This window comes from Musa acuminata, chromosome BXJ2-2, assembly GCF_036884655.1.
Source record: "Musa acuminata AAA Group cultivar baxijiao chromosome BXJ2-2, Cavendish_Baxijiao_AAA, whole genome shotgun sequence".
Classification (NCBI taxonomy): domain Eukaryota; kingdom Viridiplantae; phylum Streptophyta; class Magnoliopsida; order Zingiberales; family Musaceae; genus Musa; species Musa acuminata.
The window spans coordinates 159210-231298 of NC_088339.1; the positions used below are offsets into that span (position 1 = coordinate 159210).

The window sequence follows — 72089 nt, forward strand, 5'->3', positions numbered from 1 at the left end:
CTTGCTATCGCATCCACGCTCCCGCTACGCCTCCTCATGTGATTACAACTTAATCATAGGCACGCAGGCCCGACAATAAACGAGAAATATAATGGAGGCTCGTAGACCTCAATAATAATAATCACAAGTACACACATCACACGGTCCATGATCATCCGTCCACACATCATACATCAAATGTATAAATAATCATTATCATGTAGGACTACTAGATAATAATAAAAATAATAATCAACTAAACCTTTTAATTAATTAATATTTTCTGAAATCAGGGACATATAGGGAATTTCTGAATTTATAGGGGTATTTTCGTAATTTGGACAAAAGACAAAAATTGGAATTTCTCAAATTCCGAGGGGCAAAACTATCTTTTGCCCAGAAAACCCTAATGCCCTTTCCGCCTTACGCTGGTGCCGCCACCGCCACCTTGCCGGCGACGGCCTGTGCAACGAATGAGGGCACTGCCCTCGCCTGCGACGGTTGCGGGTGGGCGCCCCCTTCGGGCGCCGTTGCCTTCGTAGGGGGTGCTGTCCCACCGGGCGGCCGCCCCTGTGGGGGGGGGGGGGTTTCGCCCGCGGGAGCAGCAGCGGCAGGCGCCGCTGCCTTGTGGCGGTAGGTGCTGCTTCCTTGTGGCGGCTCGCGTAGTTGCCCTGCGGCGCCTCACCCGGCGGGAGAAGCGGCCGCAGGTGCCTCTGCCCGCGGGCTGCCAGCCCCGCCGGACGCAAGTCCGCTGCAAGCAGGCCACCGGCCGACTACTGCAGGCATAGTGCTTGTGCATGCGTCGGCGCTGTGCTGCCTGCCTTCGGTTGCGCTGTATGCACGTAGATCGAGGGCAGCAACTATTGCTGCCCTTCCTTGTTTTTGCGTCAACGATTTTGACGTCAAAATTCTTCCTAAACACAACACACACAGTTCAAAACCAATCATTCGCACGAACAACCTGGCTCTGATACCACTGTTGGGAAATCATGGGGGCGACATCACATGCGTAGCGGAAGAACAAGAAAACAAAAATCCCCGATTCCCAAAAAGATGTTCGTCGTCATGTGAAGATTGGTGCGCAAAAATCCGTAAAACATGAAACTGCGTATAGAGTAGATTGTATTATCTAGGGAGATCGTATATCCCTGTTTCCTTGCAGATCCTTAGGAGAGGGTAAAGGAGGTCATGTGTCCTCCTCTTTAGCGGTGATCCACATAGCATGGTTGCGACGACGCTCCTCAAAAACTCCAAGCCTGATCTGAGGTGGAGAGGAAGAGGAGAATAGGAAAGACAAGCAAAAACTCTAGCCTATGAGGCTCTGAATCCCTCCTATTTATAGAGGTCCCCTATGACAAGGGCTCCGTCGGATATCTCATATCCGAACCTCTACTCATCGCAATACCTACCATATGTGTGTGACTCTCTAGGCCCAATATTGAGATGGCCGTGAGTCATACCCGTCAGAACTCCTTCTAACTCAGTGAATTATTATCTCTGTAATAATTCACTTGACTCATCGACTACGGAAGTACTAGGCCACTACGTCGTAGTCCCCAGACAATACAGGGGAATCCAATCCATTGAACTTGTCTGTCCTCAGTTACGTGTACTTATAATCCCTCATCCATCTAATATCTCAGAGACTGTATATCAAGAATGGTGTTGTCAGACCCATACGGTTTCTACTCGAGTCTCGCTCTAATCGGATTCTCCCGGAGAACTCTTTCTCTCTCAACCCGAATGACCTGGCTAGGGTTTTGTCTGAGCAAGAACACATGGGATATTCCTCTCATGACGCCGAGAGTGGATGATCCTCTATCGACACTCAATAGCCGTCGTAAGGTCGACTACCACTCCCAATGACCAGCTGTACTAGATTTGGGACAGCCAAACCTATAAGTATGATATCAAAGAGTGGAGCACTCATACAGGACATCCTTGGTGTCTTAAGTCTAAGGACCAGATACACCATTAGGACTACGGAATCGCTATTTGACAATAAGGCATCATCAACCATCCAACATTCCGTAAGCGGATCAATCAGTGAACTCATTCTCCAATGAGCACCTATATTGTATCCCTAGTGTCCCTACACGAGCAGCTATGAGACCAGCTGCATCCATCATATGGATGGGTATACAGCACACCAGTCTATCCGGTTATCACGATGTCCCTCTCGAGTAACCTATGACCGGGATTATTTAGGATATGTGTTTAAAGGTGAATCGATCTCATTATCGTGATCTCATCACGATCCGATTCCCATTACACAAATCCAAGGACATCACAATATATGTATGCATTTATACAATAGTTATAAAGTGATATAGTCCAAAATATAATAAGCAAAAAGATTCTGTATCAAGTCACACGTGTCATCACTCACGTGATTGGCTTGCTGGGCACCTATGACTAGCAGACCCAAGCGGTGCCACCGCTGGCCAAGAAATCTAGGTCCGAATGCGCTGATCATTCGGCCCAATTTGGGTCTGTCAAGGGCTCAATTGCCCCAAGATTAAGTTAATGGGATCGCCACCCATTTCTAACTTAATCAACATGCTAACTACGATATTTCTTAAGACATTTATTGCAACTTGCTCCAGTGAGTCAATCGCTTCTTCTGGCGAGCTTCCGGTGAATTTCCGTTGATCATCCGATGAACCCTCGGTGATACTTTTGTGGACTTCCGACAAACTCTTGGACTTACGATGATCCACTTGGCGAGTTCCGATGAGCTTATTTGGCAAGCTCCTAGACTTCTCGGATTTGTTCCTGTAGAACCTCCGATTACCATCTGGACTTCCGTCGAACTCTCGAACTCCCAACGTGATCATAGTCTTGACTCCGGCGCAACTCCTGCAGCCTATCTTACTTTCATCGTAGTTAATCCTGCACACGTAAAACAAACTTCGATCTAGACAATTAATACTAAGCATTAATCAAGTTGTCTGGCATGTCATTGGCCTCTCGACGCTTCGTCTGATTCTTCGGCGCATCGTCCTCTCTTGCGGCCTATTGCCCAATCGGCCAGTTGTCTTTGCAACTCCGATGTCCTTGGCGCAATAACCACTTCTTCTTGGCCCGATGCCCGAATCCACAGCCCGAAGCCTTCTATCAATACGTTGACTGATCCATCGGCCTGACGTCCAATTTTCTGACATGTTCCTCTAGCCCAACATGATTTTTCTGCTTTAATTGTCTCATCATGATCGAAGTATCCTACATTACTCAAAACACAGATTATATCATAAACATATATCAAGTGGTTTCATCATCAAAATATGAGATTCAACAATCTTCCCCTTTTTATGATGACAACTACTTGATGACGGAGTTAACCTTAACTCCTAGAGTTTAAACAAACTCCCCCTATCAATATGCCATATTGATAGAAACTCTTGAATTCAAAAATCCAAGCAACATGTCATCGTAAATGGAGTTAACCTTAACTCTCGGAGTTTAAACAAACTCCCCCTATCAATATGCCATATTGATAGAAACTCTTGGATTCATTAATCCAAGCAACATGTCATCATAAACTTATGCATAACATGTCATGTCATCAACATACTTCTCCCCCTTTGTCATCAACAAAATGGAGAAGTACCACAATTCAGTGTTTGTTATATAAGTTCAACTCATTGCATGAAAAACATAATATCCATTTTTATATTAATGCAAGTTTGCTATCATCAAATGGTAAGATAATTGCGATGTAAGCTTTTGATATCGTAATGTAAACATTTCAAGTGTTTATCAATTGTAGCATTTCATCACATAGCAAGATATCAATAAGTAAAGTTGCGATGCTAGTTCTTGATATCTTATTATGATGCAACCATGGCATAGAACAAATATGGCAATCATAGGATTAATTCATATATTTCAAATATGACACTCATAGCATCAATTCATATATTTCTTCCTCTTTGTCATTAACAAAAAGGATAACGATATAAGCAAATTTTAAGTATAAGTGCTGTAATTATTCATGTCATAACTAGGTTCATGTCATTTTCTAATAGTGAGTGATAGGATATCAATTATACAAACATTTCAAGGAAAACATAATATGGAGATAGCTTTGAAAACTTCTTCCTTTTTATTTGTTATTATCTTTTTACATGAAGGAGGAAGACTATTTGTGATACCAACTATTTATGAGTTTACTTCGAGTGAAGTTAAAATCGATAAGAGATTAAATCATGCTTCATTTTTACAATGATCAAAATATGTATGTGAAACAAATCCTTGCTAGTAAAAACACTATCATCCATATTTCATGCAGGAATCATTTCATCAAATCCATTTCTCAAAAAAAATATTTTTCACATGATAAATGTATGAGAGATGTATTTGCTAGTTGATTCCATATGTCAAAAATCAATGATAAAAATCAAACTCGATATGACATATGTTTATGAAGTTCGGAAGAGAATAATATATCGAGAAAATCCGATTGTTAGGATACCAATAGTTAAGAGAATCCGAAAATAAAATTAACACTTTCATGCATTCGGACAAGGTTATGCTATTGATTTTCAAATACAATCATGAAGACAAAACATGCTTATTATCATAAAAAATTTTGTATCCAAAACACATAATTTCCAACATGTTATTTAGGCATGTAATGACAATCAAGTGATTTGATAATTCAATCAAGAAAGTCCGAAAATTAATTTTTAACAAGGTCATGCATTCGGACACATCAACATTCATAATTCTCTTATTATGAAATCAAATTATTCTTCATTTAGAGATTTTGTAAAAATATCAACTAGTTGATGCTTTGTTATTATGGCAATACAATAACACATTAACATCATGGCAATTCATCACCATCATGGTAATATCATGACACATTAACATCATGGTAATGACACATCAACTTTATGGCTATATCACTTTCTTAAATCATATTTATCATGGAAACCAAGACACAAGGTTTCAAAGTAGGCATTATAGAAACATTTAATTTAAACGTGAAATCCGACAATGAGTAACGAGATTAAACAGTGAATGATGGTCAGTTAACATTAATATTCGTAACTCTGCATATGTTCAACATATTGCATAAAAAAAACACAGTATCAAGTTTTATCATTATGCAATTTGTAAGCTTAAAAATTTAGCAAATGTTACATCGTGCAAGCTTAGCAAAAAATTTAGCAAGTGCTATATCACATTACAATATACAAGCTATCAGGTTTTAGATATGCAAGGTAGTAAAATAGCATGTTATACTTCATACAAGCTAGCAGTAGCATTTTAGAACATGCAAGCTAGTGGTTTTAAGATGTTCAAAAAGTAGCTCTTGCTAAAATATGCAAGTTGCAAGCTAGCAAATTAGCTTTCTAGCATGTTTTGCTCCCCCTTTGTCATTGTCAAAAAGAAGGAAAAACCCTTTACGTTAATTTCTAAATTATGACAAAGGTTAGTATCAATCTCATTTGTGCATCATTATATTTTCAAATTAAAACATGTACATTTTCAAAACATATAAACTCATTATTATATGCATGATTCCAAATCATCATTCTTTTTCAATTCATTTAATTTTGACAAATCAAGATCATGATTTTGATAAAACTCATTTCAATTTTAAATCATCAAAATCATTTTTATGACTCATAAAATATTTAACATAAATAGATTCATGATTTCATTGATAATATATTTTTCTATTTTTTCAAGTGTTTCATTTTAAGTGATTGATTTCATGTTAGCATGCCTTTTCATTTATGTCAAATGAAAACATGCATCAACATTTATGATCGTAAAATGAATTTCATCATAAAACCATCAAGACCAATAAATCATAAAAATCATCATGTATAACTTTAAAATCTCATGCATAAAATCATCAAATCATGGTATCAAAACTTTAATATTTTCATTACAACATTAAGCAAGGTTTCATTGAACATAATTTTGAATGATTCTTATAGGTACCTAAAACTTCTTTAGTTTTAATTTATATGATTGACTTTCTAATAGCATGCTCAAATCTTTATTCTTACGTCAAAACCATACATCGTGTTTGAAAAACAAAGATAATTAAAAATATCAAGCCTTCCATACAAAACCGATGCATCGTCATTGAAAAGCAATATGAAAATAATCAAAATATACATTCTTGCTTCTCAAGCACGTAAATAAGATTAATCTCACTAGGTGTACAATCATTAGATTAACATAAGAAATGCAATTTTCATTATCATTTTCAAAATTACAAGCATGATCATTTTTTTGCATCTTCATTTTCAAACATTTAATTTTCACAAATATTAATTCAAAACTAAATGAAAAAAAAGCATCATGTAAAGCATCATGTTATTTCAAAATAGATTAAGGGGATTTTGATTACCTCATCATTGTAAGCGGTTAAGGCGTAATGTGCCACCTCGCCTTTCTTGATTTTCTCCTCGTCTTCGAACGAGCTCGATTCATCCCACTTTTTATTCTTTTTCTTACGTTCAAGGTAAGTAGTTCCATTCTTTTTTCTTTTTAATTTTTGTTTCATTTGTAGTTTAAATTCACCATCACTTGAGCTTATGCTCGAGTGGTCTTCAAATGTTTTATGTCCCAAATCCTTCCTATTCTTTGGAAGGTTGTTTTGTTCATCATGTGCATTGTGTACCATTTCATATGTCATCAACGAACTAATTAGTTATTCAAGTGGTAAGTTGTTTAGGTTTTTAGCTTCTTGTATTGTAGTTACTTTTGAATCCCACTTCTTAGAAAGAAAACGTAAAATCTTGTTTACGAGTTCAAAATCTGAAAAATATTTGCCAAGAACTCTTAAACCATTGACGACATCCATAAAACAGGTGTACATGTCACCAATGGTTTCGCTTGGCTTTATTCGAAAAAGCTGAAAATCATACAATAAAATGTTAACTTTCAGGTCTTTGACTCTACTAGTTCCCTCGTGCGAGATTTCAAGTGTTCACCAAATATCAAAAGTCGTTTCGCACGTAGAAATCCGATTGAACTCATTTTTGTCCAAAGCGCAAAATAAGGCATTCATAGCCTTTGCGTTTAAAGAAAAATACTTCTTCTCCAAATCCGACCATTCATTCATCGGTTTAGAGGGAATTTGAAAACCATTTTTAACAATATTCCATAAATCCAAATTCATAGAAATCAAGAAAACTCTCATTCGAGTTTTCCAATAAGTGTAGTCCAATCCATTAAACAACGGTAAACGAACAACCGAAAAGCCCTCTTGAAAGCCACGAAGAGCCATTTCTCTCGGGTGTAAATCCAAAATGAGAAATACTAGGCAGCGGAAAACTTTCGACGATTAAAACTGCTTTCATACGATAAGAGTGATTTCGGTAGAAAAGTCGATTTGTAAATCACTTTAACTTGTGATCAAGCAAGATATAGTTAAAGAAAATCTACGAAGGCAGTTTGCAGTTATGATGTAAATCAGAATGTAAGCACAAATTGAAATATGATATTTGTACGATAAAATCGATTTACATCTAAACACCGATTCGGAAAATACTGAACTTTGAAACAAGTTCGTAAATGCGCAGAAGGCAGTAAGTTATTGAAGAGGTTTGTAGTAAAGATAAGATGCTTAAAGTAAATGCAAACCGAGATTTAGAGTGGTTCGGTCAATCTTGACCTACATCCACTTTTGGCTTCCTCCACCGAAGAGGTCATCGACGTCCAATAGATGCCTTCCTTCAATAGGCGAAGGCCAACCACCCTTTTACAGTTTCACTCCTTTTGACGGGCTTAGGAGACAACCCTTACAGAATTTTCTCTCCTCTCTTGAAAGATCAGAACTTGGAAGAAAAGAGAAAGAAGAACTTTTGGCTTTTACAACACTTTTAAGCTCTAAAAATCATAGAATAAGATCAGAATTTTGGTGTGTTTGGGTTGTCTTTCATTACTGAAAGGGTGGGGTATTTATAGGCCCCAACCTAGTGCAAATTCTGAGCTCAAAACTGTTATCTCCCGGAATTTCGAGGTCTAGCGATTGCACCACCCGACTGGGGCGGTTGCACCACCTAGCAGAGCTCGGAGACTGAGCCTCTAGGCAGTGCCACCACTTGACAGAGGCGGTTGCACCACTTGGCAGAGTAGCCTCTAGGTGGTGCCACCTCCTATCAGGGGCGGTTGCACCGCCTGGCTGAGCTCGAGGACCGAGCTCAGGCGGTTCCATCGCCTATCAAGGGCGGTTGAACCGCCCAGCCAAAGCTCGGAGACATTGGCCAAGAAATCTGGGTCTGAATGGGCTGATCCATTCGGCCCAATTTGGGTCTGTTAGGGGCCCAATTGCCCCAAGATTAAGTTAATGGGATCACCTCCCATTTCTAACTTAATCAACATGCTAACTACAATATTTCTTAAGACACTTACTGCAACTTGCTCTGGTGTGTCAATCGCTTCTTCCTGTGAGCTTCTAACAAACTTCCGTCGATCATCCGATGAACCCTCAATGATACTCCTGCAGACTTCCGGCAAACTCCTGGACTTGCGACAATCCACTTGGCGTGTTCCGATGAGCTTCTTTGGAAAGCTCCTAGACTTCTCAGATTGTTCCCGTAGAACCTCCGACGACCATCCGGACTTCCGTCGAACTCTCGAACTCCCAACATGATCATAGTCTTGACTCTAACGCAACTCTTGTTGCATGTATTACTTTCATTGTAGTTAATCCTGCACACATAAAATAAACTTCTATCTAAACAATTAATATTAAGCATTAATCAAGTTGTCCGGCATATCATTGGTCTCTCGACGCTTCGTCTAATTCTTTGGCGCATCGTACTCTCTTATGACCTATTGCCCAATCGGCCAGTTGTCTCTACAACTTCGATGTCCTTGGCGCAATATCCGCTTCTTCTTGGCCCGATGCCCGAATCCACAGCCCGAAGCTTTCTGTCGATACATTGACCGATCCATCGACCCGACGTCCAACCTTCTGACATGTTCCTCCAGCCCAACATGATTTTTCTACTTTAATTGTCTTATCTAGATCGAAGTATCCTGCGTCACTCAAAATGCAGATTAGATCATAAACATATATCAAGTGGTTTTATCATCAAAATACGAGATTCAACACTTTTGTCATAATTGATGTAAAGGATCTTCCCTTCTTTTTGACAATGACAAAGGGGGAGCAAAATGTGCTAAAATGCAATCTTGCTAGCTTGCTACTCTTAAAAAGGAAGCAAGAAGTACTATCTTGAAAATCTCGAGAGAAGCAATGTTTGCTAAATTACACATTTCAAAAAGAGGTAAAATAGTCCATCTTGCACATCTCAAGAGTTGGAAAATTTTGCTAACTTTTTTATGTGTAAAATTTGATAGCTTGCATACTATAAATTTGCATAACAAATGTGCTATCTTGCCTATCTCAAGATGTAAAATATGTAAACTTACACTTTGCAACGGAAGCAAAATTGCTAGCTCAAACATTGCAAAGGAAGCAAAAATTTGCTAGCTTGCAACTTGCATATTTCAAGAAGCAAGAGTTACTTTCTTGAACATCTCTAATTTTCTAGCTAGCAAGATGTAGAACTTGCTATCTTGAGCATTATAAAGAAATGCTATCTTGCATATCGCAAATAAAAGCAAATTTACCAACTTGCGTGTCTTTAAATTTGCTAGCTTGTAGAACATGCTATCTTACTACCTTGCATATCTACAACTTGATAGCTTGAATGTTCTAAGCATGATGTAACACTTGCTAAATTTGATAGCAAAATTACATGATGATAAAACTTGATATTATGTTAATTAAGCAATGTGTTGAACTTGTATTTCCAAACACATGACAGTGGGACTTCTCCTTTTTGTTGATGACAAAGGGGGAGAAGTATGGTCTTGCTATGCATGATGACGTGTTGCAAATATTCATGATGATATTTGCAATGACTTGAATTCAAGGTTCTATCAATATGACATATTGATATGGGGAGTTTGTTTAAACTCCGGGAGTTAAGGTTAACTCCGCCATCAAGTGGTTGTCATCATCAAAAAGAGAGAGATTGTTGAATCTCGTATTTTGATGATGAAAACCACTTAATATATTTTTATGATTTAATCTATGTTTTGAGTGATGTAGGATACTTCGATAAAGATGAGATAATTAAAACAGAAAAAATCATGTTGGGCTAGAGGAAATCATGTCAGAAGATTGGACGTCAGGCCGGAGGAATGATCGACGTATCGATAGAAGGCTTCGAGCATCGGGCCAAGAAGAGTGGAGATTATGCCAAAGATATCGAAGTTGCGGAGTCAACTGGCCGATTGGGCAATAGGCCATAAGAGAGGATGAAGCGTCGAGGGTCTAATGACATGCCGGACAACTTGATTAGATGCTTAGTATTAATTATCTAAATCAAAGTATGTTTTACATGTACAGGATTAACTATGATAGCTTGAAGTCATAAAGCAAGTCTATCGGAGTCAAGTTCGATAGGTGTTCATGAGTCCACTAAGAGTCCGAAGATTCGTCGGAAGTGCTGCCGGAACCAACCGAGAAGAAATTGTAGAAGTTTTCAGAAGTCTGCCGGAGAAATCGTCGAAGGTTCATGGAGATCATCGAGAAGGTTCGGCTACTTGCCAAAGACTCGCTGAACTCGTCACGAGACCGGGACTCTGCTGGGAGTCCGCAAGAAGAAATCCGAGGGTGTATCAGAAATCCAGCGGAAGTTCGTTGGAAAGCTCGCCGGAAGGGAACTCGACGTTGCTAGTTAAAAACTTGCTTAGGACTGTGTCTTAATTGCGTAGTTTGCATATAATTAGGGTTAGGATTAAGGGTTAATCCTATTACCCGATTAGGGACCAATTGGGCTCGAGTTCGGACTGGTTTGGGCCAAGTTTAGAACCAAACCAATGAGCTGAAATAGTCTAGGCGATGGCATCGCCAAACTAGGTGGTGGCATAGCCCAGAACCCGAGAGGTCCGGCGATAGCACCGCCAGTACACTGTCACACTAACAAGCGGTGGCACTGCCAGCACTGGGAAACCCAAAAGTAATTTAAATTTGGAGCCCAAATTGGAATCCTCTTGGGGCCTACAAATACCCCTCAATTCTCAACAGAGAATATACCTTTTTGAGAAGTTAGAAAGTGAGTAAAAGCTCTAGCAAAGTCTTATTTTCAATAGCTTAAGTGTTCGCCTCCCTCTTTCACTTTGAAAAAACTGTAAGAGTGTGAACCACTTATAAAAATATTGTAAGAGAGGTATTTGGTCCTTCCCCTTCAAAGTAATTTGCTAGTGGAAGTTGGGAGCCTAATTGAAGAAGGCTTTACAAATGATCATTTGATCGAACCACTTTAAATTGTGGTGTTCCTTGATTATATGAGTGTTCAACTTTCTAAAACATTTATTTACTTAGCAGCAAACTTTCGGTTTTCATCTCCTTCCTTTACTCAAGCTATTTTTACTAAGTCATCCTTTGTTGAATCGAAATCTCTACACATTTACGAAATGGATTTCAAACTTATGAGTTTTAATCCGCTGCACTAATTCACCCCCCCTCTTAGTGCCACTCCAATCCTAACAATTGGTATCAAAGCAAGGCTCACTCTCATATTTGGCTTAATACCCAAGAGAGATGGCTTACTCCGGCATGCAAGAGGGTCACTCTATTACACGTCCGCCTATGTTTAATTGGGTCGGATTACATGTATTATAAAACTCGTATGAGGATATTCCTTATTTCCATGGATTTTGAGCTTTGGAATATTATAAAAAATAGATTTCAAAAATCTTCTCTTCTGATGTGAGAATGGGATGAATGGGATGAATCGGAGAAGAAGGTTTTTGCTTTAAACGCAAAGGCTATGAATGCCTTGTTTTGTACACTTGACAAAAATGAATTTAATCATGTTTCGATTTGTGATTCGGCTTTTGATATTTGGAGAACTCTTGAGGTTACTCATGAAAGCTCTAGCCAAGTGAAAGAGTCCAAAATCAACGTTCTTGTACATTCTTATAAACTTTTCTAGATGAAACCAAGTGAGTCCATCGGAGACATGTACACTTGTTTCACGGATGTCATCAATAGACTCAAATCTCTTGGTAAAGGTTTTTCTAGCTTTGAACTAGTAACTAAAATTTTAAAATCCCTTCCAAAGAGTTGGGATCCAAAAGTTACGGTCATTCAAGAGGCCAAGGACCTTAAAATATTTCCTCTCAAAGAACTTATTAGGTCTCTAATGACCTATGAAATAACGTGCAATGCACGTAAAGAACTCATGAACAACCTTCCAAAGGACAGGAAGGATTTTGAACTTAGAACATTTGAAGACCACTCAAGCATAAGCTCAAGTGACGGTGAACTCGAACTCACTAAGAAATTTAAAAAGTTAATGAAACAAAAATTAAAGAACAAAAACAAAAGGAATGTAACTACTTGCTTTGAATGCAAGAAGAAGAATTGGGATGAATCAAGTTCCTCAGAAGATGAGGAGAAAAACAACAAAGGCGAGATGACAAACTACGCCTTAACGACATTTGACGATAAGATAATCAAAACCCCCTTAATTTATTTTGAAATTACTTGATGCTTTCCATAAAGCACTTTCTTTTTATTTAGTTTAGAAAAAGTATTCCTTGAAAATTTCATTTTTATAATAAAATGAAAATGCTAAAAATAAATTAGGAATCATGGTTATCCTTCTAAGTAATTTTTAAAATGATCATGAAAATTGTATGAAAATATAATAAAATATTAATCTAATGCTTGCACACCAAAATGATTAATTTTATGTATGTGCTTGAGAACCAATAATGTATATCTTAATGATTTTCATATTGCCTTTCGATTTTAAAAATGATGTATGGCTTTTGTGTGGAAACTAAGCATGAAAAGTTAGATTCATCTAAGAAGAAAAATGCATGGCTACAATGAACTTGATTAAAAATGCCTTATGAAATCGTGCTATATGTGGTTAAGAAGTAATAATATGTATCATGTTGATTTCCATTGTTGTTTCTCGATTTTGATTAAATGAAATTATGTTTGATTTGAAATAATGCATAATGATGTAAGGAAAATATTAAATATTTTGATACCATGATTGATGATTTTATGCATTAGATTTTAAAGTTATACATGATGATTTTTGTGATTTATTGGTCTTTATGATGAAATTCATTCTTCGATCCTAAACATTTATACACATTTATATTTGGAAAAAATAAAATAAATCACATGAATTTAAACAACTAAAAACATAAAAGCATTGTTCTTGAAAATTCTTTTTCTCTATTGATTTATATGAATCTCTTCAAAGTAATGTTTAGATTTTTTTGATGATTTTAATGATTTGAAATTGAAATGAGTTTTATCAAAATCATGATCTTGATTTCTTGGAATAACATGAGATTTCCTTTGATGATCATTTTGATTGTTTAAAAGAAGATTTGTCGAAATGATTCATGGAATTTTGGATTCATGAATTGATCCTTCATTTGTTTATGAAATGGTTGAAATCTTTGTACCAATTCTTATCTTCTCCTTTCGATTTTTAAATTTATGTATGTTATATATTGAAGATTTGAAACCATGTTTTGATATCATGCATACCCAAGAAATGTTGATTTGACAAATTGAATGAATTAAAAATGAATGATGATTTTTCTCTTGAATATAACTTATGATATTTTTTATGAATCATCTTATTGATTTCTCGATATTCGATATATGAAATTTTATTATGAATTAAGGTTTTTCTTTAATCGATGTCCTAATATTTTCGTTTGATTATTTATAAGGAGGTTTTTCAAAAAGAAATCATACCTTTTGGTATTCACATATTCTAATCTTTCATAATAAGATTTTTATGCAATTCCTTGTATTCATGAAATGTTTATCTTATCACTCAATTATTTTCTTCTTGATATTCCTTATGTGATGATATGAATACATGAAATATTCATTAATTTATTTTGATGCATACAAATGAAAAGTTATGATCATGTATGGTAGGATGTAATTTGACAAGTTGATACCATCATGAAACATTTATGATTTGCAATGATGCATGCAATACTTGTGCTTTTTTATTATGATGTGATGTATTACATATGATGTGAATCATGATTTAAAATGCTATCAGTTGTTGCTAAAATGATGTATTATAAATGTTGATTTAATGTTTTGTATTATGAATGCTCTAAATGATGAATGTTTGGTATCATGATCAAAATGTTGATAAATAATTAAAAATTTTAGTATCATATATGATATGCTTATAATGTTGATTGATTTATTCGGGTATCGTACATGAAAAATGAAATATAAGGTTTTTGAAAATGTGCATGTTTTAATTTAAAAATATAATGATGCACAAAACTTACCTTTGTCATAATAAATGTAAAGGGTTTTCCCTTCTTGTTGACAATGACAAAGGGAGAGCAAAACATGCTAAAATGCAAACTTGCTAGCTTGCTAATCTAAAAAAGAAAGCAAGAAGTGCTATCTTGCAAATCTCAATGTTTGCTAAGTTACACATTTCAAAAAGAGGCAAAATAGTCCATCTTGCACATCTCAAGAGTTGTAAAATTTTGCTAACTTTTTTATGTGTAAAATTTGATAGCTTGTATACTATAAATTTGCATAACAAATGTGTTATCTTACCTATCTCAAGACGAAAAACATGCAAACTTACACCAATGGAAGCAAAATTGCTAGCTCAAACATTATAAAGGAAGCAAAAATTTGCTAGCTTGCAACTTACATATTTTAAGAAGCAAGAGTGGCTTTCCTGAACATCTCTAATTTGCTAGCTAGCAAGATGTAGAACTTGCTATCTTGAACATTATAAAGAAATGCTATCTTGCACAACGCAAATAAAAGCAAATTTGCCAACTTTCACATTTTTAAATTTACTAGCTCGTAGAACATGCTATCTTACTACCTTGCATATCTACAACTTGATAGCTTGAATGTTCTAAGCATGATGTAACACTTGCTAAATTTGATAGAAAAATTGCATGATGATAAAACTTGATATTATGTTAATTATGCAATGTGTTGAACTTGTATTTCCAAACACATGGTAGTGGAACTTCTTCTTTTTGTTGATGACAAAGGGGGAGAAATATGATCATGTTATGCATGATGACGTGTTATAAATATTCATGATGATATTTGCAATGACTTGAATTCAAGGTTCTATCAATATGGCATATTGATAGGAGGAGTTTGTTTAAACTCCGGGAGTTAAGGTTAACTCCGCCATCAAGTGGTTGTCATTATCAAAAAGAGGGAGATTATTGAATCTCATATTTTAATAATGAAAACTACTTGATATGTGTTTATGATTTAATCTGTGTTTTGCGCGACGTAAGATGTTTCGATAAGGATGAGACAATTAAAATAGGAAAAATTATGTTGGGCCGGAGGAAATCATGTCAGAAGATTGGATGTCAGGCCGGAGGAACGGTCGATGTATCGATAGAAGGCTTCGGGCCATGGATTCAGGCATCGGGCCAAGAAGAGCGGAGATTGTGCCAAAGGATATTGGAGTTGTGGAATCAACTAGCCGATTGGGCAATAGGCCGCAAGAGAGGATGATGCGCCGAAGAATCGAACGAAGCTTCGAGGGTCCAATGACATGCCAGACAACTTGATTAGATGCTTAGGATTAATTATCTAGATCGAAGTATGTTTTATATGTGCAGGATTAACTATGATAGCTTGAAGACATAAAGCAAGTATACTAGAGTCAAGTTCGATGGGTGTTCGAGAGTCCGCCGAGAGTCCGAAGATTCGTCAGAAGTGCTGTCGGAACCAACTGAGAAGAAATCGGGGACTTGCCGAAGTTTTTGTAAGTTTGCCGGAGAAATCGTCGGAGGTTCGCGGAGATCACCAAGAAGGTTCAGCTACTTGCCAAAGACTCGCTGAACTCGCCATAAGACCGGGAGCCTACTGGTAGTTCGCCGGAAGTTCGCTAGAAAGCTCACCAGAAGGGAACTCGACGTTGCCGGTTAAAAACTTGCTTAGGACTATGTCTTAATTACGTAGTTTGCATGTAATTATAGTTAGGATTAAGGGTTAATCCTATAACCTGGTTAGGGGTCAATTGGGCCCAAGTTCGGACTGGTTTAGGCCAAGTTTGGAACCAAACTAGTGACCTGAGATAGTTTAGGCGGTGGCACCGCCCAGAACTCGTGAGGTCCGGCGGTGGCACCGCCAATACACTGTCAGTGTCAAACATTAATAGACGGTGGCACCGCCAATACTGGAAAACCCAAAAGTAATTCTAATTTGGAGCCCAAATTTGAATCATCTTGGGGCCTATAAATACCCCTCAATTCTCAGCAGAGAATATACCTTTTTGAGAAGTTAGAAAGTGAGCAAAAGCTGTAGCAAAGTCTTGTTTTCAATAGCTTAAATATTCACCTTCCTCTTTCTCTTTGAAAAATCTGTAAGAGTGTGAACCATTTGTAAAAAAGGTTGTAAGAGGGGTATTTGGTCATTCTCCTTCAAAGTGATTTGTTAGTAAAAGTTAGGAGCCTCATAAAAGAAGGCTTCGCAAGTGGATGTATGTCATTTGATCGAACCACTTTAAATTGTGGTGTTCCTTAACGTGTGAGTGTTCAACTTTCTGAAACATATATTTACTTAGCAGCAAACTTTCAGTTTTCATCTCCTTCCTTTACTCAAGCTATTTTTACTAAGTCATCCTTTGTCAAATCGAAATCTCTATATATATACATTTACGAAATAGATTTCAAACTTACGAGTTTTAATCCACTATACTAATTTACCCCCTCCTTCTTAGTGCCGCTCCAATCCTAATAGAAACGAGATTAAATACTTTACTTTTGTAAGTATAGAGATTCTAATATAATTTTTTAAAATATAATAACAGAGATACTAAATATAATTAATTATAGATAATATATAATTAACCTCTTATTTTGACTTATTAAACACATATTGTATAAATATTTCTTAACTCTTAAAACTCATTAATATGAAAGCTATTTATATATTTTGACACATTTTAAATGAGATATCAATATCAAAATATTAAGAATTGAATTATAAAATTGGTTTAGATAATCTGAAACAATCTTTTGAAATCATCACATCAAATTTAAGGGATTAAATGTTTCTAGAACGTCAATTATAATCGTTGATATATGTAAAATAAATATTTGGGAGATTATTTATATTCATTTTGAAATAATAAAAATTTAATTGACAGACAACAAGAAATGATTTATTAAAATTAAAATCCATTTGATCAAAATTTCAATTCTCAATTATTTTTCCTGTAATTACGTCATAAATGTAAAATAAAATAAAATTGATACAAAATTGAAATATGATTTCAGCTTAAATTTATAACACTAAATCGTTTGGTAATGAGAAATTTAGAACCGAGAGAAATTTATTCCCCTCAATTGATCCCTTCACCATTATATATTTTCTCGTATCCGACAACGGGAAGAACCCAATCTTAATCAACGAATCGAACGGTTGCAATCTTTCGATCAAGCTAAACATCATTTTCCTCTTCCCCTCCCCTTATCTCCCTTCTCCCAACCCCGCGCTGCAGGCCTCCAAAAGATCTCCATTGATGGCCGCTTAAGCCCCTCTCACGGACACAAATGGAACTCTCCTCTTCTCTCCATCGTCTCCCCTCCTTCGACCTCTCTTTCTCCTCCTCTCTCTCCGCCGCCCCCCTCCAGTCCCACCTTAAATTTCCCCACTCACGCCGCCCGATCCCCCGCCGACGGGCTCTCGCCGTTGCCACCAACACCCCGCAGGAAGCACCCCCCAACAGCCCCCAGCGCCTCCTAAGAGAGCTCGCCGAGCGCAAGAAGGTCGCCTTCCCTAAGAAGAAGGTCCCTCCGCGGCGCTTCATTCTCAAACCCCCCCTCGATGATGCCAAGCTCACCCAGCGCTTTCTCAACAGCCCCCAGTTGTCCCTCAAGTCTCTACCTCTGCTGAGCTCCTGCCTGCCGCCGTCCCGGCTCAACAATGCCGATCGCACCTGGATCGACGAGTACCTCCTGGAGCCCAAGCAGGCTCTGGGGTACCCCCTTGAGCCGTCCGATCGGCTCGAGGACGACGCCAATCCCGCCAAGCATTTCGACACACTGCTGTACCTGGCGTTCCAGCACCCGGTGGCTGGCTGCGAGCGGACCAACGCCAAGCACGTCAGGAACGGCCACTCCAGGCTCTGGTTCCTGGGGCAGTTTGTGCTCGAACTGGCGTTCGCGGAGTATTTCCTTCAGCGGTACCCCCGGGAATCGCCTGCACCAATGAGGGAGAGGGTGTATGCGCTGATCGGAAAGAGGAATTTGCCCAAGTGGATCAGAGCTGCGAGCTTGCACAACCTGGTCTTCCCTTATGATGAGATGGATAAGATGATTCGAAAGGACAGGGAGCCCCCGGTGAAGTAAGTCTGCTTAAGTTATTATTCTTTTCATTCTTTTGCCTCCTAAATTTTTTGTTTTACTGATTAATGTTTGCTAAATTTGATAGTGGCAAATTAAGTTCTCACGACAATGAGTTTATAAACTAGGTTAGGTATATTAATTTGCACCACTGACAAGCTGGTTTCTGTTTGGGATGTTCACTAGGTTTCAGATGTCAAATTCCAAACACTTAAAATATTATGCTATTTGTATTGCTTTTTACTCCATTTAGTTGCAATGATCTGAAAATTTGAAAAAACATGCTTTATAAATATGATTTTAATGCATCTTTCACCAAAATAATCAAATTTTATTTTTGTTGCTATTCAAGTTGTAGAGACTACACAAATTTAGGGGCAAAGAGGTAAGTTCATGCGTTATTTCTGACTCATCTCCATAGTTGAATCCAAAAGTATGATTTTCTTTTTTACCATTTTGATTTGAGTATTTTGCATTATACTTGTTGGAGCATTTTCCTGTTCTGAGATGTGATGGTTTTGGTCATGTTTACTAGTCCAAAAAATATTGACTTACTGAACCATTAGATGCAACTAACCTGTACGGCAATCGGATTCTGATGTCAGTTTGAACTTTTCTAACGGATGAGCAAGCTTTTTCATTCTCAACAGGCTGCTCCAAGACATAGTTTAAACTTACAAGTGGAAGGAGTTTGGTTTAGGATAGCATGTTGAAGTTAATTATATGCACCACAAGGAAAATCTGATATGAAAAGACTTCACTTTTAGATTTTTCAAGATATGAATCTTTTGATACCGTGTTCCTATGTGGCCCAAAAGATGATCTAGTAGCAACCAACGAATAACTTCATGTGCAAGGTTCAATAGGAGATCTCAAGTAAAAATTTTTGGTAGAAGAGACTTCAAGAGAAGATCCAAAAGAAATTCTTGTAGTTAAAAAAAAAGGATTTGATCAAAGAATATTCTGCTAGGATTGTGTCAGATGAGCATCTTAATGCAAGCTTCATGCATGGTTGAAGAATAGATTAACTAAGGAGATCATAAGGAACTGCCATTCAGTGGGGTTTACAACAGGGATAAAGCGAACAAACCATTAGTTTGAAGTCTTAACATGAGTTTGAAGATCTGTATGTAATGGATCAACGGAAGAAACTGGAGGCAAGTTCATGGGTAGTTGAAGTCGTTGCTTGGATTTCCACCAAACCTATTAGAATGAGAACACTTGTGAAAGAAGTTCCTATAAGAACTACTATAATTAGGATGCATAATTTAATGTGAAAGTTCTACTGGTAGTTGTGTTACTTCATATCTCAGTGGATTCTGATTTCCTCATGGATTGATGAGTCTCATCATCAATTTTTTGTTACTCTTTGGTTAGAGCTCAGGCACATTCAAAGTTCTCAAAAGGTGGTCTCATATCCTCTTTTATTTTTCTTGTTGTCTTCATTCAGGTATGTATTCTGGGCATTGTTTGGGGCCATATATTTGTGCTTTGGGATGCCTGAAGTTTACCGTGTGCTTTTTGAGGCATTTGGAATGGATCCAGAAGATGAGAGTTGTCAGCCAAAGCTGAGGCGACAACTGGAAGATGTTGATTATGTTTCAGTGGAGTTTGAGAACAAACAACTTAGCTGGCAAGATGTCGCTGCATATAAGGCATGAAGCTTTTTGCGGCCTTTCTTTTGATTGCTTACTGTTAAATCAATCCTGATGCAATTTTCTACTTTCATATAATCACATTCTATCTTTATGCTGGCTCTAAACTTTTTGTACCTATATTATGCTGCAGCCTCCACAAGATGCACTTTTTGCTCATCCAAGGCTTTTTAGGGTATGTGTGCCACCAGGCATGCATCGGTTTCGAGGTAATATCTGGGACTTTGATAGCAGACCCAAAGTTATGGAAACACTGGGCTATCCTTTGCCCATGAGCGATCGAATTGCAGATATCACTGAGGCCAGGAATATTGAACTTGGCCTTGGTCTTCAGGTAAACCACTGAATAAACTGTTCCTCAATGTGATCATTAGCTTCTTTTTGCAGAATATGATTTAAAGCTGTATACCTATTTGATAGGTTATGAAATTATAATTGTGATCATAATATGTTGGGAAACTGTTCATCATGGAGCCTAACAGTCCATAATTTGATGAATCTATGTGCTATGGCCATCTAATCATAGGTTCTGTCCAAGCAATTCATTCTTGAGGCTCTCAAACTGCCACTTTATACATTCATGATGATAGGATGTATTTTTGTTGAAATCCCTAGTACCTTTACCACACAAATTTGACCCTAGCTTGGCAAAGCAACTGCTTTTGCAACCTAGAAATGGCTGACTGATAACTGGTATAGGCAAATTATGGGGAAAAGGAACTTGCATGACCACCTCCAGAAACTATCTGAAGTATCATCCTCGGAAGACTTTGACACTGTTAATATCCAGGATGATGTTCAACTTTAGTGCATACAGTTCAAGAAATTCATAGCTGTGGTTGCAGATGTTTGTGCTGTTTGTGATTGATATTCTTCATTTGGGAAAATTAATATTAGAGCAGGAAGATGGAGATTTTGATGATATACATCTATCAAGGGATACAAATGGCTTTGAAATTCTAACTTGTTAGTTAATCCACTAAATAATAGCAGGATGATGTATCATGTTTACTAATTCAGGCATTTTGTTTTGAACCCTGTGAAATTTTGCTGACCAAAATGGTTATTTGCTGGTTATTTGCTGACCAGCATTGCTGGTTTTGTGAAATAATATTTAGTTAATCCACTAGATATCCAGCGGCATATGGATGCTGGTTATTTGCTGACCAAAATGGTTCATGCTATGCTGTGCTTTGTCAGCCAGCATAATTAATGTGTGATTGGTTCTACAGGAAATTAAAGAGAAAGAAAGTAGAGAAAAAAATTCTGTCAGTTAATTTTTATCATGGGTGACCAAGGGAGATTAGTCATTCAACATGGAAAGTGTGTTGCATTGCAAAATGAGCATGGGACTAAGGGGGAGATTGCTATGGAGGTGAAAGAAAGGGGGCAGGTAGCAAATTTGATGTGGAATTTGAAGGCTCTTTATAACTCTGACATGAGGAGTATTTGGTTCTTAAATTTTTCATGGAAATTTTTTTATGATCAAATTGGGTACATCTTGTGAATACTCTTTTCCCTAATGATATTATTTTACAAGGAGCATGATGTAATCAGGTTAGACATCCTAGGATCATGGTGCTATATTTGACAAATGGAGGTTTGAATCATATTATCACAAAAATGTAGGGTTTGAAACAAATTTTTATTTTGCTGTTAAGGTTGTCATGACTTGGCAATAAAATAAGGATGTAAGGATGCGAAAAATAAAAGTGGCTTAAAGCTGAGATGAATACAAATTATTAAAAACATAGGTAGCTTGGAACAAGGTATGTAATATCGTATCGTACCGGTGTTTCGAGGTTGGCTTGATATGGTACGATACCGTGTATCGAGCGGTACATCAGGGTGTACCAAGCGGTACGCTATGGCGAACTGAGCGTTACACCTAATTTAGGTGTAAAACCCTTCGAAAATACCTGAAAATAAAAAAAAAGTTAGGATAGGGTTTTTAAGTTAGAAATAAATATAGTAATAGCATAAGTTTAGCAAAATCAATATAAATTAGGTAAGAATAATATCACATATCTTTTCCGGGCTTTGAAGAATATCTTGTGTAAGGTTCGTATTTCAGTCCATTACGAATTGTCCTTATGTAAATATTGAAATATCTATAGAAAAATCATTTGAATAAGGGAGCACAAATGTAAAAAAGAGTTTGTAGAGTTTAGAAGAGTATGAGAATATAATGGAGTGTTCTTTTGTAGAGTTTAGGAGAGTACAAATGTGAGAAAAAAAGAATTTAATATAGTTTAAGAGAGTATGAGAATGTAATGGAGTGAAATAGGGGAGAAGAAGGGTTTAAATACTATGAGAAAGGGCTCCAACCATCAATTTGACCGTGGAGCACTGTAGCACTGTTACAGTGCGGTAACGGTCGAAATCGACCGTTACCAAGTTGTGCCGGGCGGTAATGGTCGAAATTTCGAGTGTTGCCGCCCGATGTTACCCCGTATCGTCCGATATGGGGTGCTTTTAAACGTTTCGCCCAGTAACGGGCGGTCCGCGTACTGGTATGCCGTTGGACCGGTACATACTGCTCATACCGGGCGGTACCATTCAAAATTGCATACCTTGGCTTGGAAATTGGTTGTCAAATCTTTGGTTCTTGTTTAAATACAGTTATAACATTCTTTTATTGATCCTTTTTTAGATTATTTTGTCTGCTTGACATATGACTCATTGAAGGTATAGATTTTTGTACAAATGTACAACTATTATTACATTATCACTATGAATCTGATCTGCTATTACTGTAGTATCGATTTGAAATTTTCATAAACTTAATTAATGTTTCCAAGTCAAGTAGGAATAGTTCTTCCAATGGGTATGCTTGGGAAAATTTTTGTCTGATCATCGTCTGCCTGAGAATCATGAGGAAGGAAATAAATTGAAAACCTGTTTAAACATATCTAGCAAACAGCCAATATTATGTCATCCCACAAACATTTTTTTAATTTTGAGCAAGAAATAAATTTCAGTTTGATACTGATTTTGGCTACATGTTGGATTGGTACAGAGAAGAAGGCCACATATACTTTAGACATCATCTTCAAAAAGAAAAAGAAAGAAAAAGGTTTTTGCTATTCTTCCTTCGTGTCTTCCTTTAGCAACCGACTTGAGTGTCAAAGGGGGACACCACCAGATAAATTCTTGGGTCCATCATTTCCATTGTGTACCTAGAAAAAAACCTTTGACATGGACAGCCAACTAAATTGCTCCCATAACATGACACTCCCTTGCACAGAAGTGAAGGCCAGGACAACTCCTTGATCCAATTCAGCATAATGATCAAAATTCATCTCGTGCGAGAGGTCTTTATCTTTTACTTGATTCTAACATAACAAGTTCCCTTAGTAAATTTTGCGACATGATTCTTGCAGATAAACATAATTAAAAATCCATATAAGGTGGGATTGCTTGATCCAGTTTTGTTTTCAATTGTTTTGGTCGTTTAACCACAAGCATTCTGATATATGTGCTATTTGACCAAAGCAAAACTAGACAATCATTTACTAGAGTGCAAATAGACCCATGCAGCCTGTTTCATCAGCAGTATGTAGGCAGCAACTCTTGTAAACTTTCATGTTATTATTCCTCTCTTTTGGAAAAATCTTTCTACATTCATTGTTGTACAATATATGACCTCTGGTTGTAACTGATTGAAGATGGGAGATGGAGAAAGCCTTTAGAGTGCTCAGCTGCACATTCCTATGAGAGAGACCGGGTTTGATCTCAGTTTCTCTCTCTAAGACATTGCAATGAATGGAGAAAAAGACTCCTTAGCTGCTTATACATGTATCAGCGCCTTGTCCTGATCTCCGGCCCCCACCCCCCCACTCCTCCCCCCCTCCCCCCCACCCCCCCCCCCCACTTTTTTTTTTTTTTTCACTCTTTGTCTTCTAATTGCACATTAATGCCTTCCACTAACACTCAACCTTTTAAGTTATTTAAACAGCAAAATGATGGTTTATAAAGAAATGTTCATTTCTTAAACTATTTTAATGCATCTGTGTCACTGCCATACTGAGAAAGTTGGAAGGTAGGCAGCAAAAAATGGCTGCAACCAGGATGAGGAAAATAGTATTGCAATTGCCATCTTGACCATTTCTAGTGGAGGCAACAACCACCTTATCATCATAGGTAGATTAAACAGAAAAATATGAGGACTCAAGAAAACTGGAAAGATTAAAGGAAGCCCTCAATAATTGAGTACCACCACCTACCTTGAGTTGTAGCTTGGTTGAAGGTACTAGAGATATATTGCGGCATCTTCTAAAACTTTGTCATGTACCAAGCTGAACAATCAAATCATCATATTAGTTCATTGAATGCTTGAGCGCTTCATTAGTCATTGCTGTGGAAAGTTAGTGATCATCTAATGTCCATCCATAGAGAAAGCTTAGGGGTAAATTGAATCACTGGTCAGCTGCAATAGTTTTGGTTGGTTCATGAACTAACCCTTCAGATAATGATGTAAAGTAAGGGAAAAGAAAGAACAAATTGGGAAGACTTGTAAGGGATACAAGAGACAAAAATGGGGACTCTAAAATCTCATATGTTGAAAAATTGTAATGATACGTGGAAACCAACTGGAGTTGAATAAATTTCAAATAGCTGGTTCAAAAAGGTTAGGTGAAGAACCAGTAAGGTCAATTTTGTTCATTATTCATGGACACAAAAATTGCATGCAAGCAATGGGCATATAAAAAATATGTAAAAGAATTTGAGGAAGTTAAGCTAATGCTGACAAAGATATAGATAGAAATTTGACCAGATAAAAGATTGCTAATTTGCAAATCCTGAGAAGGGTCACATTCTTGTTTATCGATGAAAGATTTATCTCTTTGCTTTCTGATATCTTAAGATTTCATCAGTTATGCTCATTGTTTCCTTCTATCAATGATAATGAAGATTTTTCTTTCCCTAGTTTACGCTAATAACATCATAATGTATTTCCTTTTAAGTTTCATAAACCACTTTTGTTTCTGCCAGCGTAAACATGATTCAGCTTGTATTGATCTGCTATTCTTTGTCAGTGAAATCTAATGCAAATTCATATGGCAGTTGTGCTTTCTACATCCTTCTAAATACAAGTTTGAGCATCCTCGATTTTGTTTTGAGCGGTTGGAATACGTTGGCCAGAAGATTCAGGTACAACTTTCAGAATGAAGCTATTCATATAGGGTTTTTTTTCCCTTGAGTCTGATATTTTGGAATACTGAAAAATGATATTTTCTCTAAATAGAAAATATGATGCTCACTCAATTGTTGAATTGAAGTTGTACAACAAGATCTATCTTGTATAAACACCTGTTTATGTTTTATCCTCTGCAGGATCTTGTGATGGCTGAGAGATTACTAATGAAGCATCTTGATGCCCCTGGTAGATGGTTACAAGAGAAGCACCGGCGCACGCTGATGAACAAATTCTGTGGCCGATACTTGAGGGATAAGCATCTTCACCATTTCATCATCTATGGTGAGCTAGCACAAGACAAGTACGAGCATAACCGAAGGCTGAGAAATCCGGCCACAACTGCAGTACAGCAAGCGATACATGGTCTTGCATACACCGTCTATGGTAAACCAGATGTCAGGCGTTTGATGTTTGAGGTGTTTGATTTTGAGCAGATCCAGCCAAAGGTTGTTTGAAATTTTGAATTGCTAGAATTCTACTCTTTTGTATTGCTTTAATGATTTATTATCACATGTTCCCAGTGCCCGTTTCATCCAGTTGTCAAAGCATAGATTCTGTGCATTCATTTTGGATTTATGTTCTTCAAATCCTTGGGAACAAATGGATATTGATTGGCAGAGATGTTTTGGAACTAAACATTTGTAAAGTAGATAGATTTCGGTGAAAATTATTTAAGACGAGGAAAAATACTTTTTAAGATGATTGGACATCTCCAAGGGAGATCTATTAGTGTTCTAGATAAATAATGAAGTCAGCGTCGGACATATTTTATTTGAAACAATAAGAAAGATATTTGATTGTTCTTAGTTTGACTAATGACATTACTTTTGGAAGCTTGATGATGGATAAATATTTGTGGTAGTCCCAGAATAGTTAGAATATTATGGCAAATATTGTTCTTAGTTTTCTACAAGACTCATTCTATTAGAGTCAAATAGTTAGAATATTATGGCAAATATTGTTCTTAGTTTTCTAGAAGACTCATTCTATAGAGTCAAAGATGATTAAAGTTCTAGCCAAGTACCCCTTGAATTGTTTAACTCAGACTGAAGAAAAAGGCAAAAGAGGATAGTGCAAACTATTCAAGCTTGAGTTATATGTCACAATTAGATAAGGTTCAAATACATCAGTTTTCTAGTAGGAGGGTGACAATTGATTGGTCACAATTTGAAGAATGTGACTATAATTGTTGCTTGCAGTTCCTGTAGTACACATATATCTGTTTTAATGCACCAATATTTCAGTTTCCATTGCATACTGTTCACAAAGTTCTTTTATTTTTCTATTTATAAGATTAATAGAGAGTATTTTTTTTACCTTCACAATTACCTAGCTCAATTACTTGATCATTACTACATGATTACTCTTAAAGACAAAATGGGAAATCAATCAATCACCAGATGAAAGCCTTATTAGTTGGATTTGTAAAGAGATTATACTTTCAATGACAAATACATACTTGAAAAAAAGAAAAAAGAAAAGATGTTGTTCCCCCCAGATACGATGTAGAATACTTTTTAATAGGCCTTAGGCTCAAGTCTCTGGTCCTATGCGATCGAGGTAGATTGGTATTTCTTTTAATGAAGTATGTTTCATTGTTCTCATGTTGAATTGGTTCTAAATGAAGTTAAATTTGGATTTTTAGAAATGTTCTATGATATTCTGATGCTTCTCAATCCATTTATTATCATCTTACAAAGTCCTATTTTCTCTTTGTCAATTTCTTTGACTTGAATGACATGAAAGCATTACTTTTAGCAATCCAATCCCATTGCTAAATAAACAAAACTTCCTTTTTTCTTTGTTGTCTTCACCAGCCTCCTCTATGCTACCATATATATAATCCAACTAAGAGGAGAGGGTAAATCATCCAGCAAATTGGTTCATTAATTATGTTAGGACTTCTGCTTCTTATTGTAATTAGCATGAGGATTTACCTCCTATCCTTGATTTTTAGTTTGTAGTGATGCGGTGAAGACTAGTAAACTCTTCAATTTCTGATTATAAACAATGGCAAGACTGTGGGAAGGAAACAAGAGACATGGATAAAATGAAGAAGGTGGGATGACAACCAAAGCAATAGAAAGCTAAAGGTGAGGTATGAACATCTAAATGATTTAGTTTATAATTCTTTTCAATAAAAAAATTGGCTCCCTTTGATCAAATTTTGACAAACAACACCATGTAACATCATTACCTAACAAATACCTAATCCATGTTTCATTATATTCAAAATTATTGTATTCACTAATTAAATTGTTAACAAATCCACAATTATCATGAACTTCTAATAAATTTATATATAGAATTTACCATCAAGATTTGTTTTGTATTATATATATATATATATATATATATATATATATATATATATAATAATAATAATAATAATAATAATAATAATAATAATAATAATAATAATAATATTGATCTTGATCTGATGATGATATACTAGATCCAGGATGAGAATTTAAAATCATATTTGATAAATTTCTAAGATTCTCAACTAGTCTTATTGATAAAGATATTGATTTAAAAATAACGAATTGAATTCCTCCTTCACTCCTTATACATATTATTTTAGTTGAATTGTTGTGATAATTATATTTTGATAAATTTGAAAGTATTAAGATAGACAAATCCATTCCTAGGATCAACTCCAACCACATTATAGTCAATATAAATATTGTTAACCTTATTATTGGACCCATAAATAGGAAGAATGAACAAATTACTAAGTTAAACAAAATACAAAACATATATAATGACATTTTAAATACACCCTAAGTGCCAAAACACCGAATCAAATATGGATTTGTACCTCTCAATTTCATAAAGAATAATAAAAATAAAAGTATATCGAGCATTGTCGATACATGTCAAAATCATAAGCACTAATCAGTGCATAATAATCCAATTAATTAATTAATTAATTATATATATATATATATATCATGATACATAAGTTGATTCTAACTTTTTATTTTATAAATAATAAATAATGAATGTGATATTCAATCCTTACGCCTTACTATCAATAATCAAAGTATTAATCTCGTTGATATCCTATCATCACATCCTTATCCTTCTGGTCAAAGATGACCGAGAACTCTTTGTTCAAATCCAACAAGGACCGGTTCACCCAAATAAATGGCCAATGATACATCGAAATTGATATCTTCTAAGCACTAGATGATACAAGATGCGGTGCCTTCCTATCTAAGTAAGTTGTAACCTAATAGATAATAATATGAAATGATATGGAGGTTAATAAACAAATACCAGATATTGATTGGGAAAACGACTTCCCTTTAAAAGAATTGGTGGAACATCACCAGCTGACTCATCCACCCAACAAAAGAGAGGAAAAAGGAACCCAAACTTCCCCAGACAAAAACCCTAGTCATCACTGTCATTGTTGAACTCTTATCTACAAGAAACCACTACTTTCTCCACCTCATGCTTATGCGTTGCCTTCTCATCTTTCTTGTGATTGGAGGTGGAAAACAGGAATCACTTCAAGACTGGACAGCAGTAAAAATATTTTAAATATTGGTCGATACGAAACTTAAAATCTCATTATACATAATTTAAAATCTCTTTTATTGATTCTGATAAGACTATTTAGAACTCACACGAAAGGTTCATAAGTCCATCAAATCTTTTTTATCCTCAAAAATATTTTTTACAACTCACGATTCGAAAGAACAAAACTCGAATAATTCCGACCTCCCGATGATTTTATCACTCAAGTTAGTTAACATTATGTCAAATAAAGTTTTCCCATAATTTTTTTTGATAAATAAGTCTAATACATCATCATATTAATACTTTGAATATAAAAATACATCGAATGATATTTCAAAACCTTAAATATAGTTTTTTTAACATAGTAATTGTAATTAATTTTTATAAGAAGTTATAAAATTTATGGCCGAACAGTTGATCGATCGATCAACGGGGGTCGGATTGTGATAATTTTCACAAAGATTCATATATATATATATATATATATAAGGCGATGGACTTCAGTTAGTCCAAAGAGAGGGAAAGGAGGCGACCCCCTCCCCCTCCCCCTTCCCCTCCCCTCCCCTCAAACGAACGAGTCTTGATCCCCCTGTGCGCGTGCGAGAGCAAGGACAAACCCCTCGGATTCGGAGCCTTATCGAACTCGGATTGGTTCTCGTTGGACCTTTGCTCTCCTGGTTGAATTTGCTCCCGGGCATCCCTACCTTGTCGTGGAGTTCTTTTCGTTAATGATTTGAAGGGTTTATTCGGTCGTTTGTTGTTCTTCTGGTGGCGGTGGAGATGCTGGCGGTGTAGTGGATGGGGAGTAGTAGGAAGGGTGGAGGTGGCCCACAAGATGCTAAGGAGGCCGTTGTCGGAATGCCGAGCTTCGTTTCCTCGCTCACCGTGGCTCACCCAGCGTATGCGAAGCTTGGTTTGAATGATTTAGCTCTCTGCATCACTTGTTTTCATTTTTCATGCTCTAATTTGTGCTGCCTTTCTCGAGACTAAAAGGAAGCGATCTTTCTGTTTCTTTGATGATATCTATTACATATGGAACTAATTAAGCATCTGTTTGGGGAACTCGAATTCCAGGGCTATTGTTAAAGTTATATATAAAAGGGGTGTCATATGATCATAAAAGTTTTCTTCTTCTCTTTCTCTTCTAACATTATTATTATTATTATTATTATTATTATTTTTTTTTATGAAAGAGGAAGAAAACTTGCATGTTTTATTCTTGTCATTGGAACCCTATTTATAGGGTCAAAGACAATCTAATCAGTATCCAATCAAGTAATTAGTATCTCATCAAGGGATATGAAAAATCTAATCAATCCTCTACATAGTAACTTTGACATGACGTCATATATTTTCCCTGGCTATGATGAGCGTTTGTACTGTTGAGAATAACAGTTTAGTGCTCTTAATGTATTGTTGATGTCCTTGCGTTTGGGAAATAAAATATGTTCTTGCACCACGAAGAGTTGGAGTGAGTAGTTTGGTACATTTGTGCATGTAGTTGACTAACGAGAAGGTTTTAATAGATGTATGTCTAACACTTGATGATGACAAAAAATACAAAGTCAACAATCATGGTTTGATCAAAAAAGAAAGAAAAGAAAAACTTGGGAGTCATTCTGGCAAGTTCAAAATTGTCAAAATTAGGATGCTCTTGACACGCATGGTAATCATCATTTTTTACTGTATAAACAACAGAAAAGACATCAAATTTGCTTTGAAATGTTGTTATCTTTGACTGATATAGCGTAATCTAGGATGGAAACCATGGCGAAAAACTCAAAAGTGATCTAGATGCATATTGGAGTGAGCAATTTGACCCAATATCACTTCTGGAAGCTTCATGTTCTTTTCTCGTAGTAGTGTTTTGTCGTTCCCCAAAAATCAGTCTGCAGAAAACTTAAATGATGCTCAGGAATTTGCTGCGCTATCATACTTTTTGGTTGCTCTTGAATGTCAATTGTCATAGGCAAAAGAGTTGCTTTGGTGGTTGAATCGATTTCTAGTGGCACAAGATTTTAGGTTTTATTATATCTTCGTCTGGTTCTCCTTCATCATGTTTCCTACTGCCAAACAACCTCTAAGAGAGCTATAAAATGTGACTAGCTACTAATTTAATGCTGACATGTTAGTTTCTAGTAGACTGAAGTCTTCAACTTGTTGTTTACACCAAGGTATGCAATTTCATACCGTATCGGAGTTTCGATGTTCTGTCACGGACTTAGTTGGTTTTGCCTAAGTTGTGCGGCACCCTTGCGTGTCCGTCCACAAAGGTCAGCCTCCCCGAAGCCTCCCATGGTCCCTTAGGACCCACAAAAGAGAAAACGGGTTAGAGAAAACGTCTCATTCGGGATCTACAAGCAAACATTTCCGAAAACACTTCATAAACAATGCAAATTACAAACAGACTTTACAAGCTCTGAACAGTTGCACAACAAAGAATCAAAATGGTCCATTACAGACCGAAAATCTCTCACAAGTGTCCACATGATACAACCTTTATTTACAAGCTTAAAGCGGCCACCAACCCAACTAAAATGGGACTATTAAGCCTTCGGCCGTCCCTCTATATGCTGTGCAAAGCATGAACATACCAAAAGACACGGATATACATAACCATTACATCAAACATCCTGTTTAGAAGTTTGTTCGTGACATTCTCCCCCACTTATTCCTTCGACGTCCTCGTCGAAGCCTTTGCCGACACTACAACTCCTTGCCTTTGCTGAGTCTTCAATTTTCTACTCCAGCTGCAATGCACCTCCTGGCTCCCAGCTGCTCTCCGCTGTTGTTTTTGAGTAGTCGAACTTTTGATCCGCCATGTTGCTTCAACTCGCCAATGACTTTGACTCTAGTGTGGGGTTGGCTGAGTTGTATTGGTCCCTGTTGGTTCCTACGAATCCTCTAGATGAAGGAAAAGACCATCCTTACTATGCGCCAATCTCTCAAATGCCTCATGCTGCTTGAACTGGGTGGATGCTTGTTGGAGCTTTAACGAGCATCGCCTCGCAAACTTCTGAAGTTTTGAGTCATTCCTTCATAAAATTTGCCCATTGACTCTTCTTTCACTTAGTTGTCACTTCCAAGTAGATTCGCATCACTTCCGCTTTCGATTGGCATTTCGTTGAGAAATGAAGCGGACAATCTACTCTCAGTAGCACTGATCACTGTTGGTGAAGATTTGACAACTATTGTCTTCTATTATCTTCGAAGGGTCTTTGAACTTGTGCAGAGCTCCTGTGCTGGATAGATAAGAGAATTGGGGTACTCAGTTTCGCCCATTCTCTTAAGAGTTGAGAAGGCAAAGGTTACTTGACTTCGCCCGCCTCCTCGAGGTTGTACTCCATGCATCGAGCTGGTTATTGGCCTTCGCCTGCTCTTTGCTCACACTTCTGAAGCACTTGAAGTGTTTGCACTCCTTGCGTTGAGTTAGTTACTGTGATTCACCTCCTCAATGCCATCAAACTTCTGGAATACAGGAGGTTTTCACCCCAACTTGGAGTAAGTCTCCAATAGTTTTGGTCGCCTCTGGGATTGTAACGTCTTCTCCATCAACCCGGCCGCCTACTCCACTGAGTAGCAAAGGTATAGCATCGCCTACTGCCTGCTTCGTTCCTTGGTCGTACACTCTTGCATGACCCGAAGTCCTTCACTTTCGGCTATCTTGATGAGAAGCTCGTTGACACCGGTCTTACGAAGTTCCTTGGCCTCTGCCCTTCAGCCTTTTCTCGGTACTTGGAGTTTGCCTCTGCATGCTCCGCCTCCTCGGCCCCTTTCACGACCAAGCGCTCTCTCTCCATGAGAGTAAGGGATCAATGACTTTCACAGAAGTCCCGCCTCTGTGGTACCATGGCGCTGCCATGCCCATGGCCCTACTATCCGTCGCCTCGCATCTGCATCTATTTTCTTCACGATCAGTAGATATGTCTCTATGGCACTCCTCCGAGTCCACCTTTATTCTAACTGATGCTTGATTTTGGGTAGCTAAGTCCCTCTGGACTCGTCGTCACTTCCTCGCCCCTTTCGACCCCCTGCTTCAACGCCTCTGTGTTCTCCAAGCTGCTCCCTTTGGTCGATGGAAAGACAGACTGCAACTCTCATGCATGGCCTCTGCCATCACGTTGTAGGATTTGCACCGATTCTGTTCTTCTTAGCTTCCTTGGTAGCAACGTTCGCTTACTCGACCTTGTTCTCTGACTTGTCGGGCTCCCTTAAGCGAATATGGGTTCTGGAGCAGTCCAACTCTCCAACTACTTCGATCATACCTCTGCATGATCAAGTCCCTCCCATGGAACTCACTGGTACTTGCATTCGAACTTTTCCCTTGGTGGAACTCAGCCCCCATATGCTGATGACCAAGGCTTTCATCCGATGCAAAATTCGATGCACGTACGGAAGACCCGCCTTTGCGGTACCATGACCTTCACTCCTTGAATCCATAGCCCTTCTTGCCATCGTGTTGTTCACCGAAGTGGAGCTTCCAGTAGCTCCCGATCATACCTCCGTATAATATAGTCCCTCACGGGACTATGTCGTGTGTATCGCATTGCCACGAATTGTTCCACCACGATCCGCTGCACCATGTTGCCTCCTGGTGACATCTCTATTGCATTCTGATCCTTGTGGGATGAACTCGAATTGTGATCCCTCCATGTGTGGCCTCTGCCAATACATCGCAGGGTCTCTTCCACCTTCGATTTTGTTCGCTCCTTTGGCAATCGATCTTCATCCACCCACTCTTGGGTCACACCTAGATGAAGCACCGCTATAGGACAGTCCGTCGCTTAGTAGCTCCCGAAGTCCACCGACTTCGCTGCAATTAGTACACCATTGTCTGGATCCTGGGCCTCTACCCCTACCAGCACAATCTTCGCTGCGCACCGCTTCCTGCCTGGCAACTTGACTGGCAACACTGTGGCATATTCTTCAAGAGTACCCGCCTCTGTATCCTCTTGCCCCGTGCCAAGGCCTTCTAAACTCAACTTCGCCTCCGCAAGTTGGCTCACCTTGGTTCCTCCATCAAATGCTTCTCCGAGAGAAGGTGCATATGCCCAGAAGCTCTCTTCGTCTTTGGCACCATGCAAGATGAGTCCACTCTGTCAGAATAAAGGACCTATGGAACAACATGATCTTGCTCTTGCCTCTGCAAGAGTTCATGTCCTTGACCTTTGTCCAAGGAAAGCACTGTGCCTCCGCTCCATGTTCCATCTTCTATGCTGGCTCCCTTCATGCGGCTTGGGTACTTCGCCAAGTTACACCTAAGTTGCTCCGCTCCTCGTTTTTGCATTGAGTTGATGGTGGCCCTCATGCCCACTATTCCACGGGTCAGCCCTCCCATCGAGTCTGATCTCCATATCGATTCCAAATGTGTCTTTATTTGTGTTGCCTTAGGTCGCTCCCCCACTTGATCTCGCAATGCATCCACCAATGCATTCTCTCAAGCGAGATCATACGACGACTCCTCGCCGCTCGCTCGGTCCATTGAGCTTCGTGGAGTTGTTGTTTGTTGAGGTACTCCTCCTCAACATGTGCGGTCTGTTGCACATAATTCTCCCTTTGGAGAGCCGAAACTTATCCCTCTTGGATATCTATCCCGTTGGAGCAACATCTCTCTTTGTTTCGGAGACCACCATCCCCTTCGGACTACTCCGATTTGCTGAACAAACTGTGCATTGTTTTGCCTCCTGCAAATGGACTTGCTAGATTGCGACTCCACGTCAATATAGCCCCCGCTGCACCACTCAAGGCCTAGCAACATGCTGAATTCGCTGCACACTTCAGCCTCCTATGGACGTATCCTTCACATGCCGAAGAGAAAGTTTCAATGCTCCATGGCGCCAATTTTCGGTCGCCTTGGGATGGCCGCGAACATTCTATCGTTCGCATACAAGCCCGTGCATAAGTACCGAATTCTTCGAGTTAGCAATTCCCCTCACCTTTGTGAGCTTTGCACAACTCTTTCGGTCGCTGAGCAACTCATTCCACCTTGCATGGTCTCATCCTTTACCAAGCGTTTCGCTTGCCTTAAGCACCATCAAGTATGGTTGTCAACGTTGAGCCGTAGCTCAAACTCAGCTATCCCAACCTTTGTGCGCTCCGCATTCTTCCAAGCTTGCCTGTTCTCGTGGTGCCTCTTGCATAAAGGGTTGGCCATTCCTCTAAATGCTAATCTTAGATGCCCGCTCCTCCGAGCAACTCTTTTTCTCTATATCTCCATGCCTGTTTTTCCCCAAACGATCGTGCGTATGCTAACTGCCCTCAACGCAGCCCCGCTAGGTCCCCCACGTTTGCATGCTAAGTGTTTCTATGAGTATTTGTCTCACTCTGATACCATCTGTCACGGACTTAGCTGGTTTTGCCTAAGTCGTGCGGCACCCTTGCGTGTCCGTCCATAAAGGTCAGCCTCCCCGAAGCCTCCCATGGTCCCTTAGGACCAACAAAAGAGAAAACGGGTTAGAGAAAACGCCTCACTCGGGATCCACAAGCAAACATTTCCGAAAACACTTCATAGACAATGCAAATTACAAACATATTTTACAAGCTCTGAACAGTTGCACAACAAAGAGTCAAAATGGTCCATTACAGACCGAAAATCTCTCACAAGTGTCCACATGATACAACCTTTATTTACAAGCCTAAACCAGTCACCAACCCAACTAAAATGGGACTATTAAGCCTTCGGTCGTCCCTCTATATGCTGTGCAAAGCATGAACATACCAAAAGATACAGACATACATAACCATTATATCAAACATCCTGTTTAGAAGTTTGTCCGTGACAATTCGCTCGGTACGGTACGAAACTGTATACCGAGCGATATATCGTTTGATATACCGCTTGGTATATATATATACATATATATATATATATACATACATACATACATACATATATATATATATATATATATATTTATATATATATATATATATACATATATATTTCGACAACGTCGCCTTATATATATGTATATATATATATATATGTATATATATATTTATGTATATATATGTATGTATATATATGTTTATGTATGTATATGTATATATGTATGTATGTATGTATATGTATATGTATATGTATATGTATATGTGTATGTATGTATATGTATATATATATATGTATATATGTATATATATATGTATATATTTCGACAACGTCGCCTTATATATATGTATATATATATTTATGTATATATATGTATGTATATGTATATATGTATGTATGTATATGTATATGTATATGTATATATGTATGTATGTATATGTATATATATGTATATATTTATATATATATATATATATATATATATGTATCGTTCTGTCCGGTAACGAGCGGTCTGTGTACCGGTAAACTAATGGACCGGTACGTACTGTCCGTACCGGGCGGTATTATTCGAAATTGCATACCTTGGTTTACACTTCTCTAGATTGATCCTAGAAATTATTTAGGTCTCCAGTAAACACTAAAAATATGCATAACAGGGAAAAATAGGTGTTAGAGCCTGTTCAACTGTTGTACAAGTTGTAGCGCTTGCAACAGCTGAAGTTTTTGTCTGGACTTCAATGCATTGTTGATGGAGTGCTTTGACATTGTGGTTATCAGTTTAGATTGTCTTTGCTGTCATACCAAATTATAGGATATCAGCTTATTCTCTAATTCAAGAAGACCAATCATATAATTATGTTTTGTGGTACTTAATTACTTTAAATTTAGTGGTTTCATATTAGTATGTTTTCCATATGGTAACTGTGTAATGCTAAATCTGCTACAACTATATTTTAACTGACAACATTTTCTCTTCCATCTGTTTGTAACTGAATGTTTCTTGTTGCCTCAGTACCACAGAAGGAAATATTCTGCATACTTCTCGAGGTTCTAATGTTGGGACACTTGAAAAGTCTAATGTATTTCAAATAGAGGAAGCTACGGATCTAAGCACAAGTGTGTAACTTTTAATCAGTCATTTATCTTGATTCTTGACATGTGGCACTTTTATGCCTCATTTTTTTGTAATAATTCTAAATTGCAAAATATCTTAGTGTAATTAGGTGGCCCTTTTTATATCAAAATATAAATAATTTTCAAAATAGCCCATTGGAAATTTCCTTAAAATTTTAAGTGGGTTTACTATTTATAGTTCTAAATTTGGGTTATTTCAGCTACTATTATCTATTTCTCTGCATATTTTGGAGAACATAATCAGAGACTTATTACTCAATCTTCTTTACAGATCCTTTACCTAATAAAAAGTCAGGCGGTCTCAATCTTAAAACAAGTGGTCTCTCTGTTGCCTCTGATCCTCTTCAATTTGGTGTTTATGACAGTGTGAGTTAGGATGACTTTTTTTGGAGTGCCTTTATTAATGTTATTGGTCTAATAAGAATTTCAGCTACAATTGATCCTTTATCTGATTGCAGCTTGTTGCTTCATCTGGGATGACTTTGCTAGCAAAAAGAGCTGGGACTTTGGCAGTGACAATTCAGAAGGCACATCAACATACTCTGTTGTCTTCATCCAGTGCTCACATTGAGAACTGGGGAGAATCTACCATGGCAGATACTAGTCCTTGGACTGATACATCAACCGATATTGACACTGATGAAAAGGACCAGAGGGTAGTCTTTTTTCTTCAGCACTGTTACTCATATGGTGTTTACTGTTTAGCACTTCGATATTCTAATCATTTTGCTGGGAACCTAATCTTTTGTGGTTTATACTTTATCTACCTCATATACGACTCTGATCTCCATGGACTGCTACACTGTGACAGATTGATGATAATGATATCAATTCAAGAATACTATACTGGTCCTCCCAAATACTCATATGGGGTCCTGTATGTACTGAGGGTGTATTGATACATCCTAGCGTGATCGATGATAAATTGTTGTTGCACTCAAGGATTTAAGTTTCAGCAACATGGATTAATTCAGCAAGTTGTCGAATTCAAGCGCTGAATACTTTGCGGTGCTGTCAAATGGCACAGCCTATCATTCCACTGCCACTTAGTGGAATTAAAATGCTTGAAAACACATGTACACCTATTTAGTTCACAAAATTGAGATGATCTCTAGCTTCTACCAAGTGGAATATTGTATGTGACTCATGCATGTGTGACATTTAAGCATATTGTCTTCGAGATTTGACCCTATGGCACTTAAGTCCTAGTATGGTTGGGCTCAGGTTCAGTCATGTTTAAGTTGTTCCACAATGGAAATCAGTAATAATAAGAAAAAAAGCATTTCTAAGATATTCTAGTTTTTTAACCATGATATAGGCATATTAGAGCTGAAAGCTTATCTGGAACCCATGGTTTAGTTCATTGTTTTTGATTAGTGCATTGATATGAAAAAATATTTTCCATGTGTAAAGTGTGCATGTCTAGTTGAACTCCATCATAGCCTGTTTCTGTGGGTTACCAAGGATAAGCCTTTCAAGGAAATTGAGGGGACTGCATATGCCACCCATAGAAGTCTGACTATGACTGTTGTATGATATGTCATGCAAAACCTGAGTTAAATCACCATACTTAGAATGTGGAACATTTAAGGCTATGGTCCAGATGCAAATCATGATATTCCAGTTTTTTTAAGGATAGGTTTGTAGTGTTATAGTCATGTCCCACTTAAGTTGGTTCCAGCATTTGCCTGGCTCTAGCAACAACGTTTCATGTGATCTTTTCGACTATGACACTAGGAGAGTGGATCTATACAGATATAAAACAAAAGCTGATATGATTTCAGCTATGTGGAGTATTAGAAATCGCACATCCTTCAGTATTCCAGGATAGTCAGCCTGAGAAACAAATGATTATAAAAAAAAATGCTATTGCAGTGATGATTGTAATAATCTATAAACATCACTGCACCAGCACTCGATTATAAAATTCAGAAAATGCTATTGCAGTGATGATTATAAATTTATAATAATCTATAAACATCACTGCACCAGCACTTTCTGAATTTTATAATCAGAAATGCTATTGCAGTGATTATTATAATGGACAGCCCCTAAGCTATATACAAGGTGTTGCTCTGTGTTAAGTATATTTCCTTAATTGTAACTTTATGCATTGCATGACTTGCATAGCTTAGTTTATTGTTCAATCGGTTGTGGATTTCCTTGGTTTTTCTTTCTATTGGTTTGTATGTTCCGTTTCGTGACTGAAGCAATAAATTTGCTGATATAAAAGTACATGTCTCTGGGGATGAGTTCTCATACTTCCAACTGTTATCTTTAGTTATCATTATTATGACATTCTTCATTGTTGAGTCTTGTCTTGTCTTCCATGGTATTCTTATCTATTATTCTTGTTGGGAGGGAGGAAAAAATGGAAACCAAAAGAATAAACCTAGAGATGAATAAATAAAAAACATATTAGTAAATAGACACAAGATTAATATGGTTCGGCAAATCCCGCCTCCATCCATGGAGGAAACCAAGTTCTTCACCATGTGAGATCCACCTTTGAGTTATCTCCACTCAGGCACAATCTCTTTATACACCCTCTCATATAAACATCGAGGAATTTACACTTTTTTCTCTCACCCTTTCTAGAAACCTTAGAGTATCTTCTCGACACCTTAGAAAGAAACTTAGAAGTACTCAAAGTATTTCTCACTTCTTGCTCTCTCCTATCAAAACTTAGAGATACATGATATTTATAGAAGAACCAAAGTCTAATTTCCAGGGTTTTCTTAGGACTCCTTTTTGTAATAGGATTCCTTGCCCTTCCAGGACACTGGCTTCAGGAATCCTAAAATACTTGCTAATCCCAACAATTATTTATCTTCTTGTTCTATAAAAAGAAGATTGTTGCTAATCCCAACAATGCTTTATGTTGATCGCACTTCAGAATTATATCTGTTTGTTCTATTTCAGTATCAACCTTGGGGATCCCTCATCTTGTAACATTGTGGAGAGATTAGATTTGATCTGAGCCTTAACTTATGATCAGTTCATTGATATCAGATGCTTTTCTATTTGTCTAGTTTGAAGAAAGGCAAGTTGCAGATGTTGCAGCTTCTGATTCAAGTGACAAATCAAAGGATAAATCAGATATTAAGGTAGGGTTTTAATAGCATTGTCTCGCATCTGCAATAAATCTTCTGCAGTATTACAGCTAATTGTGGGCCATTAAGTACATCTCTTGCAATAGAATTCAGCTTGATTATAACAAATTATATTATTTTGCAGACACTTCGTAGACTTGCTCAAAACAGGGAAGCTGCCAGAAAAAGCCGGTTAAAGAAGAAAGTAAGTCTGTTATTTTTCTTCTTGTTACTTTTTTTTTTGCAAGTCGTGGCACTTCTAATTTTGGCCAAATGCATCACTTGAAATACTACTTCTGTAAGTATCTTTGCCACTTAGCAGTAGATGGTCATTCTAGGCCATTTGAGTCCATTGAAGTACATGATTCTCCAATATTTTGAATGAGATCTAAAGATTTAATCTGGTCAGGAGGCTCAATTTTTTTTGTTACACATGTATCTCTTGAAAGAAATGTAATAGAAACATTTTGTCCATTCTGAAAAGCTTACTTGAGTTGGTTAATTGATTTTGCAGTATTAGGTTGAAGTTGTTTAGGACATAGGTACATCATACACCTGCCAATGCAGGGTCTATGTACACAACCTTACCCCTAAGTATACGCCATACTTTATATCAAGTCAAATTATCCATTAAATCTGTGCTCGCGCAAGTTGCTCATGTTGCCTTTCTATACTTTATCTGACCATGACAATTAATTTCAAGTGATCGAAACTGTATCTAATTCAATTTTCTTCCTAATTGATCCAGTTGATTCTCGGCTAATCCTGACTAGCTTTCAATATGTTCCAGATGGTCTATTTGTTGCCAAGATCCTAGTATTTTCAAGTTCTGGTCAGGATTTACAACCATTTTCTATCAATCAGATGTTCCAGATGGTCTATTTGTTGCCAAGTTCCTAGTATTTTCAAGTTCTGGTCAGGATTTACAACCATTTTCTATCAATCAGAAAGTTAGGATTAGCTAGTGTCAATTTTCAAACAGCACTGATCTTTGATTTATTTGGGTCCATTCCATGCCTTATTCTGTTGATCCAGACAATATTCTCCAATCTTGATCAGGATCTTGCTAATCTTATTGTGGATAGTAATTGTCATGCACCAAGATTCGATTCTGCATGCAATAGGTCCCCATTGTGCCGCTACACATGATAGCTCTTTTTTGGGTTTATATATATGTGTATGTGTGTGAGGCTAGTCGTGCATCAAACCAAGGATTGAAATTTCGTACCGTACATGAGTTTCGATCTTCGCTTGATACGGTATGATACTGTGTACCGAGCTTGATATGGTATAGTACTGTGTACCGAGCGGTACACCTAATTTAGGCGTAAAATCCTTCGAAAATACTTGAAAATAAAAGAAAAGTTAGGATAGGGTTTTTAAGTTAAAAATAAATATAGTAATATTATAAGTTTAGCAAAACCAATTTAAAGTAGGTAAGAAAAATATCACATATCTTTTTTGGATTTTGAGGAATAGTATTGTGCAAGGTTCGTATTTCTGTTCGTTACGGATTGTTCTTCTGTAAATATTTAAATATCTACAGAAAAATCATTTGAATTGTCAATTCACAAATCGTTGTTTTGTAGATTTTAAGAAAGTGTCAATGTGAGAAAAAAATGATTTTGAGGTAGTTTAAGAGAGTGTGAGAGTGAAATGGAGTGAAATAGGGAGAAGATGAGTTTTAAAACCCATGAGAAAGTGCTCCAATGGCTATTTTGACCGTTGGAGCACTGTTACAGATCGGTAACGATTGAAATCGATCGTTATCGAGCTGTGCCGAGCGGTAATGGTCGAAATCAACTATTACTGAGCTATGTCGAGTGGTGACGATCGAAATTTTGACCGTTACCATCCGATACAAGGCGATATTGAACGTACCGCTCGATAGCGGGCGGTCCACATACCAGTATGCTATCGGACCGGTACGTAAACCCTGCACCAAACACAAGGATTTTGTCCTGTCTTTTAGAAGGCATTCTTAGTAGACTTAACTACACTTGTTGTGTCAAGGATTACATGTATGGGGGCAACTATGATATTAGCATATAAGTTATATCTCAGAAGGTCACTTTCGAAAATCATATGGACTAATACTTCTGGTAGTATTGTCCTGCCCAATCTCAGATATATTTCCATATTTATCCAAAAGTACCACTTGTATTGTCACTTTTGAAAATCATATGGATCAGTACTTCTGGTAGTATTGTCCTGCCCAATCTCAGATATATTTCTCCAAAAGTACCACCTGTATACGATTACACATTCAACTAATGGTCAAATGTCACCACTCAAAGCTTCCTCTTGCAGAATGTAGAGTTTAGGCATACTCAATATATCTTGAATGCATAAGCATGCACAAGTCTTCCCACTTTTGACGGATATACTTTAGGTATGCAATATCGTATCATACCGGTGTTTCGAGGTTGGCTCGGTACGGTACGGTACCGGCATACCGAGCGGTACACCAGGGCATATCGAGTGATACACTAGGGCACACCGAACAGTTTTATATATTTTCTTCTTTACTGTAGCACTATAGCACTGTAGCATTGCTACAGTGTAATACTGTAGCACCGTAGCACGTTCCGTCCGATACCGGACGGTCCACGTACCGGTATGCCATCGGATCGGTACGTACCGCCCATACCGGGCGGTACCATTCGGTACTGCATACCATGGATATACTAAAAGTAAGCCTAGAACATTCATAGCATTTTTTAAAATTAAGGAACTTAGCATATAAGCATAGCTAACAAGGTGTCATCCTTGATCCATCATATTAGGGAATAATTTATCAAGCTATAATATCAAAATATTCATATCTTTACATAACATTGTTATTAAGAAGACAAATTCTCAGTATCAATGTTTCAAATGGTGGCTTGACCAGTGTGTATTGATAAATATTTAGGGTTTTAACCAAGGGACAATCTTGGACCATATAGTTTAATAAAAATAAAGATCAACATTTATTTTTTATTATTTCTTTCCTTAATATATAATGATGGTATAGGACCATAGGTAAGTATTCTATGCAATATACCTTGCTCAATCTATTGAGTTTAGATTTCATATCAAAGTAAGGTTTGATAATAACCTTACATTTTTATTATAAAACCATAATAAAATACTCTAAAGTGAACATCACACCACTTACCTTATCCAAAAGCTCTGGAGTCAATTTAGGGTACATAATTAAGGGAAATTCAAGGGTCAAGTCTAGAAAAGTTCACTTCAGAGAGTAGGGTTTACAAAAGGAAAATTCATAGAAATAAATTTGTCTAGTTGCTAGTTTCGAAGAAGATACTAAATTGATATGTTTAAGCCAATTCCATACTTTGAGGAAATTATGAAAAGTGTGCCAAATAGGAGTAATAATGTCCAAAAAGTATCAGCATATAGGATTTCAAATTAACAGTCCAATGGTACCACCAAATTCTTTCCCATATTACCATAAGAAAATTTCATTCATTCCCAACCCAAAACAAGTTTGAGTTTCCTAAAAATGGGGCTAACAAATAGGGTAGAAACTTAAGAAAATGGAATAAAAATTGTGAAATCGGTGTCCACTCTCTAGGGCTACAAATTTGGAATATATAGAAGCAGAAAAAAAATGAATTTCATCTAGAACTAAGGGTGATATGACTTAAATCCCAATAACACATATGAAATTCAGAAAAAGATTGAGCATTGGACACTTCCTTGACAGCATGAAATGCTTCTACAATGCTGTAATTGCAGAAGTCACAGCTATAGCAGCTATAACAAGAAGCTCTTAAAGAGAAAAAAAAAAAAATCATAAAGAAATTTGAAAATGTTAATAAAAGTACCATAAAAAATGATCTATTCTTATAAAAGAATTTATAATACCAAAATATCATATTTAATGCCTCATATCAAGATTAGCCGAAATATCAACCGCATAAATCTGTCCAACATTATCATTCAATATCTTGACATGTATACTCATTTATGTTAACCATGTTAAGTCTAGTCAACCAAAATTGTCAAATAGCGGACATGGTTAGATTCAGTGTTTCACATATTTTCTTTTTTGCATATGCTGATGTAATTTTAAACATAGGTATTAGGTGTTAATGTTTAATTTCTGGTATTTGTTTCATCTGGAAGTTGGATTAACTGTCCATTAACCATAGTTAGTTGCTGCATTATTGAACAAATGTTGTTATTTCTCCATTAGGCATACATTCAACAACTAGAGAGTAGCAATTTGACGCTCAATAAACTTGAACAAGAGCTTCAGCGAGCTCACCAACAGGTATGGAACTATTATTATTTCCAACTGTATCTGATCTTTCCGTTTGCATTTCTGTTGAACAGATTTAATATATTTGGTCTTCATTACATGATCATTGCTTGTCTAGGGCATCTTCATTTCGAGCTCTGGAGATCAGTCACATTCAATGGGTGGAAATGGTACACTATAAGAATCTCTAATCTCATTCACTGAGATATGTCTTATTAATATGGGCAATCTTCCTTCAAACATAAAATGATCTTTTAAACGGGGATGATATGTGAACTATCATGGATCTTGCATGATTATGTAGTTGGCAGTGTTAGATGTACTTAGAAAATAACTTCTTTTTAAAAAAATTAAATATCTTTTTCAAATTCCCTTTGTTTTTGGAGGATCATGCATATAATGCTGCAACTCAAGTGTGTAAACCTTTAAATCAACTTGACCAATGAGCAGTTTTTGTTTGAATTTTTATACTTCGTAATTCAAGAGTCTTAAATTAGGTTTGGATAAAGCAAATCAAACTGACTTAAAAATGGAGGCTGACCTTGGGTTGTGGTGTAAGGCAACCTCATCCAGATTTATACATCTATACTTAGGTTTACATGTATGCTCATTTACATGGGATTCAGTATATACTCAATTATGGGATTCAGTATATACTCATTTACAATGTCTATACACACACACACACACACACACACACACACACATATATATGCAGATTAATTAAAAAAGTCAAATTTCATCATTTTGTCTTCCTAAATCCTAATTCTCAAGTCCCAAAAGTTGTCACAACACCTTTCTTCTTCCTCCAACCTTGGAACTGCTCTCTCTTGGAGTTAGTCTTTTTCTGGGAGTGATGGATCTTCTACCCAGAAGATTCAGATATTGGAGTCAACTCTTCTATCCAACTAACTTTGACAGGATCTTATCCCTCTTTTTTTCCTCTTTACTTTGTTTTTATGGTCTATCGGTATTTTTGTTGTGATTTATTATTCAAATGTAATATGATTTGCTATGTATGTAGAACTTACAGTACCATCTTGTTTCCTTGTCTAGCAAGTTTGAATTTTGGATAATACAAGCAATTAGATATTATATCATTCAGTTTTTTTTATAATTTTTTTAATGTTCCAAATTTGAATTTTTCATCAGTGTTATCTTCTAGAATGTTTCTGTCCTTATCCATCGTTGACTGGTTAATCTGAAGCAGTCCAATCTGATCAAACATGATTTCCAAACTGATCTCCTGAATTTGAAGTTAGGTTGGTTTGTGTTGAATGTTGACTCTGTTGGAATAGGCTTGGGTCGAAAGTTTCATTACTTGGTTAGGGCTGATGATATTGTCTACCCAATCAACCTGCATAGTCTTTACCCTTGATAATTAGCTCATTATGATTTCTTTGTTTGCTAAATTTATTAAGTCCAAATGAGTTGTATAATCAATTCTTTGTTACAAAGGAAAGAAAAGCTTGATATTTTTCTAAGTGCAGTTGAATTGGGCTTGGGTTAAAAGTTTCATTACTTGGGTAGGGTTGATGATACATCTTTAAGTGCAGGTTGTAAAATTATTATAATTAATTATTTGCTATAAGGGAAAAAGGGTTTTTTTTTCCAAGTGCAGTTGATTTGGGCTTCGGTTGAAAGTTCCATTACTTGGGTAGGGCTGATGATACACCTCTACCAACCTGGCTAGTCTTTACCCTTGATGGAATATTCAGAGCTTGTGGCTTCTTTGGTGGTTAAATTTATTAAGTCCAAATGAGTAAGGGAAAAAAACATGATATTTTGCTGCATAGCCCATATTAGTTTCATTAGATATGGTTTGAACATTACCATGTCAGTACTCGTTAAATATTTTATTATTAAACCTGCAGGAGCTCTAGCATTTGACATGGAATATGCACGTTGGCTGGAAGAGCAAAACCAGCAGGCTAAAGAGCTGAGGGCTGCAGCAAATTCACATGCTAGTGATGATGTTCTTCGAGTCATTGTTGATGATGTTATGCAGCATTATGACGAACTTTTTCGTATCAAGAGTGTGGCAGCCAAGGCAGATGTTTTTCATATCCTCTCGGGAATGTGGATGATGCCAGCAGAGAGGTGTTTTCTGTGGCTGGGGGGCTTCCGGTCATCTGAGCTCCTGAAGGTGCAATTTTTCTGTTTCAGTGTCCTTTTCCTAGGTTGCTTACAGAATAGAAATAACTGATTGTGTCCAATGGGGAAACCTGTAGATAATTTTAGAGATTGTCATAAAAGATACAATACGCTGCATGAAAAAGAGAAAAGCCTTATAAATTTAAAAAATGGTGGTTTTTGTAGTTAAATTTAGTGAACTTTTCCCTAGGATATCATCTTTTTCTAAGTTACCTGTTTTATTGTGTGCTTTCCACATTACATGTGACCCTACTCTTAAATTCTGTTAACTTCATATTTTCATTCTGAAATTTAAAATTTCATAGCTTTAGGTGTTATAAAATTTCTTCTCTTTAATCTTTCCAATGCTTCTCCTGAATTCTGGAGTACTTATCGAGCAAGGTTCATCTATGCTGCAGATACAAGTTCGGATTGTTTTCCATATGTAGTGCAAACTTATTGGTTCAGACTATTCTTGTTAAATGCTTGTCATATGATTTATCTTGTCAGATGAAATCTTTTCTCTAGCCACAAGTCACAGGCCTGGCAAGTTTAACCTTTTGAAAAGGTTCCTTTGAAGCCTAAGTTCCAACATTTAAAATGTCATTTTCCAAGTTCTATGCAGAGATGTACTTCTACTCTGTTACACATTGGTAGACTTTGTTGTGCAACCAACATTTTTTCTTACAAAATAAAGAAATAAACAAAAGAAAAAAGTGTATGATTCTATCTGCAGTTTGTTCATTATCCGGTATCGATGCTTCTTTCTCGATCTGGAATTCACAAAGGATTTTGGTTCAATCATCTGAATGTTCGCAGCATGTTTCTTTTTTTTTTTGCATGTTAATCTGGTATATGGCAATAGTTACAGCATTTTTTTGGGGGATCTACTTTTGCCTATTTAGCTTTGTGCCAACTGGGTGTTACATTTGCAGTTACTTGCAAGTCATTTGGAACCTCTTGCCGAGCAGCAGTTGGTCGGGATATGCAACTTGCAGCAATCCTCACAGCAGGCGGAGGATGCTCTTTCGCAAGGGATGGAAGCGCTACAGCAGTCGCTGTCCGAAACTTTGGTTTCTGGATCTCTTGGGTCTGCAGGATCATCGGGGAACATTGCGAATTACATGGGTCAGATGGCAATGGCCATGGGCAAACTTGGGACTCTCGAAAATTTTCTATGCCAGGTTTTTGATGATTCACCTCTGCCTCAATCAATTATTGTTTTTTTTTTATATTTATGTTTTATATAGCTATCTATTTTCGTTTTCAGGCTGACAACCTGCGCCAGCAGACACTACAACAACTGCAGCGCATATTAACAACTCGCCAGTCTGCTCGTGCACTTCTAGCCATACATGACTATTTCTCGAGGCTCCGTGCATTGAGCTCTCTGTGGCTTGCTCGGCCACAGGAATAAACAAGTATGCTCAACTTGATCATAGAAATAGTGTTTGTCCAAATATGATTCGTCACATTTCTTCGAGGTTACGATCTGGTCAATTAGACATAAGAAACATCTAACGATTTCAAAAGTTATATTTCCATGGGAGATCCTAGCCTCTCGTCTTGTATTATGCTTTAGTAACTAAATATTTATTCTGCACGGTTTAAGTTGCACATTCCGGAGTCTCCTAATAATGTCTATAGATTATCCATGGATAGGGTCATGAGAGACCTGCATCAGCTCTTCAATAAAAAAAACTTTGCATTGATCCACTATATGCTTCCTCATCTTTTACCAATGCAAGTTCTGTTAGGATCATATTTCTGCTGGGCTAATTACTCCTGTAATTGGCTATTGCGGCATCAAGGTTCTTGAACTTTTAAAAATCACACATTTGGGTCTTTATAGTTTTGATATTTTTATAATTTAGTCCGTTTTTAATTATGACGCTTCTTTGACAAAGATCTCCTCTACATGTGACATCACATGCGGAATTGATGATTAAATGAATGGCAAAATAATTATTTCACCCATTAATTAATAGAATGAATCGTTGAGTACTTTGATTAATGGCAAAATAATTATTTCAACCATGGTTGTCGGGGAACTCACCATCAAGGTAGGATGGCAAAATGGTTGGGACATAGTTGAGCTTTTGGTTGACCCTGAAGCCTCAACAAAGCTTTTGCGAGGAAGCTTTGGAAGTAGCTTTGTGAGGAAGCTTTGGAAGTTTCCATGTCAAGTGACAAGCAGTAGATGTCTTCATCTCCAAGGTCGACGTCCAAGCCACTGAAAAGCTTCGAGGAGGAAGAGATTGGTCTCCAATTGTCAGGAAGCGAAGATAACTTTCGATCGGACCATGGAAGGCAACTCGAAGACCACCTCTGTTGTTGATGCTAGAATGACATTGGTGCTTGCAAATCGGATCGCAAACTCACATCCAACAAAGGCAGCAGTAATAACAGTCATAGGAAGAAATCAATCATTCGTCACTGCCGTCGTGTTCTATATTACAAGTGACAGTGGCAGCGTAATGAAATCTTGAGTACTATCGTCGTCGCCTTAAGTTGCATAAAACAATCAACAAATATGTACATCTATAATATATGAAAGGAAATATATTAATGCCAAAGGGGTTGTAACAAATGTAGAAGATGACATGACACATACCACTTTGGCATTTTTATCGATAGGCTTTTTGAGCGATAGCACCGAGCTTCTTAATTGGGGAGATAAGGTCCATCTTTTGCATCTCGGAACTTCTAGGGATCCACCTTCCCCGCCACCGTCAGCTTGATGCTTTCCAACTCAGCCTTTATCTCTTGCACACCTAAATCATAATCCAATCAAGTGAACACAAGATAATATATTTTTTCTCATTCATTAATCTTTTCTACGTATAAAGAAAAACATATATAAGCTTATTACAAACTATTTAATTAAGATAATTAATTTTATATAATATTTCATTCTGATTCATTTCCTATAATATCAGCTAATTTGAAACTGATTAAGTGGCAAAAAATAAGAGATAGATATCCTTAATTATGAGATTATAAAATACCTTACTAATGGGATTTGGAATCCCTTAATCATGAGATTTTTTACACTATTCCTCAAACTAGCTCAAATATGTCAATTATTCCCAACTTACTAGTTAAATTTGTTGAATCTCGGATTTTGATGATGAAATCAATCAATAAGTGTTTATGTTTTAATCTGCATTTTGAGTAACACAGGATGCTTTGATCAAGATGAGACAATTAAAGTAGGAAGAATCATGTTGTGACGGGGGAAAACATGTCAGAAGATTAGACGCCGGGCCGGAGGATCGGTCGACATATCGACAAAAGGCTTCGGGCTGTGGATTCGGGCATCGGGCCAAGAAGAGCGGATATTGCGCCAAGGATATTGGAGTTGCGGACTCAACTGGCCAATTGGGCAATAGGCCGCAAGAGAGGATGATTCGCCAAAGAATCGGACGAAGCGTCGAGGGACTAATGACATGTCGGACAACTTGAAGAATCAGAGTCGCGGTTTTTTAATTGGTTTAACACCCAAATAGAAATGGCTCTTTTCGGCTTTCAATAGGGTCACTCTCTCATTCGTCCTCTCTTTTTCAATGGGACGAACTACACTTATTGGAAAACTCGAATGAGAGTTTTTTTGCTTTCATTGAATCTTGATTTATAGCACATAGTCGAAAACGGATTTGAAATGTCTTCTCTTCCAATGAACAATTGGAATGATTTGGAGAAGAAGATATTTTCTCTAAATGCAAAGGCTATGAATGTCTTATTTTGCGCCTTGGATAGAAATGAGTTTAATCGTATTTCTACTTGCGAAATGGCTTTCGATATTTGGCGCACTCTTAAAATCACACATGAAGGGACTAGCAAAGTTAAAGATTCAAAAATTAATTTTTTAATGTATAATTTCAAGCTTTTTCGAATGAAGTCGAGCCAAACCATTGTTGACATGTACACCCGTTTTATGGATGTCGTCAATGGTTTAAAAGCTCTTGGTAAAAGCTTTTTGAATTTTGAACTCGTTAACAAGATTTTGCGCTCACTTTCTAAAACTTGGGATTCAAAAGTAATCGCTATTCAAGAATAAAAAAATTTAAATACTTTTTTGATCGAAGAACTAATAGGCTCTTTGATGACCTATGAAATGATGTGCAATGCACGTGAAGAACTCGAGAACCACCTTTCAAAGAATAGGAAGAATTTCGAACTTAGAACATTTGAAGACCACTCGAGTATAAGCTCAAGTGATGGTGAACTTGAACACACTAAGAAATTTAAAAAGTTCATAAAACAAAAATTAAAGAACAAAAAGAACGCAACTACTTGCTTTGAACGCAAGAAGAAAAACAAAAATTGGGATGAATCAAGCTCCTCCGAAGACGAGGAGAAAATCAAGAAAGGCGATGTGGCAAACTATGCTTTAACGACTTTCGACGATGAGGTAATCGAAACCCCTTTAATTTACTTCGAAATTACATGATGCTTTTCATGATGTATTTTTTAAATTTAGTTTAGAATTAATTTTTCTTAAAAATTGCATGTTTAAAAATTAAAATAAAAAATTATGATCATGCTAGTAATTTTAAAAATGATAATGAAAATTATATGTTTTATGTTAATGGAATAAAATGTTAGATTTAAATCTAATGATGATCCTATGAATGATTTTTTAAGAAGTAATAATGTGTATCATGTTGATTTCCATTGTTATTTCTCGATTTTGATTAAATGAAAGCATGTTTGATTTGAAGTAATGCATAATGATGTAATGAAAATATTAAATGTTTTGATACCACGATTGATGATTTTATGCAAGAGATTTTAAAATTATATATGATGATTTTTGTGATTTATTGGTCTTGATAGTTTTTACGATGAAATTCACTTTTCAATCCTAAAAGTTGATGCATGTTTTTATTTGCAATAAAAAGATAAACGTATACATGAAACCAATAACTTAAGATGAAACATCTCTATCTTATTGATTTTTTGATAAAAGATTAATGAATCCATGTATATTATGCTTTTGTGAATCTCTTGGACTATGAAAATGATTTGATGAATTTGAATGAGTTTTATCAAAATCATAATCTCACATGAAATCTTTTATATGAATCAAGATTTTTCATGATCTCCTAAGAATTCTTTACGTTATTTACTTGAGACTTGTTAAAATGAATCATGGTTTCTCTTAATTTTTTAAAATTATAATTTTTATGGTTCATAATGAATTAAGAGATATTATACATGAATCAAGATCGTTTATGTGTTCTCTCATGATATCTCTTAAGGTTTATGACTTGAATTTTATTATGTAAAATTCTTTGAATTTATGAAGTATATCTCATCACCAAGTTCTTTTTTATATTCTTCATGTGATGATATGAATGCTTGAAACACTCATGATATTATTTTGATGCATGCAATGATGAAATATTGATGATGAAAAATTGTTTTGATATTCACGACTTGATTTTTCAGCTTTGTTACCTTACCTTTGTCATTATTTGAAAATTAATGTAAAGGGTCTTCCCTTCTTTTTAACAATGACAAAGGGGGAGAAAGAGTTGCTAATGTGCACATCTCAAAGAGAAAGATGCTAGCTTGCATAATTCAAAATTGAAGCAAAATTTTGCTAGCTTGCACTTTGCAAAAGAAGTAAAAATGGAACATCTCAAAAGAGAAGAAAGAGCTTGCTATCTTAAACACCACTAGCTTACCTATCTTGAGAAGCACAGAGTTGCTATCTCAAAAGAAGCAAAATTGCTATCTTGCACATCGCATATAAAAGCAAATTTGTAAACTTATACAATTCTAAATTATTTCTAGCTTGTATGTTGCAAAACTTGTTTTTTTTTTTTCAAACACTTGCTAGCTTGAACATTGCAAAACAAATATGCTGAACTGGCATATCTAGCAAAATTTACAAACTTGTTAAACTCAAAATTTTTGCTAGCTTGCATGATTATAAAACTGGAGATTTATGATGTAATATATTGAACTTGTTTAAACACTTGATAGTGGTACTTCTCCTTTTTGTTGATGACAAAGGGGGAGAAGTATGTTGATGATATGCATGATTTTAATCATGATATGTTTGCTTGGATCTTTGAATCCAAGAGTCTTTATCAATACGACATATTGATAGGGGGAGTTTGTTTAAACTCTGGGAGTTAATCTTAACTCCGTCATCAATTGGTTGTCATCATAAAAAAAGGGAAGATTATTGAATCTCTGATTTTGATGATGAAACCAATCAATAAGTGTTTATGTTTTAATCTGTGTTTTGAGTGATGTAGGATGCTCCGATCAAGATGAGACAATTAAAGCAGGAAGAATCATGTTGTGCCGGGGGGAAACATGTCAGAATATTGGACGTCGGGCCGGAGGATCGATCGGCGTATCGACAGAAGGCTTCGAGCCATGGATTCGGGCATTAGGCCAAGAAGAGCGGATATTGCACTAAGGATATCGGAGTTACAGAGTCAACTAGCCGATTGAGAAATAGGCCGCAAGAGAGGATGATGAGCCGAAGAATCGGATGAAGTGTCGAGGGACCAATGACATGATGGACAACTTGATTAATGCTTAGTATTAATTGTCTAGATCGAAGTATGTTTTACATGTGCAGTATTAACTATGACAGCAAGGCATGTAGCAAAATGAAGTCTCAGAGTCAAGGACGCGATTTCGTTGGGAGTTCGAGAGTTCATCGAAAGTCCAGATGTTCATCGAAAGTTCTAGCGGAACCAGTCGAGAAGTCTCAGAGCTTGCTAGAGAAGCTCGTTGGAACTCGCCAAGAAGATCGTCGTGAGGTCCAGGAGCTTACCGGGAGTCCGCCGGAACATTGCCGAGAGATCGTCGGAAGTTTGTCGGAAGATCACCGGAAGCTCGCCGGAAGAATAGACTTACGGACTTGTTTAGCTCAGATTATGTCTTAGATTTCGTAGTTAGCACGTAATTGGGTTTGGATTTGGGCTATCCCAATTAGGGGCTAGCTAGGCCCATGTAAGGACTATGTTGGGCCTAATAAGAGGCCCAAATAGTGCCCCAAGAAGTCTCACCATCGTGGCACAATCTTCGAGACTGTGTCAGGTGGTGGTACCGCTAGTCTAGGTGGTAGGGTGCCAGGTGGTGGTACTGCTAGTTTGGGCGGTGGTACCGCCATACCTGGGCGGTGGTACCTGTTGGGAAAATCTTGGGGGCGACATCATATGCGCAGCGGAAGAATAAGAAAACAAAATCCTCGATTCCCAAAGAGATGTTCGTCGTCGTGCGAAGATTGGTCCGCAAAATCCATGAAACTTAAAACTGCGTATAGAGTAGATTGTGTTACCTAGGGAGATCGTATATCCCTGTTTCCTTGCAGATCCTTAGGAGAGGGTGAAGGAGGTCAAGCGTCCTCCTCTCTAGCGGTGATCCACACAGCAGGGTTGCGACGACGCTCCTCAAAACTCCAGGCCTACTCTGAGGTGGAGAGGGAGAGGAGAATAGGAGAGGCAAGCAAAGGCTCTAGCCTATGAGGCTCTGAATCCCTCCTATTTATAGAGGCCCCCTGTCAAACCCTAATGGGTCCTCCCTAGTGGGTATTGGATCTGCATCCAATAAGACAAGGGCTCCGTCGGATATCTCATATCCGAACCTCTACTCATCGCAATGCCTACCATATGTGTGTGACCCTCTAGGGCCAATATCGAGCTGGCCGTGAGTCATACCTGTCAGAACTCCTTCTAACTCAGTGAATTATTATCTCTGTAATAATTCACTCGACTCATCGACTACGGACGTACTAGGCCACTACGCCGTAGTCCCTAAACGATACAGGGGAATCCAATCCATTGGACCTATCTATTCTCAGTTACCGTGTACCTATAGTCCCTCATCCATCGAATATCCCAGAGACCGTATATCGAGCATGGTGCTATCAGACCCATACGGTTTCTACTCGAGTCTCGCTCTAATCGGATTCTCCCGAAGAACTCTTTCTCTCTCAACTCAAATGACCATGGCTAGGGATTTGTTTGAGCGAGAACACATGGGATATTCCTCTCATGACGCCGAGAGTGGATGATCCTCTATCGACACTCAATAGCCCTCGTAAGGTCGACTACCACTCCCAATGACCAGCTGTACTAGATTTGGGACAGCCAAACCTATAAGTCTAGTATCAAAGAGTGGAGCACTCATACAGGACATCTTTGGTGTCTCAAGTCTAAGGACCAGATATACCACTAGGACTACGGAATCGCTGTCTGACAATAAGGCGTCATCAACCATCCAGCATTCCATAAACGGATCAATCAGTGAACTTATTCTCCAATGAGTACCTGTACTGTATCCCTAGTGTCCCTACACGAGCAGCTATGAGACCAGCTGCATCCATCATATGGACGGGTATACACCACACTAGTCTGTCCGGTTATCACAATGTCCCTCTCGAGTAACCTATGATCGGGATTATTTAGGATATGTGTTTAAAGGTGAATCGATCTCATTATCGTGATCTCATCATGATCCGATTCCCATTGCACAAATCCAAGGACATAACAATATATATATGCATTTATGCAATAGTTATAAAGTGATATACACCAAAATATAATAAGCAAAAAGATTCTGTATCAAGTCACACGTGCCATCACTCACGTGATTGGCTTGCTGGGCACCTATGACTAGCAATCTCCCACTTGACTAAAGCCAATCACTTATGTGTCCGATCCCCATCAGACCCTTGTGACGCTCAAAGACAATCTAAGACAATGGCTTTGTCAATGGATCTACAATGTTATCTTCGGATGAAACTCTTTCCACTACTATATCTCCTCGGGTTACGATCTCCTTGATAAGTTGGAACCTCCTCGGAACACTTCTGATGAGACCTGGGTTCCCTTATTTGAGTAATCGCCCCGTAGTTGTCGCAATATAAGGAAGTCGGCTCCTCGTTACTCGGCACGACTCCCAAATCTGTGATGAACTTCTTCACCCAGACTCCCTCTTTTGCTGCATCTGATCCAGCAATGTACTCTGCTTCTATGGTCGAGTCAGCAGTGGTATCTTGCTTGGAACTCTTCCAATACACTACTCCTCCATTCAAGGTGTACACTTATCCCGAATTCGACTTGCTATCATCGACATCAAACTGAAAACTTGAGTCAGTGTAGCCTTCAACCTTAAGGCTATTACCTCCATATACTAGTAAAAGATCCTTAGTCCTTCTCAAGTACTTAAGGATACACTTTACTGCTTTCCAGTGCTCCAAGCTTGGATCCGCCTGATACCTGCTCGTGACACTCAGAGCATGTGCTATATCAGGCCTAGTACATAGCATGACATACATGATAGACCCTATTGCTGAGGTATAAGGTATCATATCCATGTTCACCCTTTCTTTTGGAGTCTTTGGGGACATACTTGTAGAAAGCGATATCACATGTCTCATCGGTATGAGACCTCTCTTAGAATTTTTCATGCCAAACCAATTGACAATAGTTTCTATGTACCTGGACTGGGACAAGCCAAGCATCCTCTTGGATCTATCTCTATAGATTCTAATCTCCAAGGTATAGGATGCTTCCCCTAAGTCCTTCATGGAGAAGTGTCTAGATAACTAAGCCTTTACTATGGATAGCATTCCTACGTCATTCCCAATGATCAAGATGTCATCCACATATAATACCAAAAAGGTGATAGCGCTCCCACTTACCTTCCTGTACACACATGGCTCATCTTCGTTCTTAACGAAGTCATAAGATCTGATTGCCTCATCAAATCTTATGTTCCAACTTCGGGAAGCTTGCTTTAGTCCATAAATGGATCTAAGCAACCTAGACACCTTATCTGGGCAGTTCTTGGACACGAATCCCTCAGGTTGTATCATATACACCTCCTCCTTGAGGTTCCCATTGAGGAATGCGGTTTTCACATCCATCTGCCAGATCTCATAATTATAGTGTGTTGCAATAGCCAATAGAATTCTGATGGATTTTAGCATTGCTACGGGTGAGAAGGTTTCGTCGTAGTCAACACCTTGCCTTTGACGATACCCCTTAGCCACTAGCCTTGCTTTATAGGTCTCTACCTTTCCATCTACTCCGATCTTTTTCTTAAAGATCCACTTGCAACCAATGGGTACAATACCTTTGGGCGCATCAACTAGGTTCCAAACCTTGTTGGAGTACATAGAATCCATCTCAGAATTCATGGCTTCTTGTCACTTTCCGGAGTCTATACTCATAATAGCCTCCTCGTAGGTTTGAGGATCAATATTCTCAACATTCTCTCCTCTAATATGTGTCACATATCTCTCAAGAGGATGGGATACTCTATCAGACCTGCGTAAAGTTAAAACTTGTGTATTAGGTACCTGAACAGACTTGGGTTGTAGAGTGGTGCTTGAGCTTGGTTCTCCAACCTCGCTCAACTCTATCATTCTCCCACTATCTCCGCCAAGAATATATTCCTTCTCAAGGAATACTGCTCTCTTAGCTACAAAGATCTTTTGGTCCTCGAGATGATAGAAATAATACCCACAAGTTTCCTTGGGGTATCCCACAAATTTGCATCGCTCTGTCCTTGATTCTAACTTATTGGGGTTGTATCTTTTAACGTGGGTAGGGCAGCCTCAAATCTTAACAACCTTAAGATCAGGCTTCTTCCCTTTCCATATCTCATATGGTGTAGACATTACCAACTTAGTTGGAACTTTGTTCAGAAGGTAAGCTGCGGTTTCTAGGGCATATCCCCAGAATGAGATGGGTAGGTCAGCGAAACTCATCATGGACCGTACCATGTCTAATAACGTACGATTTCTCCTTTCAGAGACACCAATGAGCTGAGGTGTATAAGGAGGTGTCCATTGGGATAATATCCTATGGTCCTTGAGGAACTGAATAAACTCTGTACTTAAGTACTCACCTCCTCGATCTGATCGAAGAGTTTTGATACTCTTTCCAGTCTGGTTCTCCACCTCATTTTTATACTCTCTGAATTTCTCAAAGGCCTCGGACTTGTACTTCATTAAGTACACATATCCACACCTTAAGAAATCATCAGTAAAGGTAATGAAGTAGGAGTAACCACCAATGACATGAGTTGACATGGGTCCACATACATCACTATGTATGAGTTCCAACAGCTCAGTGGCTCTCTCTCCAGTTCCACTAAATGGAGAGTTGGTCAGTTTTCCACGAAGGCAAGGCTCGCAAGTTGCATATGACACATAGTCGAATGGATCTAGATATCCATCATTTAGTAACTTTTGAATCCTTCTTTCATGGATGTGACCTAGCCTACAATGCCACAGGTATGCACTGTTCATCTCATCTCATTTCCTCTTAGACACTTACATTCATGATATGTGGAGTAGTGTCTTGCATAAACAAACCTTTATGCAATATTCCTCTCGTCAATCTCCCCTCGGCTTTGCTAGAATTTACAATAAATTGTAGATGTGATAAGCAATACTGGTATCCAATACTAATGCACTATCACAAAAATCTGACAATTGGAGATTGATCATGAATGTACCTGAAGCTTCATCAAGCTTTTGTTTCGCCCTTTCTGCAAGGTACTCTTTGCAGTTCCTCTTCCAATGCCCATCTTTACCACAGTGGAAGCATTGGCCTTTGTCCTTTGCTGGGTCTTTCTTAGCAACATTTGCTTTACCTGGTTTGCCCTTGCCCTTTCCCTTCTTAAGGGACCTTTCTGCTTTCCTTTTCTTTCTGGTCTCACCAGTGTAGAGAGCTGGCTTCTCTTTCTTAATAGTACTCTCTGCCTCCCTCAACATATTGAGGAGCTCTAGGAGAGTCACCTTAAGCTTGTTCATATTAAAATTCATTATGAACTGTGAAAAGGAATCTGGTAGGGACTGAAGCACAATGTCCACACACAAGTTATCCTCTAGGACCATTTCTAGACTTGTGAGTTTCTCTATCCACTCAATCATCTTTAGGATATGGTTCTGAACCGGTGTCCCCTCAGTTATCCTAGCGCGGAAGAGGCTCTTGGATATCTCATATCGTTGAGTCCTTCCCTGTTTCTCAAATAATTTGTGGACATATAGGAAAATGAATCTGACATCCATCTTTTTATGTTGTCTCTGTAACTCAGGAGTCATAGAGCCCAACATATAGCACTGAGCAAGAGTGGAGTCATCAATGTACTTCACGTAGCGAGCGATCTCATCCTCGCTTGCCCCTTCTTCGGGCGTAAGCATCTCTGTATCAAGGACGTATACGATTTTCTCCGCTGTGAGAACAATTCTCAAGTTACGGAGCCAATCCGTACAATTTGGACCAGTGAGGCGGTTGACATCAAGTATGCCACGTAAGGGATTTAAAAGCAACATTTTCTAAAAATAAAGATGCAACAGAAACGAATAACATGCAGATTTTGCAAGAAATAAACTATCAAGATATGGACTGCTATCTTAATATGCTCCCGCTATTTTACTAACGAGTCACGTGACACCCTCAGCACATGAAACGGAAGTTTCCGAGAGACTTCTAGTGGGGATCAGGATCAAATCAGCGTCTTAGTGTAACCTCGAGGGACTCGACCAATCACACTAAGCCTAAAAGGTAGGCAACTCTTGCCGATCACAACTCCTTGTGATTCCCGTCCTGTTCGGCCTCCGAATCACCATGGTCTCGAGGGACTCGACCAATCATGATGCTCGGTTAAGTCAACACCTTCGTTACAAGATGAGTCTGATTTGATGATATACCCTCGAGGGACTCGACCAAGCATACCATGCCCTCAGGTCACCGGTGACATCTCTATGTCGTAAGCAACAAAGCGAATCGCGATATAGGTGAGTCTCGAGGGACTCGACCAACTCAACCTACACCGGGAATCGGTTCTTACTTATAACGATGGAAGGCCACGTGGGTCAATCTAATTGCCTCACGTTTACCGACTTAATATTATCGAGAGATGTTTCTATCATTTGGTCTCCTAATATGACATGTCACACATATACATATTTAATATATATCTACATCGCATGCAAATATATATACATATCTAGTATGTGTAAAAGCAATCACACCAGATGATCATGGACCATAACCTAATGTGATTAGGCCCGAGCCAGTAGGCCTAATCACTCACATCAAGATCTATGTGTGCAACGGTATCTTCATGCCCTATGATCGTCCATCTTGTCCTCGTCGATTCCGTCGACATCTTGATGCATCGCGATCATCCGTCTCGTGGGTCCCGCTATCGTATCCACGCTCTCACTACGCCTCCTCATGTGATTACAACTTAATCATAGACATGCAAGCCCGACAATAAACGAGAAATATAATGGAGGCTCACAGACCTCAATAATAATAATCACAAGTACACACATCACACAGTCCATGATCATCCGTCCACACATCATACATCACATGTATAAATAATCATCATCATGTAGGACTACTAGATAATGATAAAAAATAATAATCAACTAAACATTTTAATTAATTAGTATTTTATGAAATCAGGGACATATAGGAAATTTCAGAATTTATAGGGGTATTTTCGTAATTTGGACAAAAGACAGAAACAGGAATTTCTCAAATTCACAGGGGCAAAACTATCTTTTTGCCCAAAACCCTAATTCCCTCTTACTGCTGCCGCCGTCGCCACCCTGCTGGCGGCGGCCTGTGTGGTGGGGCGAGGGCGCTGCCCTGGCCTGCAGGCGGCACGCCCGCTGGCAGTTCTGCCAGCGGGGCAACGCCCGCAGGCGGTGCTGTCCCGCAGGGCGGTCGCCCCTGTGAGGGGGGGGGGGGGGGGGGGGGGGGTTTCGCCCGCGGGAGCAGCGGCGGTAGGCGCCATTGCCCTACAGCGCCTCACCCCGCGGGAGAAGCAGCCGTAGGCGCCTCTGCCCGCGGGCTGCCAGCCCCGCCGGACGCAAGCCTGCTGCAAGCAGGCCGCCGGCCGGCTGCTGCAGACGCAGCCCCTATGCTGCCCGCCTTCGGCTGCGCTGCACGCATGCAGATCGAGGGCAGCAACTATTGCTGCCCTTGTTTTTGCGTTAATGATTTTGACGTCAAAATTCTTCTTAAACACAACACACGTAGTTCAAAACCAATTATTCGCACGAACAACCTGGCTCTGATACCACTGTTGGAAAAATCTTGGGGGCGACATCATATGCGCAGCGGAAGAACAATAAAACAAAATCCTCGATTCCCAAAGAGATGTTCGTCGTCGTGCGAAGATTGGTGTGCAAAATTCGCGAAACTTAAAACTGCGTATAGAGTAGATTGTGTTACATAGGGAGATCGTATATCCCTATTTCCTTGCAGATCCTTAGGAGAGGGTGAAGGAGGTCAGCAGGGTTGCGACGACGCTCCTCAAAACTCCAGGCCTGCTCTGAGGTGGAGAGGGAGAGGAGAATAGGAGAGGCAAGCAAAGGCTCTAGCATATGAGGCTCTGAATCCCTCCTATTTATAGAGGCCCCCTATCAAACCCTAATGGGTCCTCCCTAGTGGGTATTGGATCTGCATCCAATAAGACAAGGGCTCCGTCGGATATCTCATATCCGAACCTCTACTTATCGCAATGCCTACCATATGTGTGTGACCCTTTAGGCCCAATATCGAGCTGGCCGTAAGTCATACCTGTCAGAACTCCTTCTAACTCAGTGAATTATTATCTCTGTAATAATTCACTCGACTTATCGATTACGGACGTACTAGGCCACTACGCCGTAGTCCCCAGACGATACAGGGGAATCCAATCCATTGGACCTGTCTATTTTCAATTACCGTGTACCTATAGTCCTTCATCCATCGAATATCCCAGAGACCGTATATCGAGCATGGTGCTGTCAGACCCATACGGTTTCTACTCGAGTCTCGCTCTAATCGGATTCTCCCGAAGAACTCTTTCTCTCTTAACTCGAATGACCATGGCCAGGGATTTGTTTGAGCGAGAACACATGGGATATTCCTCTCATGACGCCGAGAGTGGATGATCCTCTATCGACACTCAATAGCCCTCGTAAGGTCGACTACCACTCCCAATGACCGGCTGTACTAGATCTGGGACAGCCAAACCTATACGTCTGGTATCAAAGAGTGGAGCACTCATACAGGACATCCTTGGTGTCTCAAGTCTAAGGACCAGATATACCACTAGGACTACGGAATCGCTGTCTAACAATAAGGCATCATCAACCATCCAGCATTCCGTAAGCGGATCAATCAGTGAACTCATTCTCCAATGAGCACCTGTACTGTATCCCTAGTGTCCCTACACGGGCAGCTATGAGACCAGCTGCATCCATCATATGGACGGGTATACAGCACACCAGTCTGTCCGGTTATCACAATGTCCCTCTCGAGTAACCTATGACCGGGATTATTTAGGATATGTGTTTAAAGGTGAATCGATCTCATTATCGTGATCTCATTACGATCCGATTCCCATTGCACAAATCCAAGGACACCACAATATATATATGCATTTATGCAATAGTTATAAAGTGATATACGTCAAAATATAATAAGCAAAAAGATTCTATATCAAGTCACACGTGCCATCACTCACGTGATTGGCTTGTTGGGCACCTTTGACTAGCAGTACTGCCCATGGTAGTGTCAGCGTCAGACTGACACTGGGCGGTGGTACCGCCTGTGCCCGGGGAACCCGGGATGGGAAAGTTTTAGGCTCCAAGTTTGAATCAACTTGAAGCCTATAAATACCTCTCTCATCGCTGGTTAAAGCATACAAGCACAGAGTATTTAAAAGTGAGAAAACGTTGCTGTAATCTCTTTAAAAATTCCCTCCTCCACTCAAAGTTTTGAACTCTATAAGAGGAGTGTGAGTGCTTGTAAGGTTTATCTCCTAAACCCGTGAAATGGAGAAGAGGGGTGTAAAAGGTGATTGGCCTTCGCCTATTGAAGGAAGGCCTCTAGTGGGCGCCGGTGATCTCGTTGAATGAGGAAGCCGAAAATAGATGTAGGTCACGTTGACCGAACCACTCTAAAATCTGATTTGTATTTTATTCTTGCTATTGCCTTACTGCAAACTTCTTTAAGTGCTTACTGTCTTCAATTTATTTACGAATGTGTTTCAAGTTAAGATATTTACTAAATGATTTTACGTTGGAAATCGATTTTATCGAAACGAAGGTTTTGAATACGTGATTTTACCGCTGCACTAATTCACCCCCCCCCCCCCTCTTAGTGCCGACCTCTTGATCCTAACAAGATTCTCATAATAAAAAGATATTTAAGACTCATTGGTAAGAATATATGCTAGTTGCTTCTCTATAGAATATAAGATATAAAGATAATTCTTTTTTCAATTTTTTTCTTTATGAAATGTCAATCTACTTCAACATGCCTTGTTTTCTCATGGTATAATGGATTATGAGTAATATTAGTAGCAATCTTATTGTTACTTAAAAGTCTCATAAGAGTTTTAGTGGGTATTCATAATTTTTTTAGAAGCATTTTTAGCCACAAGAGCTCACAAACACCTTGTACCGCTGCTCTTCAAGTTACCAAATTACCTGTATAGTATCTTGAAGTTAATCTCCTATTGCTTATTAATCTTGCCTAATCAACATCAATGAAGACCTCAATTATCATATGATTATCGTTTTGAATAACAATTCTTTCTCCGGAGTACTTTTCAAATATCTAAGGATCCTATATACTATTTCTAAATATTGTTCTTATGGAGAATGCATGACTTATTTACTTTCAAACTCTTTAGCTAGGATATGCCTCAATTTCAATTATGAGATATCATTGCTTATTAGGATAATATTATCCACATAAACTATAAAAATAGTAATATCTCTATTATATGAGTATTTATAGAAATAGTAATCTTGTGAACCTCTCAAATCATGCATATGGTGATTGTTTGAGACTATAAATAGGTCTTCTCAGCTTGCACACATTATTCGAGCTATACAAATTTTCAAACCCGGGTATACTTCATGTATACTTCTTTCCCCAATTCTCCATTAAGAAAGATATTTTTTATATTTAATTGATGTAAAAGTCATTCAAAATTAGCTATAAGTGACAACAATACTCAAATAGTATTTGATTTTTGCAATAGGAGCAAATTCTTTTTAGTAGTCAATACCATATGTTTGAGTAAATACTTTTGCAACCCATTTGGTTTTGTATTTTTCAATAAAATCATATATCTTATATTTAATAGCAAACACTCATTTACATTCCACTAGATTCTTCCCCAGATGCATCAAACTCTAAGTATCATTCTTTTAGAGCTCTTATCTCGCTTATCACTATCTCTTTCTATTATGGAATTAATATAGCATCTTGTATACTTTTAATTTCTAAACCAGATGAGTGAGTTATAGAAGCCTTAAAGGCTGTCAATAGGACACATATTTAGACATTGGATGCATTATACAAGATCTAATTCCATTTCTAATGATAATAGAAATATTAAGATCTGAGAAAGGAATAACTTGTATCTATGTCTGGATTAGTCATCGGTTTAGATTTTTACCAGCACTCGGGAGGGTGATCATCGACCTTTTTCTATATTTCATTGCTTTGAATACATATGAAGCTCAGGTGCAATCATAATGATATCTGTCCTTGAATTAGACTATCCAACATATTGTAACATTAGAGATTTGAGTTACAGTGTTAGAGATTTTGATTCAGGAGTATTAATAGGACTAGTTAGTTGTTGGCTAAGTAGATTTAGTAGAGTGAAAGTAAGAGATAAATTTGATAAGAAAATAGGGATTGATAGAGATAATTCTCAAAAATACTCTTCTTAGTAATAAGTCTTTTCGAAATATATTTGGTTTTCAAAGAATACAATATCCATAGTGATAAATATTTTTTCAATATAGGATCATAATATTTATAACCCTTATGAGTCGGAGAGTAACCAATGAATATACAATTTAGTGCATGCGGTTCAAATTTACTTCGATGATAGTTATGAATATGAATAAAAGCAATGCACCCAAATATCTTAGTGAACGGGAGTTAAACATGTTTACATGTGAATAAATAAAGAAAAATGATCAACATGTGTTTGAAAATTAAATATTTTGGTAAGCATTCAATTAACCAAATATGAAATAGTAAGAACGAAATCTCCCCAAAGATATTTGTGAACATAAGTGGTAAATAAAAGAGTGAGTGCTACTTCAAGTAGGTGCCTACTTTTTCATTCTGTAATACCATATTATTGAGGGCTGTCAACACATAAAGATTGGTAGATTATTCTATACTTATATTCAAGTAGGTGCCTACTTCAAGTAGGAACTGAAAATAATATTCAAGTATTATCTACCATTGTCAGTTCTCAAAACTTATATTTTTATTTGGAATTGATTTTGGATCATAATATGAAAATGCTTAAAAGCTTATTTAGTATCAAAATTTTCTTTTAAGAGGTAAACCCAACATACCCTTGTCATCAATAAACATTGAGAAGGAAAAATAGTGTGATGGTGTTTTACAAATTAACAAATTTCACATTGAGAAAGAGAACTATTATTATTTCTGAATAATGAAGCTAAAAACTTTTGCAAATAAGAAAAGCTTGGGTGGCCCAATCTATATGGCTATAACATTATTTCACTAGTATGAGTGTTATTGTTTATTCTCAACTGAGCTTGTCCATTTCAAGTAGCAGCCTCTTCAATGCACTGCCAATTGTTTGTTCTCAACATTATTTCACTAGCAGTCTTTTACTCTCTTTAGCACTGCCAATTGTCTTCCCTAAATGTAAGTTCTGAAATTCATAGTGAATAAGAAAAAAATTAGCAATACAATGCAAATTCATTATGAGTTTGCTAATAGACAATAGGTTACATGACAATAGGTTACAGCAAAAAATTTAATACAAAGGAATCTAAAAGTATAACTGCACCTTTTTTGCTAAAAAAAAATGATCCACCAGTAATTTTTATTTTAGAGTTTCTAGGATAAAGTATATAGGAGGAAAACAAGTGTAAAAGGCTAGTCAAATGATCTATTACGTCTGAATCTATAATCCAAGGAGCCTTAAAGACCAAAAAAAAGCAAACAAAGTTATGAACAATTACCTTTCTTAGCCAAAGTGCAAGATGATGAAGGAGAATATTAGGATTTTGGGATTGGTTCAGAAACTTTAATATTTGCTCAATTTGTTCCTTACTGAATAGAGGTATTTAACTCCGTTAGAGGTGATGGTAGATTGATTATCTACTTGAAATTCTTGGCTATTAGCCTTATTTGGAACTTAATTGCTCTTCGAGTTGGCTATTTTTCATGTATCTCCTAGCAAGTTTATCTTATGTGTCTTGGTTAATTACAAAAATCATACCAGACTTTGCTTTTATCATCTCTCTTTCATTGATTATGCTGCACAACATTAGTAGAAGAATTAATTTCAGCTATCATAATAAGTATAAAATTTTCTACAACCATAGATGGAGTAGAAGATCCCATCGTAACTTATCTTCCATTTTCCTCCCTCCTAACTTCCGAGAATATAGCTTAAAGTGATAACAATGAATCTTTCTTCAAAATACATCCACCAACTTCATCTACTTCTTTATTTAAATATGTCTCTCAAGCATTTTTATGTATCGAGCACTATTAGCAACACATGACTACTCAAAATCATAAAAAAAATCAAACTTTTATCAAGTGTCTTCAAGGTAGGTATTAAAGTATTTATAACATTAGTATTATCTTATTTAAGCTCTTTGATCTTATTTGTAATCTCAAATACTTGGGTTTATTTTTTTATTTCTAAATATGTTTTGATCACAATATCTCATAACTCTTTTGTTGTTAGTAAAAACATATATGTTTGGTCAATTTTTGGTTCTACATAGTTTATCAACCATAATATGATCATGAAATTTTTAAAATCCCATACTTCAAACTTGGGATCATCCTCTATAGGTGTCGTTGATACAATCAAATAGCTGATATTTTTTCTTTTTTGAATATATAGTTTTACGGACTGAGACCAACAGAGAAAGTTCTATCTATCAAGTTTATGCATTATAATCAGCAAGGATAGATTGTCACCTCAGTTGTTTATTGGAGATTGAAGCAATAGTTTCATCTTCTCCTCCAAACATAATCGCGTAGGTTTTTCACAAGCAAACAAGGAAGAAAAATAATTGGGATTGATTCAAAGAGTGATAGAATAGAAAAAAAAAATTTCAACAATTAAGGTTAAAATAAAGAAGAAAAATAATTCCTATAGGAACAAAGCTCTGATACCGTAAATACAAGAAAATATAATTTTTCTCATTCATTAATATTTTTTGTAAACGAAGGAAGATAGGTTGATTACAAACTATACAACTAAGAAAATTAATTCTACATAATATTTTATTCTAATTTATTTTTTATAATATGACTTATTTAATACTGATTGAGTGGCTCAAAATAGAGGGATAGATTTTTTTAATTATATTAAAAAATATTTTAATTATAAGATTCAAAATCTCTTAATCATGAGATTTTTTATATCGCATAGACCATAGGATATCCCTTGAGGATTATGGGTTGATGGTCGAGAAAGTATTACCTAGGAAGTCTTTGATGGATCTGATGATCTTATTGAGTAGTCTTCACGATACATGCCCAACGCCATTTAGCTCTATCATCCTTCTTTCCCTGATCTTGGTGATTGGTGGCAGAATTCTTCTTATCGCTATCATTGTTCTTTTTCTACCGCGAATAATGTTAGAGAAAATATCACCTGTAATTACATAAACAATGAGTAGTAAGAATTGAACTCGTCAGAATTGCCTTGCTCATAATTGTTGAGAGGATGGATTTGATGGCATTATCGAGGTGGCCCCTTGTAGTACATTCCCATTGTCATTTAGTCCTATCATCCTTTTTTTTCTCTAATCTTGGTGTTTGGTGGTAAGATTTTTCTTGTCGTTCTTTTTCTACGGTAAAAAATATTATAGAAAATATCACCTGTAATTACATAAACAATGAGTAGTAAGAATTAAGCTCGTCAGAATTATCTTGCTCACGATTGCGATTGCTCTTTCTCTGTCTCTAGCCTCCAACAGTGAGTTAAGGACGTGAAGTGGAGTGGGAAACGGGGTGTGGAATAGGGTGACATAAATAGAGCTTGATGCATGAGGATGGGGAATCATGCAACACGTAAGACATGAATCGATGGCCCCAGCGGTCGTGGATCGCTTTTTGACGCAACGATAAGATCCAGCTTTCCTAACCTCTTGCTGTCGGTCGCTTCGAGATGGAAGCCTCTAGAGCTTCCTCGCAAAGGCTTCGGTGTTAGACAGAGAGCCTAACGGTACCCAGTCGAAGTCATCGGTGAACTCACCCCTGAGGTAGGATGGTGTTAGAACAATTTAGGGTTGTAGCCATGACAACCATAGCGGACTGAGAAGCAGGCACAAAAGAGACCGTAGAGAAAGCATACATGAAGGGTAACATTAAATATTTTCCTACATTGTGTTACATTTCTTAGATATCAACTACGAAATTGTTGTAACCAATTAACACTGATGATCACTTCTCTTAACTTGCTTGTGACTATGATTGAGAGGTCGATAAGTTTCATTGCTTCACCATCTTACAAAATAATAAAAAAATGGATGTAGAATAGTCTAGAGTATCTGTATCTAATGATTTTTTGTTCTATACTTGGTATGGAAATAAATATCCGGTATATTTTTGGTTACAATGCAATTTGATTTCTCATGTCGAAAAGATATGTGAATGTCCATCAGTAGCATCTTGAAGTAGAAGATGATGACAATCTAAAAAGAAGGGTTGCTATAATAAATTGCATTGACAAACACTAGTTAAACTCTACTAGTGATAAATTCTCTACTCAAATGAGTAGACCTTCCTAGATTTCACAACAACATGACTTCTAGAATCTGGAGACTCAATCATGCTGTTCATATAGTTGATCTCACCGCAGATTTTTTCTACTTTTGGTTCTACAATTGTGTTAAAATGCTGCAGATTCTCACAACAGGTCGTTGCTCCTACTTAAGTATAATTTCTTGGTACTAATTAAGAACCTATTTAGGCAGTTGACGAGATATCACATCCACTTGGTATCCACTTGGCTGACTCACCAATAGATATATCAGACGGGATTTGCTTGAGGATGTCAAATCGGAAAGTATTGATAGAAAAATTAAATTGGTAAATTGTTACATCATAATTTGAGTTTGGTGTATGATTTCAAGATTCATTGATGGTCGAAAGACATATATAAACGTTTCAAATATTTATCATGATTTTAACTCAACGATTGTCCATCACACTAAAAATAAAGACCATCCTCGTATGTTTTCGAGAATTTTGATCTTATTTGACTGAATCCACCAAACCTTCACTAACTTAAGTATCACTGTTTGCAGAGTCCCGAATCGAATACCAGCTTAACATGTCCAAATATCATTCTTCAAATCAGTAACCACTTGAAGGTAGATTATTTGGAGAATGTGGTAAGTTTGCCTTAGACAATTAATTGTGAAAGATAAAAGATTTGCTCTACGAGACTTCTATGGTGATTCCACTCTATTTAGTAGTAGGAAACGCCTCCGTAGGACGGGACAGGGAAACAAAAGGGGATGTTCCTCTCCTTTTAAATGTTTGATGAGAAAGTGTTATTCATTGACTATGACTATGTGGTGTTTGATGAAAAAGTGTGCTTCTCAGGATCTCGAACGTAACTTATGCGAATGGATGTTTGCGAGGTGAACAACTAGATGACTATCTTTATTACAAGATAGATCAAGTGGTGGGGAGGATGGTCTCAAGAAATAATTTGGAGAAAAAGATGAAGGTCAGAACCACTCAAGAAATGATTGGCAGCAAAAATAAAAAAATAATAATAAATAGGATATTTCATTAGTGGTGTTAGTTTGCTTAGTCAATCGTATGCTTCTCGAGAAATATTTAAAGAAATTTGATCACTCTTGAGGCTTATAATTAACTTGATCTTAGAAGGTTAGATTATTATCTTCAAGTTGATGATGATCAAATCCATCCATCATGTTGTTATAGTGCCTCGTTATATGAGACATGGAAATGCGAGTAGTTAAAATCTCATGCCAAAAAACATAATTTTTCTTCTATTTGATTTATTTTCTTCATTAACATGAGTATGAGTTGTACAATCATACTCAGTTTAGTTTCACATTGAAGTGAGCTTAAATAGGTACACTACTGTATTATTAATTTAGTTTCAAATATTTATGTTAGTAATTTAAACTCATCAATTTATTTAGTATTGAATATGATGAGTATCTCGAATAACGAAGGACTATTCATGGACAAGATAAGACGACACATCATCTTATAGAGCTATCACTGGGTTAAGATTCACGTATTCCATGTTTGAGTTTGATAAGAAAGTCAAACTCATAAGTAGAGGAAATTGTAACAATCAAAATCACTTTAACTCCATATCCAAGTGAGATTAATTGAGTATACTACCACTAACTTATGCTTGATGCTTAGACTTACTTAGTTAATGAGATAGTTATCTTAGGACTATGACATGAGCGCTATAAAACCTCAATACATATTATTCTACTTTCATTATTTGAGGGAAAAAAAGAGAGGCCTGTCAGACCCATATTACTAAAAGAGGACGCTTGGCTTCTTGATATAAACTGTCAAAAAGAGTAAGCAAGCAAAAACATTGCATTCGCCCAGAATTATCACATATTGCAACATATAAAGAGAGATACTTTTCGTCAAGAATTATATCAGTAGAAGATTCTTGTGTTGAAGTATTGCATTTATTACAGAGATCACAACAACAGGACTGCAGCAACTACATCTTATCCACTCATTCAATTACATGCATATATATATACATCATCCTATTTTTTTCTTAGTAATCCCTTTATATATATATACATATATATATTGATAACAGGCATAATATTGATAACGTATTGTGCTTGGTCACATCAGATATATGCACTTTCCACAAGGCGAGGGCTAGCCATCGCCTTAAGAGGCACAGCCTTGGGAAGCACCAACCCAAACCTCTCCTCCATGTCCAGCTTCTGGTCCTCATCTGCAAGCTTCCAGTTAAACGAGTGCACCAAAGACCCGAGCATGTACTGCACCATTAGCAGTCCTGCATGCAGTCCCACGCAGATCCTTCTCCCGGCGCCGAAAGGTATCAGCTCGAAGTCGTTCCCCTGTGGCTCAATCTTGGCGTTTCTACCGCTCAAGAACCTCTCCGGCTTGAACTCCAGGGGATCCTCCCACACGTCGGGGTCTCTTCCGATGGCCCATACGTTGACTATGAGCCGTGTGTTCGGGGGGATGTGATAGCCGTCCACCTCGCATGCTTCGAAGGTGTAGTGTGGGAGGCTGAGCGGCGTGGAAGGGTGCAGTCGTAATGCCTCTTTGCAGATGGCTCGTAAGTAGGGAAGGTTTGGTATGTCAGACTCTTCAATCCTACGGTTCTTCCCGATTACTTGGTCCATCTCATCTTGAGCTCGCTGCAGGATGGTTGGGTTCCTTAGCATCTCCGCGAGCGCCCATTCGACGATGATGGAGGATGTATCAGTTCCGGCAACAAACATGTCCTACAAAGGATGAAGAGTTACAGATTTGTAGCAGCAATTGCCAATTAAGTTGGAATAAAGAAAAAGGAAACACCCAACACTTCAACTGGTAGGATCTCATTGTTAACGTTCATGTAAATAAGTTTACGTATGGGATCGATATTGGCCCCAATAAGAGTCTCAAAATATGCATTTTGACATAGGCATATGCTGAAGTATTCGTCCTCAAGAAAATAAAATAGAATATTTAGTTAAAGTTAATTAGAGAAAAAGAACGAAAGCAAAAAAAGGGAAGTGTGCTTAAAATACAAGTGAAAGAAAATAGGTTCGCTATTTATTTTTTGAAAAATCACCAAAAATATTAAGTGATTAGATAAAATGTCAATTTAAACTTTTTATTTGTTGTTTTTTGACAAAAAAAAAGAATAGAAAATTAGGTCTTTCACCACCAAAATTTCTCCTATTTTTCTTCGCTTTGCTTGGTAAAGGGTGTTAGGCATTTTAAAGTTATTTGTTAGCTCACTGTGAACAGAATTCTAATGCTTTTGTAGAATACAAAATCAATGAGAATGGATTCATATTTCAATGTTATTTAAGTACGAAATTATGTTCAAGCAAATGTGAGCCACGACGACACACTACACTTGTCAACTCAACTTTAACTTGTTTTCAGTCTTTCTTCATAAGATAATATATTTTAGATAACAATGATATATTTAAATAAAAATGAAATAATATGTTATTTTAAATACATAAAACATATGAATAATTATGAAAAAATAAATTTATAATAAATTTGAAGAGAGAGAATGATATATGATTGAATATTTAAATTATCTATTATTGTAATTTATTTAAAGACTATATATTGAGAGAGAGAGAGAGAGAGAGAGAGAGAGAGAGAGAGAGAGTTAGAGCTCACAGAAATAAAGCCCTTGATGTTGACATCAGAAAGCGACACCCCTTCAGCGTCGACCCTGTTGGCCATTACAAGATCCAGCACGTCTGGCCTGCCCTCGCGCTCGTGCTTCGTCGCCTCGTGCTCCGCCACGAACGCTGTGATCAGCGCGTCTATCTTCTCGTGCGTCCGGCGCAGGTGCCGCTGCACTCCCTGCAGGTCCATCCACGCGATTGCCGGCACGAAGTCGCCGATGTTGAATAGCCCCACTCCCGTCAGCAGCTCCGTGATGGCGTCCTTGAACCGGTTCGACTCCTCCCCCTGCGTCTCGAACACCCGCCGCGAGATCACCACCTGCCCGATGATGTTGGCGTTCGCGCACACCACTGCCTCCGGAACCACCACTGGCCGCGAGTCCCGACTCGACTCGAGGATGCCGCGGAGCATGCGGGCGACCTCGTCTC

At 37.6% G+C, this 72089-nt stretch overlaps 3 protein-coding genes across 5 annotated transcripts in view; 2 read left to right on the forward strand and 1 right to left on the reverse strand.

The window, feature by feature from the left end:
- Window positions 1–17477: 17477 nt before the first annotated feature.
- LOC103973793 (ribonuclease III domain-containing protein RNC1, chloroplastic) lies at window positions 17478–25766 on the forward strand. The gene is made up of 5 exons (XM_009388455.3): window positions 17478–18377; window positions 19826–20030; window positions 20164–20364; window positions 25098–25184; window positions 25368–25766. The coding sequence occupies exons 1-5, from the start codon at window positions 17584–17586 to the stop codon at window positions 25683–25685; spliced, it is 1605 nt and encodes a 534-aa protein (XP_009386730.2). The 5' UTR covers window positions 17478–17583; the 3' UTR covers window positions 25686–25766.
- Window positions 25767–29289: 3523 nt separating this feature from the next.
- LOC135585512 (transcription factor TGA2.1-like) lies at window positions 29290–47935 on the forward strand. 3 transcript variants are annotated; one of them, XM_065094796.1, is made up of 11 exons: window positions 29290–29671; window positions 36600–36703; window positions 36993–37087; window positions 37180–37377; window positions 39754–39828; window positions 39959–40018; window positions 44018–44095; window positions 44202–44253; window positions 45958–46229; window positions 47152–47400; window positions 47487–47935. In XM_065094796.1, exons 4-11 carry the CDS (start codon window positions 37198–37200, stop codon window positions 47631–47633), a joined length of 1113 nt encoding a protein of 370 aa, XP_064950868.1. In that variant the 5' UTR covers window positions 29290–29671; window positions 36600–36703; window positions 36993–37087; window positions 37180–37197; the 3' UTR covers window positions 47634–47935. The 3 variants fall into 3 exon arrangements, with proteins under 3 accessions (XP_064950868.1, XP_064950866.1, XP_064950867.1); XM_065094794.1 differs by having other exon boundaries at window positions 29290–29657; XM_065094795.1 differs by lacking the exon at window positions 36600–36703 and having other exon boundaries at window positions 29290–29657.
- Window positions 47936–70013: 22078 nt separating this feature from the next.
- The window catches only part of LOC103975174 (flavonoid 3',5'-hydroxylase 2-like), a 2521-nt gene continuing 445 nt past the window's right edge, over window positions 70014–72089 (reverse strand). Inside the window, exons 1-2 of the mRNA XM_065094528.1 lie at window positions 71650–72089; window positions 70014–70748 (exon numbers count right to left, since the gene is read on the reverse strand). The exon at window positions 71650–72089 is cut by the window's right edge and continues 445 nt beyond it. Of these exons, the coding sequence (XP_064950600.1) occupies window positions 70119–70748; window positions 71650–72089 (1070 nt within the window). The 3' untranslated portion in view covers window positions 70014–70118. The remainder of the gene's footprint in view (window positions 70749–71649) is intronic.

Excerpts from the sequence above, each read along its gene's own strand:
- LOC103973793 (XM_009388455.3), top strand. The coding sequence starts at position 17,584 with ATGGAACTCTCCTCTTCTCTCCATCGTCTCCCCTCCTTCGACCTCTCT. Across the intron at positions 20,365-25,097 it reads AACTTGGCCTTGGTCTTCAG|TTGTGCTTTCTACATCCTTC; the intron begins GTAAACCACTGA and ends TTCATATGGCAG. Across the intron at positions 25,185-25,367 it reads ACGTTGGCCAGAAGATTCAG|GATCTTGTGATGGCTGAGAG; the intron begins GTACAACTTTCA and ends TATCCTCTGCAG.
- LOC135585512 (XM_065094794.1), top strand. The coding sequence starts at position 29,557 with ATGGGGAGTAGTAGGAAGGGTGGAGGTGGCCCACAAGATGCTAAGGAG. Across the intron at positions 39,829-39,958 it reads AGGATAAATCAGATATTAAG|ACACTTCGTAGACTTGCTCA; the intron begins GTAGGGTTTTAA and ends ATTATTTTGCAG. Across the intron at positions 47,401-47,486 it reads TCGAAAATTTTCTATGCCAG|GCTGACAACCTGCGCCAGCA; the intron begins GTTTTTGATGAT and ends TTTCGTTTTCAG.